The sequence below is a fragment of the Erinaceus europaeus genome, chromosome 1 (assembly GCF_950295315.1).
Source record: "Erinaceus europaeus chromosome 1, mEriEur2.1, whole genome shotgun sequence".
Classification (NCBI taxonomy): domain Eukaryota; kingdom Metazoa; phylum Chordata; class Mammalia; order Eulipotyphla; family Erinaceidae; genus Erinaceus; species Erinaceus europaeus.
The window spans coordinates 124,426,195-124,498,283 of record NC_080162.1 but is presented as its reverse complement, the minus strand read 5'-3'; the positions used below and the strand labels follow the sequence as shown (position 1 = coordinate 124,498,283).

The following is a 72,089-nucleotide window of genomic DNA, read 5'->3' as shown; positions in this document are numbered from 1 at the left end:
TGAAAACAACAAAGGATCATAGAGATAATTCACTAGAAAGGGCGTGTGATTTGCCATGTGTTAAACGTAGGTTCAAATTTGTGCACTATATAAGAGGTGGTATGGCACTGAGGGAACATTCTGTGCTGTGGTGCCTCTCCTCTCTGTAGCTCTCCCTTTCTACAAGCAATGAAAAAGTGGTTCTGAGCAGTGAAATCATGCATGTGCAAAGTCCTGGATTTGAAAGGAGGAGGAGGAGAGTTCTAGGTAGTTAGCAATGTTACATTTAAAAAATCACCATACAATAAAAATTATTAGATATAAAAAGAAGTGGAAAAAAAGGTAACCTCTAAACAGGAGTCAGTTAACAGAAAGAAACACAGAAGTGAATGAGATGATGGAATTAGCAGATAAGAATATTCCAACAACTGCTATAAATTCAGAGATTTAAAAAAAAAATCCAAAAACATGGAAGACAAAAAATGGAAAATACATCAAAATAACAGTATTTCTAGTCACAAAAGATATGAATTTAAATGAGATGAATATGATGAGTAGCACATATATAATAAATAATAAAATGATAATAAAAACTATATCCACATAAAATTATGTTTACAAATATTTATAGAAATATTCTATATAATAGACAAAAAATTTGCAAATGTTTCAAATGTCTAACAAATGGTAGATGAGTAACATGTACTATACCCATATATTGGTAGCATATTCAGTCATGCAAAGTACTAACAAAATAAGTCATTTTGTGACTAAATTTCAAAAGCATTATCCTAATGAAAGAAGCTAGTCAAAAAGGCCATACTGTATGGTCTCACTGAAAATGAGATGCTCAGAATAGGTAAATTTATACAGACAGAAAATAAAGTATTAGCTGTCTGTGCCTGGGCAGGGAGGTTTAAATGTTAAAGGCTTCTTAAGGTGATGAAAGTGTTGTGTTGATGACAGATAAACTGTTAATTACACTAAAGCCCACTGCATAGCACATTTTAAATAAGCAACATATGAAATATATAAATTGTGAAACTTACTTTTTTCTCAAGAATTAGAGCTAAAAGACAGGTCACTATTAGAGCACACATATGTGGTCCCAGAAGCCTCAGACTCAATCCCTAATACCACCACAGGCCAGAGCTAAGCAGTGTTCTCTTTTCTCCTCTTCTCCCTCTTCTATCCCCCTCTTCTTCCACACCCCTAATCTTAGCTTCTATCCATAATTATGAAAACCTGCAAGGACCCACTTCCTGCTGCCAATCACACCTTTCAGTTGTTTTCCCTTCTCCATCTCACTCTTGTCCTTTCTTCCCTGTCCATGCCATATCTCCACAAAGACCAAACCATCCCTATGTACCCCACTTTTTCAAACCATCCCTACCTCCGTACCCCGTCATTTCTCCTCTTTTTCCTTATTAATGCTTTTGATATTTTTGATTTTTTAAAGTAATGCTATTTTTGCTTTTTGGGGGGGGATGTGGCACTCTGGTGATGGGAATTCTGTGAAATTGTACCCCTCTTGTCATATGGTCTAGATGGTCTAGTCGATCATTATTAAATCAATAAAAAATAAAAAAGAAAGAGAGCTAATAGGATAGCATCATATGTTCCCCACTAAATATGGTGAAATCTTATTTTCTGATGTGACTATACTTGAAGAAAGGGCTCTTAGTGGGTGGTTATAATCAAATACTTTGACAAAAGTGGAGTCTTAATATGCTAGGGTCAGTGACCTATTAAGAAGAAGAGACTCTTTTCTTTCTTTTGTCTTTTCTCTTCTCTCAGAAAGAAGGTGGCCTCTATAAGCAAAGAAAAATCTCACCAGAACCCAGTCAGGCAGACACCCACATCTTAGGCTTTCTAGGCTTCAGAGATGTGTGTATGTGATGCGTGCGTGTAGTTGATAGAAGAGAGGAAAAGTAGAAGGAGTAATATTAAAAATACTGCTGATTTTTCTGAACACAATAACTGACGATTTTGTGTGGCACTGAGCCTCTGTAGATGTTTGATTCAACTGCTTTATCTTTATTTTTAAATTTCTGATAGAGAAGTCAGCAGACAGAGATGGAAAAGAGAGAGAGAAAAGAGAGAGAGAAAGTGAGAGAGGAGACATCACAGCAAGGTTCACCATCTGTAGATCTTCCCCACAACCATCCATGATAATCTCACATGATGCTGAGGCTCAAACACAGACACTCTTTCAGGTAAGGCATTGCCAGGCATTAAATTTATATTTAATGTTTACAAATATAAATACATTATAAATTATAAATATATCTGAAAGGTGTGATTGGCAGCAGGAAGTGGGTCCTCACAGGTTTTCATGATTATGGCTAGAAGTTAAGATTACTAGAAACCTTCCTCCAGCATGGTTGATGGCTGTGGTCGAGAGGTTAGGTCGCTGGATGTGAAGCTAGAGGCCCATGATCAAATCCCTGAAGTCGGTTGTCTCTACTCTTAAGGTAAGCCCAAACGCAAAGAGGAAGAGGGGGGCATTCAATTTATATTTAATGTTTATAAATATCCAGTTGTTAAAGAGTATTCTTACCACAGACTGAGTCACTAGTTACCTAGGTTATCAAAAGGAAGTACATAATCAAAGAGCTCATCAAAGAAATGAATCAGAGAACATCTTAGTCTTAGTCTTTAAAGTTTAGCATATTGAATTAGAATCTAATATTTTTAAATGTATTAAAAAGAGAGAAAGGAGGCCAAGCTAGCGAAATAATTATGTTGCAAGCATTAGCTCCATCCTACTTATAAGTGATTCATTTTCTCCACTCGAATTCTAGAAGAGGGAGCATGTCTATAACTGTCTCCCTCCCTCTCTCTCTGTGTGTGTGTGTGTGTCTTTGTCTCTCTCTAATATACACACACCAAATAAAATTAGTAAATAAAAGAAAAATTAAAAAGTGATCATTAGCTTTCACATCTACCTTTCACATCACAATTCTACTTGGTGGTGAAGAAACTAGTTTGTTGCATAAATAAATAAATAAATATGGTCATGTAAAAACTATAAAGGTAGAGAATTCTCTTTAAAAGTTTGGATGTGCAGGAAAAACACTGAATCAATCCAGATATTAACATCTGTACTGTAAACCATTAACCTTTCCATCACTATAAAATGATTTAAAAAGAAAAAATAATTAAGTACTATTTAGAAGACTTGAGCTGATAAGTTTCAAAAGAGAAAGAAAGAAGGGTTGGGTTCATGAGTTAACTGAAGAAGACATGAGAGGTGATAGAATCTAGGGAAGTGCAAGGTATTAACCTTGCATATAAAATCACTTTTTTTTTTTTTTGCAGGAGAGATAGCATAATGGTTAGCAAAGAGATTCTCATGCCTGAGGCTCAGAGTCCCAGGTTCAATTCCCCACACCACCACTAGTCAGAGCTGAGCAGTGCTCTGGTAAAAAATTTAAAAATTAAAAAATCACTTTTTTTCCTCACAAGTAAAACTATTTAATAGCTTAGCAGTGAATATGTAAGCAACATGTAAAATATCAGTATGAGAATTTTTAAAAATTTTTTATTTATAAAAAGGAAATATTGACAAAACCATAGGATAAGAGGGCTACAACTTCGCACAATTCCCACCAACAGACCTCTGTATCCCATTCCCTCCCGATAGCTTTCCTACTCTTTAACCCTCTGGGAGTATGGACCCAAGATCATTCTGTGGGATGCAGAAGGTTGAAGGTCTGGCTTCTGTAATTGCTTCTCCAATGAACATGGGTGTTGACAGGTTGATCCATACTCCCAGCCTGTCTCTCTCTTTCCCTAGTGGGGAAGGGCTTTGGGGAAGCAGAGCTCCAAGGCACATTAGTGGGGTCCTCTGCCCAGGGAAGTCTGATTGCATCCTGCTAGCATAAGGAACCTGGTGGCTGAAAAGAGAGTTAACATATAAAGCCAAACAAATTGTTGACCAGTCATAGACTTAAAGGCTGAAATAGTGCAGATGAAGTGTTGGGGGGGGTCCTCCATTTTGTAGATAGCTAGTAGGCATATTTTAGTTAAATTTCAAAGGGCCTGTAGCTATACTAGTGTTTTTTTGTTTGTTTGTTTTTTTCCTGAGCCTGAAATCTGATATGCAGGTGGATCCAAGTTATTGTCTGGGTAGATGATGTCATAGCTGGGAAAAGGACCAGAAATCTGGGTCAGGGAAGGGAGTAGCTCCCTAATATGGAAATGGGGTATAAATATTGTTGACTGTAAACCCCATTGATTTGATGTCATCTGGGGCCCATAATTAGCTTAGGAGTCTGTGTGACCTCTGCATCCCTCTACATCTGAGCTCACATTCTGTGGTCATGAGTAGGAACATTCCATGCTGCCCCAGTATCAACCCATCTTCCTCAGGTGTAGCATAGAGTATGTTGTCCATCTTCTCTTCAGAGGATGGAACATTCTCTACAATTGTTGATCCAAGTTGAGGGCAAGGTCCTAGGGGGCCCACAAAGGGGTCTATTGTGTTGTTCCTGATAGAAATGATTGGTAACAATGGAGAGAGGGATTTATTCAAGTTCTAGGCCCATCAAGTCTGTTTGGGAATCTCAGGACTCCCCAATTAGGACCCCAGCTGGTGGAATGGCCTGATAGTGACTAAAGAGTCATTATTAAAGTATGCCAGTCTCAATTACAGAAGCCAGACCTTCAACCTTCTGCATCCCACAATGACCTTGGGTCCATACTCCCAGAGGGTTAAAGAATAAGAAAGCTATCAGGGGAGGGAATGGGATACAGAGGTCTGTTGGTGGGAATTTTGCAAAGTTATACCCCTCTTATCCTATGGTTTTGTCAATGTGTCCTTTTTATAAATAAAAAATATTTTTTAAAGATGACAATAGATAGTTATTTCAATAATCACATTGTTTGGCAATTGGGTTAACTTTGAAAAATCTCTTTGTTAGGATTTGCTGTATCATATACAACATCACCATATTTTATGTCCTTTGACATTATTTGCATATAGCTATGCTTTTGTTCTCCTTGGACTAAGTTTTAAAGAGAAATAGCGTCCACTTAGACTTAGATACGCTCCAAACCTACTTCCTATTACAGTTCTCTCAGTCACTCCAAAGCTAACCTTATCAAAACAAGGACTGCAAAAGCTGAATAAAGGCAAGAGACTGGCATACTTTAATGATGACTTTTTAGTATGAGAAAATTTAATGGAAAAGAAATGACTTGAGATACAGAGGAAGTTCAATAAATGTCATATTTACTAATAAACTTGTCCCCACATTGACATAAGAGATTTAATATATATAATAACCACACAAAAAATATGAACATCTTCAAGATTTAATAATCTAATAATTTAATAAGATTATTTAGCTACATGCTTCCTGTATGAATTAAACTCAGCTGTGTTAGATTACACCTAAAACTTTGTTCTGTATTACTTGAAAATTGTTGGAATATTTAATAACTAAGGTATTTTTGACAGAGAAAATCAGTAAAAAATTATTCTTGAAGTTTTTTATTCCCATAGCACAACTTAGCTCTCACTTATGTTGTTGCTAGATTTGAACCTGAAAACTAGGAGTCTGAGGCATGCAAGTCTTTTGCATAATGATTATGCTATCTCCCTTATCTGGCTGTCAGGATTTTTAACATCTCTATAAATACATATATAGATATTTTTAACCCACTCTGATTACCAAATAATAATAATGTAGTATCTGATTGTTACTTCATGAAAATAAGATTGTGTCCATACTACATGTTTAATTTGCTAGAGTATATTGAACTAAATAACACTTAAAGATGAATTTGACCTAGAAGCAGGGCTTAAATTATGGATATTTTTTTAGCTTACCATTTAATTTTTTTAATAAAATGGAAATAGTTACAAGACTATAGGATAAGAGGAGTACATTTCCACCCAGTTCCCAATACCAGAACTCTGTATCCAGTCCCCTCCCTTGATAGCTTTCCTATTCTTTAACCCTCTGGGAGTATGGAACCACCCAGGATCATTATGGGGTGCAGAAGGTGGAAGGTCTGATTTCTCTAATTGCTTCTTTGCCCTACTCCAAACTTTGTCAGATTTTGCTTTGAGTTTCTCTTTCTCAACTTCTTTTTATGAGTGGGATCATCCCATACTCATCTTTGTCTTTCAGACTTAGCTCACTCAGCATAGTTCCTTCTAGCTCCATCCAAGACGGGTCAGAGACGGTGGGTTCATTGTTCTTAATAACTGCATAGGGAAAAAAAATCCCATTTTTTAATAATCTTAACCAGAGATTAATCTAATCTTAATTAATTAATTAATCTAATCTGCCCAGGCCTCGTTTATAGAGGTGACAGGAATTAAACATTGATCTTATGTGCCTTGAGTATGAAAATGTTTTGCAGAAACATTATGCTATCTCCCATGACCCAAATAACAACTCTTAATTGATACAGGAAAGAAAAAGAGAGAGGAGAGAGAGAGAGAGAGAGAGAGAGAGAGAGAGAGAGAGAGAGAGAAATGCAGTGTCCTTAAATTGCTCATAATAGAACCTATGCTGCTGAGAATACACTGCTTCTGGGGGTGCCAGAGTACCTTCCATGTGTTTCTGGGGCTCAAATGTTGGTATTTATGCATTTATGAGATGGTCATATTCATTTAGATAAGTTCTTTTGTTCATCTTACATATGAAATTTAGCTTCATAATTTCACAAAAGCTACTTTTTCAACTGTTTACTCTGGAATATATTAAATTGCTACTCATGTATAACTAAAAATATACAATAACAATGCATGCACACACATATATTCTCAACTGTATGTATTTATCAATTTTTTACTGCCACCAGGGTTATCACTGGGGCAATGCCAGCACTATGAATTTGGCAGGCATTTTTTTCCTTTTTTTTTCTACTTCTAATTTTTATTAGAAAGGACAGAGGAAAACTGAGAAGGTGTGGGGGGAAAGAAAGATAGACACCTGCAGATCTGTTTTACTACTTGTGAAACGTTCCTCCTGCAGGTGGGGAGCCAAGGGCTAAAACACGGTTTCTTGAACTTGGTGATATGTGTGCTTAATAGGGTGTGGCACAGCCTGGTCTCTTATATTTATCAGTTTGATACTCATTAGTGACAAAATATGAGAAAAAAAAGTTTCTATAAATATCCTGGAGTTGAGTGGTCGTGTAAGTCAAAAGACATGGGTGAAACTACTTCACTAGAGAAAATTGGTGATTCTGGGAAGAGAGAGAGAAGGGGGGGAGAAGACCAACACTGGGCTCATTAATGATCAAATAAAGATGCACTTGAATAGAGACAGTTAATAAGTACTTAGTGTGGGAGGATCCGTGAGACAGTTTAAGGCTGTAAAACAAATTCAATGCTTAGAAGAAAATGATAGATAATTCTACTTAACGAGTACATAACAAGCTAATTATTGTCATAAAATGTTTAATTAAAGAGATGATTATAGTGTGTAAACCATTTTAAAAATCCTATAGACTGCTAAAGATAATACATATAAAAGCTGCAAGGAACGTTTACAAAAGGAATGTAAGTATATTTATTATTATGACTAAAAAAATAGAATTATAGTGATCCTCAGCTTTTTTTGTTTTAGTTTTTGAGGTTGTTTTTTTTTTGCCACCAGTGTTATCTGGGGACTCTGTGTCAACCTTAAGAATCCACTGCTTCTGATGGCTATTTTTCCTTTTTTATTTTATTTTTATTAAATAGGACAGAAAGAGAAATTGAGAAGGAAGAGGGAGGTGGAGAGGAAGAAGGAGAGGGAGATGGAGCGAGAAAGAGAATGATACACACCCACAGACCTGCCTCACTGATTGTCAAGCTTCCCTGATGCAGGTGGAAGGGAGCAAGAAACTCTGGTCCTTGAACATGGTAATAAGTGCACTTAGCCAGGTGCACCACCACCCAGCACCGTCCACTAAACAGAGAAGGGAGTATTTGCAAGTAAAAGAAAGCCATGTGAGAATAACGCCAACCTTTTTAAATGTGAATTTAAAAGAAATACATTTTTAATTTATTTTTTCCTTTATTGGGGGATTAGTGTTTTACAATCAACAGTAAATACAATAGTTGGTACATGCAAAAAGAAATACATTTTAATACTATTTTGCAGAAAAATGTGGAATTTTGTGGCCAGGTGGTGGAGCATCAGGTATAATGTACATGTTACAGAGTGCAAGGACATAGGGTCAAGCCCCTAATCCCCACTTGCAAATGGGTGGCTCAGAGAGGGTTTGCTTCACAATAAGTGAAACGGTGCTTCAGGTGTCTCTCTTCCTCTCTCCTTCATGATCACCTCTTTCCCTATCAATTTCTGTGAGTCTCTATCCAAAATGAATAAAATAAAATAAACTTAAAATGTAAAATTTTAGCAAGTGTTATTCAGGATGTTTATGTTAAAAATAATTCATATATTTTACTACCACTCAAGTATATACAGTTTCAGTTTGTGTTGAAAGTTGAGAATAGTGCAAAAAACATACTTTCACATTTTACAATCAACTCAAAACAATTGCTAGCTCCATGGACAGAGAGCACCAGTAACATCTAGAGGATAATAGAGACCAAGACTTCAATCCAGGGCTGCAAATTGTTGTTAAAATTTCGGAGGCTCTTGCCGGGCTGGCTTGCTTCACGGCGGGTAACAGAGACGCGGAGACAACGGCTGGGAAGGGAAGCTGTATTTCTTTATTCAGGAACAACGATTCATAAACTAAGACAAACTAATCACCAAACAGAACTCTGCTGTCTCTCTGTGGCGGCGCAAGCACTCTCTCTTACTCTGTAACTCGGGAACTCTCCAACTCTGGAACTCTGGAACTCTCGTACTGGGGAACCCTCTGAAACTCTTCCACTGTGGAACTCTCTCTTACTCTGTAACCCTGAAACTCTCGAACTCAGGAACTCTCTGACTCGGGAACCCTCTCTCGGGGTTCCTTGAGGCGGGGCCAAGCAGGCCCGCGAAATTAACAGGACTGATCCAATTCTCTTGGCGGGGGAGGGCTAGAACAAACGAATGTAAAGCATACGACAATTCCCCCTTTTCTTTTTAACTAAATGACTATAGTATCAAGGGTGTGGGATGAACAGAAATATATATAACAAAAACCAGCATGTTGCCAAGGGAAGGCCTGAGGGGGCCATATCTGAAAAAAAAAACATTTCTTGCCTCTGGGGGGCTACTTGCCTCGACGGGCAATTGCATGGGGGCGGGGAACGGCCTAGAGTCCCACAGGCAGCTGGCTGTAACTTACTTACTATGAAACAAAACTTGTTATTAGCATATCTACTGCACGATCTAACGTTTCTAATAGAGAAGGAATTTGAGACTTTTACATATCAACAACGTCTTTTAACCTTTTGTTACACCCATTCAAGATGGAGACACACCTTAGGTGTGGGCCGGAGAGGAAACCTCAGGCATGAGAATAATTAGCATAGCCATTGTGCGATCTACCATTTCTAATAGAGAAGGTAATGGAGAGTTTTACATATCAACAAGTCTATTTAACCTTTTGTTTAGACTAACTTAGTTAAAATATATTGATTGTTAACTAATTTTTACCTTAGACTTTAAATGTAAGTTAATTTTCTCTTTATGAGAATTACATTGAAAACCTTTTTTATTTAACTTTGTCTAGTAAGAATTTAGCCTTAAAGCTACTGTTTACCAAACTTTAAACATACACATAAACATGGTCATTAATACACAAGGAGAGAAACCTTTGTTACAAAGACATGTCATTTTAAACATGAATTTAAATCTGTACTGTCTTAGTGGTTGGGGGGGGTCACCATTCGGAGGTGGCTTCCCGCACAGCTCCATTTTTAGGAATTGCAGGTTGCAATCTCTGCACAAATCTCTGCGTACTCCAGCTTGTCTGCCTTCAGACCAGACCGGCGGCTGGAGATCGCGTGTGCCCAGTTTCGGCAGGGAGCCCGGGGGTCCGGGAGGCCTGGGATGGTTCCAGAATTCATAGAAAGAGGGCAGGCAGGCCATCTTTGTAGAAGGTGTGGGCCTAGGTGCCCAGGGGTGGCGGCCATGATAGGCCGCCGCGGCCCTGCCCCATGGCCCTGCCATGTCTGCTGCCCTGTTCGCAGTGGCCGAGCAGCGTGGAGGGATCACGTGTCCAGTGTCCTGCGCCACGCGGTGGAGAGCCGGCTCCTGTGGGCTGGCCTCGGGCTCTTGCGTGTTGGCTTCGGGCTCCAGGGGCTCTTGTGTGCTGGCTTCGGCCTCCTGCGGGCTGTGGGGCTGTGGGGCTGCGGGCGCGGTGCGTGGGGTTGTCTGGGCGCAGCCGGCTGGCTGGCTGTTTAACCAGGTGGAAACGGCAGCTCCGTGCCTTGCCTCTCGCCCGCTGGCTATTTCCACTGGCTGTTTTGAGTTCACCCAAGCGAGTGGAAACCACAAAGTGGTCCAGAGATAAATGTTCCAGAAACAGCAAAACAGTTTCGTGAAGAAAGAGCAGAGGCCTTTGGAGATCTCTTCACAAGCAGAAGAGAAGGCCATAGTGCATAGGTAGCCAAATTGTCTTCACTTATCTGAGAGATGCGCAGGTCAGGTCCACGTGGGCGCCATTTGTTGTTAATATTCGGAAGGCTCTTGCCGGGCCGGCTAGCTTCACGGGCGGGTAACAGAGACGCGGAGACAACAGCTGGGCAGGGAAGCTGTATTTCTTTATTCAGGAACAACGATTCATAAACTAAGACAAACTAATCACCAAACAGAACTGTGCTGTCTCTTTGCGGTGGTGCAAGCACTCTCTTTTACTCTGTAACTCGGGAACTCTCCAACTCTGGAACTCTGGAACTCTCGTACTGGGGAACCCTCTGAAACTCTTCCACTGTGGAACTCTCTCTTACTCTGTAACCCTGAAACTCTTGAACTCAGGAACTCTCTGATTCGGGAACCCTCTTTCGGGGTTCCTTGGGGCGGGGCAAAGCAGGCCCGCGAAATTAACAGGACTGATCCAATTCTCTTGACGGGGGAGGGCTAGAACAAACCAATGTAAAGTATACGACAGCAAATAGATATCTTTTTTACTCAAATTATTAGAATTGTAAATGATGGAGGAGATATCACAACTGACACCACAGAAATCAAGAAAATCATGTGAAACTTCTATGAAGAACTATATACCACCAAGCTAGAGAATCTGGAAGAAACAGAACAATTCTTAGAAACATATGCCCTTCCAAAACTGAACCAAGAAGAACTACAAAACCTAAATCACAGACAAAGAAATTGAAACCGTTATTAAGAATCTCCCCAACAACAAAAGTCCTGGACCAGATGGCTTCACAAACGAATTCTACAAAACTTTCAGGAAACAGGTAGTACTCATATTTCTTAAGCTTTTCAATAAGATTGAAGAAACAGGAATACTCCCTTTCACCTCCTATGAAGCACACGTCACCCTGATACCAAAAGCAGATAGGGACACAACAAAAAAGGAAAACTACAGACCAATATCTCTGATAAACATAGATGGCAAAATATTAAACAAGATCTTGGCCAACGATATATATCAGCACATCAAAAAGATTGTTCATCACGATCAAGTGGGATTCATCCCAGGAATGCAAGGCTGGTTCAGCATCCATAAGTCAATCAATGTCATTCACCACATCAATAAAAGCAAAGCCAAAAACCACATGATTATCTCAATAGATGCAGAGAAAGCCTTTGACAAAATCCAACACCCATTCATGCTCAAAACTCTACAAAAAATAGGAATAGATGGGAAATTCCTCAAGATAGTGGAATCCATATATAGCAAACCTACAGTCAACATCATACTCAATGGACAGAAGCTGAAAGCATTACCTCTCAGATCAGGGACTAGACAGGGCTGTCCACTATTACCATTACTCTTCAACATAGTATTGGAAGTTCTTGCCATAGTAATCAGGCAAGAGAAAGGAATCAAAGGAATACAGATTGGAAGGGAAGAAGTCAAGCTCTCACTATTTGCAGATGATATGATAGTATACATAGAAAAACCTAAAGAATCCAGCAGAAAATTACTCGAAGTTATTAGGCAATACAACAAGGTGTCAGGCTACAAAATCAATGTACAAAAATCAGTGGCATTTCTTTATGCAAACACTAAACCTGAAGAAGAAGACATCCAGAAATGATTCCCATTTACTGTTTCAGCAAGCTCTCACTATTTGCAGATGATATGACAGTATACATAGAAAAACCTAAAGAATCCAGCAGAAAACTACTGGAAGTTATTAGGCAATACAGCAAGGTGTCAGGCTACAAAATCAATGTACAAAAATCAGTGGCATTTCTTTATGCAAACACTAAACCTGAAGAAGAAGACATCCAGAAATCACTCCCATTTACTGCTGCAGCAAAATCAATCAAATACCTAAGAGTAAAGCTGACCAAAGAAGTGAAAGACTTGTATACTGAAAACTATGAGTCGCTACTCAAGGAAATAGAACTGATATCAAGAAATGGAAAGATATCCCATGCTCATAGATTGGAAGAATAAATATCATCAAAAGGAATATTCTCCCCAGAGCCATATACAAATTTAAAGCAATACCCATCAATGTTCCACCAACCTTCATTAAGAGAATAGAACAAATACTACATTCATTTATCTGTAACTTGAAGACACCTAGAATTGCCAAAACCATTTTGAGGAAAAGAAACATAAAAGGAAGCGTCACACTCCAAGATCTCATACTATATTTTAAAGCCATCATCATCAAAACAGCATGGTACTGGAACAAAAATAGGCACACAGACCAGTGGAACAGTGTTGGTATGCTTTTAAAAACCCCTTCTGTTTCATTGGGTTTAATCCCCCCTGCATTCTATTTACATAACACTGTATTATATTTACATAACCTCTGTTAACAAGCACCACCCTCCCTCCAGGGCATTGGTGGTTCAGTGGTAGAATTATTGCCTGCTCCGCCCCCCTCTCCTTGTCATACCCTGATTTTCACCAGTCACTTTTCTCTCCACCCTCTCTGCATCACATCCTGTTCCCACCCTACTGGGCTAGTATATTTATAAGGACAAGATTGTAGTAGTTTAGTTTTAGCTTAGCTCAGCTTAGATTGTGCTGTGTCCAGCATGAATAAAGAGATACTGCCTACAGCTCAGCCATGAGTCCCTGGTCGTCTGTTACCCACCCATGAAGCCAGCCCGTCGAAAACAACATATGGTGACTACAACGTGGGACTGGACCTGCACAACTCCCAGATAAGTGAAGACTTTTCCTACCTATGCACTATGGTCTTCTCTTCTACTTATGAAGAGGTTTGCCAAAGCCTCTACTGTTTCATCATGAGACAGTTACTCTGTCTCTGGAACATTTTTCTCTGGGCCACACTTTGTTTCCCTGACCGGGAACTTTGGTTTCTTGTGACCCTAATCATAGAGCTTGGGAGATGCACTGAGATTTCTCCTTGGACTTTCTGGATTCCCTCTCCCATGTTTCCTGAGGAAAAGGACTACATTTTGCTCCGGGCCACAATTTGGTTCTTTATGACTGTCGTAGAGCGGGATATGCATGGGGATTTCCCCTGGGACTTTCTGGAATTCTTCTCCCGCTGAGAAGGACTACTCTAGTTTGAGGAGCATTCTCCAGTACCGTGGCAGTCCCCAAGAATGGAGACACGTGGTTAGTTCTACTCTCCTGATTGGATTCTTTCTTCGATGGGAAAACACTTTTAAAAATGGGTGCCTGAAGCAATCCTGCAGGAACAGTCAGAAGCACCCCAAATGGAATTTTGAGGAGCTTTTTGGACTAGGATGCCCTCCAGGGACTCTTGATGCTACATGGTGAGATCTGTTTCATAAGAGAGTGATTTAAATGACTGAATTTTTGTATGACATTTACTTAAAAAAAAACATGCTGGACGCAGCCATGATTTCTAGAGACATCCAGAAACAATCCAAAAAATTGTTTTTTCCTCCTTTTATTTCTTTTTTTATATCTTGGCATAAATCTGAAATGTTTAATCCTGAAAACTGTATGAGTTATGGGTGGTGCAGATAGTGCAATGATTATGTTAATTATTCTCATACCTGAGGCTTCTACCGTTCTTCTGTTCACCTTTCCACATTTTATTGAGTTTAAACTGTTTAAACAACCTTAAAATCATACTAGAAAGGACTTCCAATTATAATGGAGTTATCAATTATAGTAAACTTCTAATCTGATACAAGTTTTGTTTGACAAGTAAGTGAATTTCAGCTGTCAAGTCTTCACATGAAAAAGCATCTACTCAAATGGAATTCCTGGAAATTCATTTGGATCCTGTTCTCTGACATCGCCCACAAGATGAAATGACTACAACAGCCCCCCAGAAACCAATGATGTGACCTGGCACGACCTGAAGAAACAGATTCACAGACTCCAAAGACCACTCTCTACAGAAAAGCAGAATTCTGGTGGCCGACATTCCCCATCGAGACAGACATGCAGTGTTTCATCCCTTGGCATTTTCTTCTGTGGTCAGCTACTTTGGACTGACACCTCCATCGGACTTACTGGTACACGCTACTGTGTTTCTCAAAGACTAACTTCACCCAATTGCCTTGAGACTTTATAGATCATGTTCCCTCGTCTGCAGGCTCTGTCCCCAGAGGTAGAAAATTCCCCTTCCTTATTAGGTTATGCCCACAGAGGCAGGAAACGCCCTTTGAGGCAAGAGATGCCCCCAGAGGCATGAAGCGCTCCCAGAGGCAAGAAATGCCCTTTCGCCTGCTAGGCCTTGCCCTTTGAGGTAAGAAACATTCCCCTTGGCATCACACTGGTTATTGCTGCTTGCCTATTTTGTTTTCCATGTCTTATGCCAGTTCTTTTGAAAACGCCTGTACGATATAGGTTTCTGTTCACCCCACAATCCTGATACTATGGCCATTAGTAAAAAGAAAGGGGGAATTGTTGGTATGCTTTTTAAAACCCCTTCTGTTTCATTTGGTTTAATCCCCCCTGCATTCTATTTACATACGACTGTATTGTATTTACATAACCTCTGTTAACAAGCACCACCCTCCCTTCAGGGCATTGGTGGTTCAGTGGTAGAATTCTTACCTGCTCTGCCCCCTCTCCTTGTCACACCCCGATTTTCACCAGTCACTTTTCTCTCCACCCTCTCTGCGTCACATCATGTTCCCACCCTACTGGGCTAGTATATTTATAAGGACAAGATTGTTTGTAGTTTTTAGTTTAGCTTAGCTTGGTATAGATTGCGCTGCGTCCTCCATGAATAAAGAGATACTGTGTACAACCCAGCCAAGAGTCCCTGGTCGTCTGTTACCTGCCCGTGAAGCCAGCCCGGCGAAAACAACAGAACAGAATTGAAAGCCCAGAAATAAATCCCCACATCTATGGACATCTAATGTTTGATAAGGGGGCCCAAAGCATTAAATGGACGAAGGAGGCTCTCTTCAATAAATGGTGCTGAGAAAACTGGGTTGAAACATGCAAAAGAATGAACTTGAACCACTTTATCTCACCAGAAACAAAAATCAACTCCAAATGGATCAAAGACCTGGATTTCAAACCAGAAACAATCAAATACTTAGATGAAAACATTGGTAAAACACTTTCTCACCTGCACCTGAAGGACATCTTTGATGAAATAAACCCAATTGCTAGGAAGACTAAAGCAAAAACAAACCAATGGGAATACATCAAATTGAAAAGCTTCTGTACATCCAAAGAAACTATAAAACAAAGAGACGCCTCACAGAATGGGAGAAGATCTTCACATGCCATACATCAGACAAGAAACTGATCACCAAAATATACAGAGCTCAGCAAACTTAGCACCAAAAAAAGAGAATGACCCCATCCAAAAATGGGCAGAGGAAATGAACAAAACATTCACCTCAGAGGAGATCCAAAAGGCTAACAAACATATGAAAAACTGCTCCAGGTCACTGATTGTCAGAGCAATGCAAATTAAGACAACACTGAGATACCACCTCACTCCTGTAAGAATGACACACATCAAAAAGGACAGTAGCAACAAATGCTGGAGAGGCTGTGGGGACAGAGGAGCCCTTTTGCATTGCCGGTGGGAATGTAAATTGGTCCAGCCTCTGTGGAGAGCAGTCTGGAGAACTCTCACAAGGCTAGACATGGACCTTTCATATGATCCAATAATTTCTCTCCTGGGGTTACACCCCAGGACTCTATAACACCCAACCAAAAAGAGGTGTGTACTCCTATGTTCATAGCAGCACAATTCATAATAGCTAAAACCTGGAAGCAACCCAGGTGTCGAACATCAGATGAGTGGCTGAGAAAGCTGTGGTATATATACACATTGGAATACTATACAACTATCAAGAACAATGAACCCACCTTCTCTGACCCATCTTGGACAGAGATAGAAGGAATTATGTTAAGTGAGCTAAGTCAGAAGGATAAAGATGAGTATGGGATGATCCCACTCATCAACAGAAGTTGACTAAGAAGATCTGAAAGGGAAACTAAAAGCAGGATCTGACTAAATTGAAAGTAGGGCACCAAAGTAAAGACCTTGTGGTGAGGGTTAGATATGTGGCTTCCTGGGCCAGTGGGGGGTGGGAGAGGGTGGGTGGGATGGGACACAGTCTTTTGGTAGTGGGAATGGTGTTTATGTACACTCCTAGTAAAATGTAGTCATATAAATCACTAGTTAATTAATATGAGGGGGGAAATTAATTGTATGTCTCGAAGTTTTTAAAACACAGACTGAGTCTTTTTAATATATAGGTTGTGTATTTGATATTCGGACTCTCTCAAAAGCCTAGACCAAGTAGATCAGAAGCAACCAATAGCACAGCTATATACAAGATACTGGGTCCCGGTATTGGGGCAGCTTGGAACATTCCTACTCATGACCACAGAATGTGAGGTCAGATCTACAGGGATGCAGAGGTCACATAGGCTCCTAAGTTGAATATGGGCCCCAGATCAGATCAAATCGATGGGGTTTACAGTCAACAATATTTATACCCCTTTCCCATATTAGGGAGCCACTCTCTTCCCTGATCCAGCTGTCTGGTCCTTTTTCCAGGATGTCATTTTAGGCTATATTTTTCGTTAGTTCTAATTTGTATAGAAATTATCTTAGCTTATATTGCACAAGAGTTTCCAGAAGTGTAATTAATGAATTCATCTACATAATTCTTTCTCATAGTTTGAAATATCTAGGAGGATCTGATTTTTGGTAAAGTAAAAATATCTGCTGCTGCCCTTTTCCTAATCTTCTAGGAAATCTCATTCTCCTACCAGAAGAACAGTTACAACCAAATCAATAGCCTTTTGTGAACACCTAAAATAAGAATGAAAGATTTAATTTTTTCCCCATGTACAGACTGCTCCAAGGAGAAGTTCTTTGATATATTACTGAAACTTGTCATGGGAGCAGGACAACAACTAGTGCAACTCATGGCAGACAGCTGTCACTCTGCCAATTTTCTTTTGGTTTCATCATCTCAAAAAGCATATATTTGTAGGCATCTGTTTTTCCCTTCAAAATTATATTGAACCCACTAGTGTTTCAGAAGGATAAATCTTCAAGTGAGGACCAACCAACTAGAGGAAAATGATCTTCAAGTGAGGACCAGCTATGGAAAAATTATCTTCATAGGTTATATCTATCTGGTGTAGTTTTTTAAAAAGAAACTTTATTTTTATTTTTTCCCTTTTGTTGCCCTTGTTGTTTATCCTTGTCATTGTTGTTATTGCTGTTGTTATTGCTATCTGTTGTTGGATAGGACAGAGAGAAATGTAGAGAAAAGGGGAAGACAGAGAGGGGGAGAGAAAGACACCTGCTGACTTGCTTCACTGCCTGTGAAGTAACCCCCCTGCAGGGGGTGATCCAGGGGCTCTAACCAGGATCCTGATGCTGGTCCTTTTGCTTTGCACCATGCACTCTTAGCCCACTAAGCCCAGCTCCCCTGGTGTAGTTTTCTAGTAAGGACATATGTCCCTTGTTCCTGACTCGATGTTTCCCAAGGAATGACATACCATGGTATACTATTACCACTTTAAAAAAACCAGAGTGTTGGGTATCTTAAAAGAACCAGCAAGTACTGTATTGTTTCTCTTATGCTCTAACCTATGTTCCTTTGGGGCATAATCCCTAATAAATATTGTCTGGGAATACTTTTATTTGTTAACTTCTATTGCATCAGATCCTTAAGAATCCAAGGCAGTAATCATAAGGGGTGTTTCCATATACTAGAAATGAGTGAAAAGGAATGAATCTAAGAGCTATCAAAGAGATGGGATTTCAAAGATTTGGAAACTAACTAGAAGGGAGAAGCACAATGTAAGGAAGCTTTTAAAAAGTGAAACTAAACCCTGGATAACTAAAGAAAAATAATAATACCAAGAACAAATGAGAAAATATGAGAAGGAAAGGTGAAGTTGTATGGGCAGTTGCAGAAGCTGGAACAATGAATAATTACTCAAAAATCAAATTTGGTCTTCAGAAGCTTGGGGTGACTGATACCAACCCACCGCCTGAGGGAGGTCTGTGTGTGGTACAGCACTGATCTTTGGGTTTACTAAGTATTTATTAGTTCCTTTCAAGATAAATCAAAGTAATTTCAATACAGCTTGTATCAGCAAATAATAATAGCAGTTTGATCAAGGAAACCAATGGATTAAGGAAAATCTACACAAGGTACAGCCACGGATAAGGAAAGGTAATGGCAGAAGACACTTCTGACATTAAAGGTCCCTCCTAAGTAACACACTTCAATGGATCTCAGTAGATTTATGACTGAAATCTTTAGCAAATGACATACCCTCTCATTCACAATAGATATGAAATAGGCTATGGCATCTGCAGCTTTGGTTCCATTGATACCTATCAGTGTTTGAGGGGTTGCATATCTTTGCTGACCATATTGAATAATTGGACCATAGGTTGTATAAATCTGGTCAATATAAACCCAGTGTGCTGAGATATCTGTTTTGAAATTCTCCTAGAAAGTTGAAAGGAGAAAATTAAAATTTCTCTTAGGACCTTTTGAGTTTAAAGCACAGATACTTTCTATCAACAGTAGTCATTTGGAAGTAGAACTAGAAGTTTGAAGTATAAGAAAGAAGTCAAAGATATCACCCAGATTAAGAAGTGAAGATGATGTAGTATTCTCTTCAAATGGCTTCATATAATTTCTGTGCCTTACTCTTCAGTATGGGTTTAGCCTTTGACATTGGTGGCCCGTTTTTTGAAAGACTACTATGATTGACAAGAGCCTGTCATCTGTATGAGATTAGGAGTTTATTTTAAGTGTTTTCATGATGTATTTATTTATTGAAATGATTATGAGAGAGAGCAGAGCACACTGTCACACGCAGTGTCTGGAAGCAAACGTTGAATCTCATACATACAAATTCTGTGCTCTACACAGAATTGAATTATTTTGAATTATCTTGAATTATTTTCCTGATGAAATCCCAGGAATTACCTCCAAAACTGTGAAATCACATAAATACATGGCCCCCTGGACAATAAAAATAATTAGAGTATATGATGGTATGAATTTTTTTCATGTTTTTGTTTCTATAGGGTGACTGGATTTATTATATATGCAAGTTTAACTTAGATAAAATTTGAAAACATTTCTCCATAGGGTTTTCTATCATTCTTTCTGTGACACAAATTACAAACTATGCTAAAAACACTCAATATTATTTATCCTTTTTATTTTATTTTTTATTTTTTATTCCCACCAGGGTTATTACTGGAGCTTGGTATCTGCACTACAAATCCACCACCCCTGGTGACCATTTTTTCATTCTTTCTTTCTACTTTTTATGAGCTAGGACAGAAATTGAAAGAGGATGAAGAGATAAGAAAGGGAAAGAAATAGACTTTGGAAGATCTGCATCACAGCTCCTGAAGTGTCTACCCAGCAGGTGGAGAGTTGGGGCTTGAACTCTCAGTCCTTATGCTTGGTGATATGTACACTTGCTAATAAGTGCACTTAATCAGGTGCTCCACCACCTGGTCCCCATCCCTTATTTATTCTATTTCTCACTGCTTTTCATTTTACTCATTCCTTTTTTTCTACGTGTTACATGTTAGTTTCATTTATGTTTTCGTTCTAGGTAGTCTTTTCTTCTGCATTATCTAAGCAGCATATCCTCTGCAGAATATTTCACGTCTGGTATAACTTGGGCCCTTTAAATATGACCTACATGTTTTATTGCATGGCATGTTCAATATGACTCTAGTTTTTATTTGTTTGAAATTTGCTATCTTAATGTTCTTTCTACTTATACAATTATCTGCATCATTGATTGGTCCATTTATACTAGGTGATTGTCATTCTCATTGTATTTTGCATTTTCTGTTTTTTTTTTTTTTGCATGTCTGGTAAGTTTTAGCTGGATGCCAGGAATTTTACACCTTACCTTGCTGAGTCCTGGACATTCCTGTATTCCTTAATATCCTCAAGTATTGTTTAATGATACAGTTGAATTAATTTGGAACATATTGAGTCTTTCAAAAAGCAATACAATTCAGGGTCAGAAAAAATTTTATCCAAGATTGACTTTGTCTCAAGTGTCTTTCTTTCCAACTCCCCACCACTCAGTTAGGATAGCTTTCCACTCTGGTGGAAACATGAACTATTCCTGCTCCTGTATTCACTCCTGGGACTGTTCCTCCACCCCTGCGCAATGCTTCTTCATTTGTCTGACATAACTTGCTGGTGTTGATTCATGTGTTAATCTGAATAATTAAGGGAGTTCTTGTACTGATCTCCAATCTTTCTCTGTGTGAAACACTTTCCTCTCTAGTACTGAGAATTCCAGCTCTCTTTGACCTTCTCAAATTCCTAACTTTGCCACTTCAACTCATGGAGATCGTTGTTCTCCACCAGTGTCTTCCTTCTGAGTGCTCTATCAAACTCTCCAAGCAGAGAAGATCACAGGACATAACTTACTTTTTTTCACCTCTCTAAGGGATTACAATCCTGCACTAGCTTATGTAAAATGTCTGAAAGTTGGTTTTTTGTTTTTTTCATATTTTGTGTAAAATTTATTTACTTCAGGAGGGAAGGTAGATCCAGTCTTGCTTATTCCAATTTGGGCAGAAGTCAAGTTCTATGCTTCTGATGATAAGGAAATGTGTTTACTTGTTACAGAGAAGGAAATATTGATAATAGGGGGCTGGGTGGTGGCGCATCTGGTTGAATGCACATGTTACAATGCACAAGGACCCAGGTTTAAGCCTAAGTTCCTACCTGCAGGAGGAAAGCTTTACGAGTGGTGAAGCAGGGCTTCAGGTGTCTCTCTGTCTTTCTCTTTCTTTATCACACCCTTCCCTCAAGATTTCTGGCTGTCTCTAGCCAATAAATAAATAAAGATAATAAAAACTTTTAAAAGATATATTGATAATAATAGAAATTGAAATTAAGTAGGGAGAATTAATGGATTAGTTTTTTTTAAAAAAATTCTTTCTATATTTATTTTCCCTTTTGTTGCCCTTGTTGTTTTTCATTGTTGTTGTAGTTATTATTGATATCATCATTGTTAGATAGGACAGAGAGAAATGGAGAGGGGAGGGGAAGACAGAGAGAGGGAGAGAAAGACAGACACCTGCAGACCTGCTTTACCGTTTGTGAAGTGCCCCCCTGCAGGTGGGGAGCCAGGGGCTGGAACCCGGATCCTTAAGCTGTCCTTGCGTTTGTGCCACATACACTTAAGCCGCTGTGCTAGCACCAGACTCCCCTGAATTAGTTTCTTAAAAGAATTATAAGGGAGACTTTATGAAAAGTTAGGATGTGGCTCAAGTTTAAGGAGGACAAAAACACATAGGAAATTGGAAGAAAAAAGGAAATAATAGTGTTCAATAAAATGATATAGATACAGAGTTCATTTGATCAGCAGATTATTACTTGAACTAATATTATGTGTTATGATTAATTATTAACTACTTCCTGCAGTTTGAGAGGTGGGAAGATGTGTGTTTTTTTTTAGCACAGCTTGCCCTTAAATATCCTTCTTTACACATTTTCATTCTAGAACTTTTTATATTCTTGACAGATGTGAGGGGAGATTATCTAAAGGAGTTCTGAGTCAGCCTACTTGAAAACTTCTGGCGGCCTGATCTACAACTCATATTGGTATCTGAAATCTATCATCTGTTTGTGCCTCCACTGAACTTGTCAATTTCATATCCTGTTATACAACACTAGCTAAGGGATAGGAGACAGTAAACATATAATCTCACATTAGTGAAGTAAGTGTTCCATGTAGACTAAGCATATCAGGTTAGGTAGGGTAGGAGGGGGAAGGTCCTTCATAATTTTCAATTTTTAAAAAGAGGCTATCATAAACAGCTATCCATATAACCTAAAGTAATTATGCAGGAGATAGATGTGGGGTAGAAATGTGGTAGTAAGAAGAGATGCCTCACCAAAAACATGAGAATATATAAAGATAGAAACAGACAGAAGAGCTACTAAAACTATAGGTGGAGTAATGAGACTGATGGGGTCAGAAAATTTTTCTCCTCTCTGTCTCTCTCTCTTTTTCTATGTTTATTTCTTTATTGGGGGGATTAATGGTTTATAGTTGACAGGAAAATACAATAGTTTCTACATGTGTGGCATTTTCCAGTTTTCCACTGGGGTCAGAAAATTAATCAAAAGTTATACTCCTATAAACAACCTGAATGTATTCTGGAGTGTTTTGGATTGATTCTAAAAAAAAGTGGGGAATCCTAGAGGAGTTTTATATAGAGGACTGACTGAGATAAAATTTATGTTTGGAAATCATTCTGATGACAGTACAGAGAACACAAGAGAGAGAAACAAAACTGTGAAGATAATTTACCATGAGAATAAATTATCACTCCTGAAATAGAGTGAAAAGAGATGGAGAAAAGTGCGTATATCCTGGAGTATAAGAAATTCCAGATATTGTGACAGGTTATCTATGTGTCATAAAAGAAGCTACCAAGGAACACACCTAGATGTTTGTTTTGCATAACTGGACTGAAGGTGGTTTATTCAGTGAAACAAGTATTACTGGTTAGATGTCCTAAAACTTGTTGTAGAGAAACAAAAAGTAGGGAAGATTGAGCTGGCTTTGACTTTCTTTTGTGGATGAGAATATAAATCATTTTATACCTCTCTGTATTTTTCAAAGAAAGAAAAATAACCAAACAGTATAAAGAATATTCATAAAATAAAAAGTATGCCTACTAGCTATCTATAAAATGGAGGACCCCCCCCCCAACACTTCATCTGCACTATTCCAGTCTTTAAGTCCATGACTGGTCAACAATTTGTTTGGCTTTGTATGTTAACTCTCTTTTCAGCCCCCAGGTTCCACATGCCAGCATGATGCCAGCCAGGTTTCCCTGGACAGATGACCCCACCAGTGTGTCCTGGAACTCCACTTCCTCAGAGACCCACCCTATTAGGGAAAGAGAGAGGCAGACTGGGAGTATGGATCAGCCAGTCAATGTCCATGTTCAGTGGGGAAGCAATTACAGAAGCCAGACCTTCCATCTTCTGCATCTTACAATGTCCTTGGGTCCATGCTCCTAGAGCAATAAAGAATAGGAAAGCTATCAGGGGAGGGGATGGGATATGGAGATCTGGTGGTGGGAATTATGCAAAGTTGTACCCCTCTTATCCTATGGTTTTGTTAATGCCTCCATTTTTAAATAAATAAAAAAGAAAAGAAAAAAAGAAAATACAGAGGATTTCCCAAAAGAACAAATTAATGCAAAATGTTAACTTTATTATTAAATGTCACACATCAAATATCAGACAGTGTTGCATAAAATGTAAAGAGGTATGTCCAAAAAGTTTCACCACACCTTGTTTTGTGGTTTTTTCCCTTCATGTTGCTACCACACCTTTGAGTTTCGCTTATTAGAATAATAAAAAGCAAGATGACTAAAATTTGCTAACCAGTTCATAGAGCAGAACATAGTTCTTCAAAAGCTAAACCTGACAGACAAGATCAGTATTCAACTTGGAGAATGTCTGATGATGTTAGCTAATATTTCTTTCCAACCAGGTCTATACAGGTATCATGATGCAAGCATTTTTGTCTACCTTGAGCTGATCTTTGAGAAAATTACTTTCATCTCCTTTACTAACAATATGCTGGCATTAAAACTGGAGGAAAAATAGTGATAAATTAGAGAAAGCAAACCATACATAGAATCCTTAAAACAAAACAAAAAGTCTAGTTAAATGTTTAAAAAACAAGGTCATGCAGTAAGTTTCAGGCAGTTGAAATCAATAATAAAAATTTTATGTGGAAAATATAGCCATCGCAGACATAAGCGTGATGCATCTAATATGTGTGAAAATTAAGTCATTATATTAGTTATTGTTAAAGAGCCACTTACTCTGCAAGAAGATCTTTTCATGCTTGATCATGCAATTCAGCATTACTATACAGTAGATACTGTTATCTTCATCACACAGGTTAGTAACCAGTGAGATGCAAAGTTGTAAACATGCAACATTCTGGCACATATTCCAAGTAGATGTTAAAACTTGGCCACTGAAGGTCAACATCCAACAGTATCCTAAAGGTGTTTTAAAATCCCACTCCAAATTTTAAGTGTGACTGCTGATTTTAATTACACTTTAGAGACCACAACTCCAAAACACATCTTTTAGTTAAAATGAGGAAACAGGAGGAGAGCAGCTTTGAAAGTTGGGCAGAGAGAGGGTAGTAGATAGCATAATGGTTATGCAAACAGACTCTCATACCTGAGGCTCTGAGGTCCCAGGTTCAGCCCCAACACCACCATAAACCAGAGCTGAGCAGTGTTCTTGAAAAAGGAAGGAAGGAAGGAAGGAAGGAAGGAAGGAAGGAAGGAAGGAAGGAAGGAAGGGAGGGAGGGAGGGAGGAAGGAAGGAAGGAAGGATGGATGTAAGCTGGACAGAGAACAGGTGGAAGAGAACAGGTGGGAACTGGAGGAACAAATAAAGAGCAAGGGAGGGGGGAGTGTTCAGGTCCTGGAACACGGACAGAAGAAGACCTAGTGGGGGTTGAATTGCTATGTGGAAAACTGAAAAATGTTATGTATACAAACTATTGTATTTTACTGTCAACTGTAAACCATTAATCCCCAATAATTTTTAATATATTTATTTTCCCTTTTGTTGCCCTTGTTGTTGTTTTTTGTTTTTTTTTTAATTTTTTATTTAAGAAAGGATTAGTGAACAAAAGCATAAGGTAGGAGGGGTACAACTCCACACAATTCCCAACACCCAATGCCCATAACCCACCCCCTCCCATGGTAGCTTTCCCATTCTCTATCCCTCTGGGAGCATGGACCCAGGGTCGTTGAGGGTTGCAGAAGGTAGAAGGTCTGGCTTCTGTAATTGCTTCCCCGCTGAACATGGGCGTTGACTGGTCGGTCCATACCCCCAGTCTGCCTCTCTCTTTCCCTAGTAGGGTGTGACTCTGGGGAAGCAGAGCTCCAGGACACATTGGTGGGGTCTTCAATCCAGGGAAGCCTAGCCAGCATCCTGGTGGCATCTGGAACAATTTGATCAGGTATTATTGATGCTGTAGGATAGGACAGAGAGAAATGGAGAGAGGCAGGGAAGAGAAAGACACCTGCAGACCTGCTTCATCGCTTGTGAAGTGACTCCCCTGCAGGTGGGGAGCCAGGGGCTCGAACTGGGATCCTTACTAATAAAGATTTAAAAAAAAAATAGCAAGCGAAAGAGAGAGAGAGAGAGAGAGAGAGAGAGAGAGAACAGGTGGGAACTAAAGAAAGTTGAAGGTACTGTGGGCCCAGCACTCACACGCTCCAGAAGCGCTGGGCGTTGGCTCCCAAAGGGTTTATGGAGACCCGGAGCAGGCAGGTACCGCGCCAGGTGGCGGTGGCACCTCTGCACTTGACCTGCGCGGCGCTCACCTGGGCCCACGTGACGGGGCGGGGCCCCGTAGGTCCGGGGCAGCTTGGCCACGCCCCCTCACGCTGCGCCGGGACCCGGCGGACCCCAGCAGCTGCGGTGGCGGCGGGAGCCCGGGAGGCGGAGGGCCGCGCGGAGACGCAGCACAGGCAGCGGCAGCATGTCGGCCGGCGGAGCGCCAGTCCCGCCGCCCCCGAACCCTGCCGTGTCCTTCCCGGCACCCCGGATCACCCTGCCCGCCGGCCCAGACATCCTTCGTACCTATTCCGGAGCTTTCGTCTGCCTGGAGATTGTAAGTGCAGCGGATGCGGCCGGGGAGGGTCGCGCCCGGTAGAGCGAGCATCCTGATCCCCAGGGTGGTCTGATGGGGCACGCTCCTCCACCCCCTCCCCGGGATGGGGGGCTTCACTTCCTTTAGACGCGGCCTTTTACCGAACCCCAGGGGTCCCCTCCATGCCCAACCGCAGCCGCCCGGGCTGTCTAGCCTGGCACCTGTTACGCTGGCACCTGCTCCCTCCACTGGAGACAGAAATGGCCTCGGGAGTGTGAGCCAGCCGCTTTCCGGGGCCTGGATTGAACACTCTGGAGAAGGATGTTTGGACTTTGGGGAGCAGGGGGAGACAACCCCATCGCCAATGGTTTGGCTAGGTGCGCCATGCTTAGCTAGAACCCTAGCGGGCGTCCCTGCTATTGCCTTTAGCTAACCTTCCATTTTGTTGGGTGGTGCAAAGGTGTAGCCAGTGACTGGGGGGGGGGCGTTGGGGGGGGCGTTGGGGGGGTGGGGATTCCAGGAGGAGGGAGAGGACACCTTGGTGTTGCCTCTGCCTTTGCCATTAGAATGCCTTTGGGGTTGCAAGAAAAGCAGGAGTCAGCTTGGCATGGGGAAGAGAAAAGGTGAAACGTGTGTGCACTGTGTCCTTAGCAGTTACTAATTCAGAGAGTGTGAGAATGGCTCAGGAGGAAGGGACAAATGTGACTGTCAAAATTTCTTCATGCTTGCTTTTTCACTTTCTCCCGTCCCTCCCAACCTACCTACATATGTCACACTCAGCACACTTTCTTGGTCCCAGGTGAGATTACCTGGCCTGGCCTGGCCTGCCACACTCTTGGTTTAGGGACTTGAAGGTTTTTTTTTTTAATGAATTTTAATGTAGTTAACAAGCTTTAAAACTCCTTGTAGACAAGAGGAAAATGTGTAAATATAAATTGGGCAACCTGAGCTTGCATCATGCCCTGAGAATGGCAAATACAGAGTGAAATGTTAGGGAGTCAGTGGCTTTCCCGCAGGCTTGTTTTGTTTGCTTACTTTGGGTTTTTATATCTCTCTCCTCATCCCCCCACCTTTGGGCTTGCATAACCTGGATTTGAGTCTCTTCGGTTTCATTTTTGTGCCTGTGGTGCTGGAACACCTTGTGAGCATTGGTTTTCTGCCCGATTATGCTTAAATGGCTAAGGCACCCTAAGTTAAGTTTAGCTCAGATTGAAATCTGGAAAAGGAGACAAGTAAGTTACAGGCTCTGTCATCAGTAATCAGATCGTGACTAGAAGAGGCTGGTTTGGGTCTGAGCCCATTTCAGAAGCATCTGAATACTTTAGATGAAGTGTAGACATCTATCTATATGGGAAGTGTGGGGAGAGGGTGGCATTGGGTTGGCTGGCTTCACCACTGTGCAGAGGAGACCTAATTACAGAAGCAGGAACTGAAAAGAAAGATTTTATAGGTTCATAGCTACTTTAATTCTGTGCTCTCCAAACTCTTAACTGTTTACATACCTCTTTCATAAGTTTTTTTTATATCTACATTCCAAATATACTAGAATTTACACAGTATTCACTTAGACTCACTCCACTTCAGAATTTTAGTACCTCCTCATTCTCAGCAATATAAATATTAATATAATTTATTCACTTTCTTCTAACCCACCTTCATATCTCTGTCTGGCCTAGTGTTTAGTTCTCAGCTCTTGCTGTACTTAATTACTTGGGAAGCTTTTAAAAACACTGTTCCTAACCTAGACTAATTAAATCAGAACCTCTAGGGGAGTGCCCAGAGGTGGCTCATTTTTTTAAAGCTCCCTAGAGCTTATAGTTGATTGTGAAAGAGCTAAGGGAGGCCTCTACCTGGCCTCTGTAGACCAGACAGGCCTTCTTTTATTAATGTGAATTTATCTCTGTCAGATTTTCTACCACTCTTTATTCTAAGAAAGATCCCAAATCGGTCACTTCAGACCAGTTTTCTTATTTCTTCCTTTCTTATAACTTTCTACCCTCAAAACATTTCTTATCTAGATGGAACATCATTTCTGAAAGCTTTACAGTTTACCTTCTACTTTTTATGACTAAACGTCTTTATAGATTTGAATCTTAGGTCTCCATATATCTTTTGCTTTAATATTAATCCCCACTTTTACCTTTCAGCCCCCTCCATATATATGAATCTAGTGACCATAAAGCAACAGGATGAGCTAGAGCTTTTTGGCTTTCACCACTTAGGATCATTGAGAGATATTGGACTCCACTCTATAAGAATGCAGTATTTGAGCTAGAATACTTAGACTAAGCACATAGAGATATGAGATATGTATGTACTTTTTAAGCATTTTATTAGTCCTTGCTGTCTCAATTTCTCTCTCATTTTGAAATCTCCTTTTAAAAATACTTTATTTTTAGTATTTTTTAATGAAAGAGAGATACAGAGAAAAAGACGCAGCAAAAAAGGGAGAGAGAGAGAACGAGCACAGAACACTGCTCAGCTCTTATGCTGGGGAATTGAACCTGGGACTTCAGACCCTCAGGTATGTAAGTTTTTTGTGTAACATTATGTTGTCTCCCCAGCGCTTAAGATTTCTTTAAAGTGTTCAGTTTCTCATGACTCCTCTTTAGAAGTTCTTCATCTTGTAAATTAAATGAATTTGCCATGAACAGTTCTAACTCTATGTGATCTCTTCTAGAAACCCATTACTTTTGCCATTTCCAGTGTTTTGGTACATTTCCCAAATTCTATTTATTTATTTATTTATTTATTGGATTACAGAGTATAATTCCACACCACCCCCACCACCAGAATTCTGTGTCACCCCCACCTTCCTATCTTCTGAATGTTGACCTTCTGCTCAAAGCCATTGGTCTTTGAGATTTGTCTATGTTCTCTTAACATCTAAAATTTAACATCTGAAAACTGCATCTGGCAATGAAAAGCCTTGGATATAGATAATTGACTTAAGTAAATGAGGCCATAATCTTGGAGCTCAAGTACTGTCAAATAAGTTTGCTCAAAGAACTTAAACCTGCTTTTAAAAATGTTTTTTGCATTATCTTTATTTATTGATGATATAGAGACAGCCAGAAATCAAGAGGGAAGGGAGTGGTAGAGAGGGAGAGAAACAGAGAGATACCTGTAATGTGTTGCTACACCACCCTCAAAACTTTTCCCCTGCAGGTGGGGACTGGAAACCCCAGCCCCATTCCATCTGCATTGTAAAATATGTGCCGAACCAGCTATGCCGCCATCCAGCCCCAACCTAATTTCTCTTACTGTACTCTGTGCATTATCTCTCTAGGATATGTCACCTTAGTAGCACCAGGTAAAGCAATTTATATTACTGACTTTATGTGTGCGGACTATTTCAATATCATATACATTGGTGTGGTCTTCTGAGATACTTAGTTATATAGGCACCTCCATTTTAGGACTCATTTAAACTTACCAATGCATACTTACCTTAAAGATTGCAATCATATGTTTTAAGAAAGAGAAATAATTAGTTTAGGATGAAGAAAAATCATTTTCAAAGGTATGACTTGTCAAAACCTCTGATTCCTGAATTAATGTTACCTAAATTATTTATCAGGTTTGTGTTGAAACTTGCAGTGAAACTTCTAGAAATAAAGGTATTTAGATACTTTCTCAACTGGGAGAGCTTATAACCTAATTGAAAGACTGGGCATAAAGGCAACTCCCATTCAAGGAGGAAAAGATAGATTTGGAAAGTGAAGTTACAGGGGCTGGACGATGGTGCAGCAGGTTAAGCGCACATGGCTTAAAGCCCAAGGACAAGTGGAAGGATCCTGGTTCGAGCCCCAGCTCTCCATCTGTGGGGGGGGTGTCACTTCGCTAGCAGTGAAGCAGGTCTGCAGGTGGTGTCTATTTCTCCAACTCTCTGTCTTCCCCTCCTCTCTCCATTTCTCTCTGTCCTATCCAACAACAGCAACAGCTATAACAACAATAACAACTACAAGGGCAACAAAAATGGGGGAAAATGGCACTGAACTCGAGTGATAACCCTGGAGGAAAAAAAAAAGAAAAGAAAGTCAAGTTATAATACTTTCTAGGCAGCTCTATGTATAGATAGGTAGAAATCATCTGTACATCTGTACCTTGGGATTGAACTGTTCAGGCAGAAATATACATTGGTTTCCTATCCTCAGTGAGCTTATCTTATACATGCACAAGAAAAATAATTGGATTTACAGCATTAAGTATGTAAATAATAAAGATAATTATTAAAATGTAGTGTGTTTCACAGTTTTTGTGTTTTAGAAACTGCTTGTATTCCCTGAGATATTCATTTACATACATCTTTATGGAATTTATTCCAAGACTCATACTTTAACTTCTAACTGCAGTAGTTTGAATGTGACAATAGTTTTCATTCATTCAATAAGCAGTTAAAAACTGGGTCTTACATTTTATGCTCAGGGAATAATATATCTAGTATAACCCTTATCCTTGATTTTTATTTGTTTGTTTTCCTGCACAGTGAAGTGTAAAGTCAAGAAAGAATCACTGGGCTGGAGAAATATCTTAGTGCTAGAGCACTGGACTTGCATGTCTGAGTCTCCAGAGGTCTCATGTGTAGTCACTGTCACCACTATTTGCTGAGTTGAATACTGTTCTTCTATCTCTCACACAAGAAACAAATATTTAAATATTGAAAAAAGGTTACAGTGCTGAGTTTGAAGTTATAAAATTTATGAAATGTTACACATGTACACACACACACACACACTCACACACAGTACATCTGGTCTGAGATAATTGTATTCTGCCCCTAGGTACCCAAGTTGTCAGTCTGCTGGTTTTTGGACTCTATTAGACTTACCAGTAGCCTACTGGGAAAGCCAGAACAGGCAGTTTAATTATATTATGCTTTTTTTTTTTTAAGCTAACCTTAATTGATGTTCAGTAAACAGAAAAGAAAAGTGGAAAAGAGTATTTCAGGTAGAAGCAAGAGCATGTATAAAAGTCAGGGACAAGATGGGGCATGGTATGAAGATTCTGACAATTGTTTTCTTTTTTTCATATGACTCGTGGGAAAGTGGTAGAAGAATAAGGAAAAGGATCAGGGAAAATTCAGGTTGATATTTGTTGAAAATTGAAAGTGTAAGACAGTTGATTCTGTCTGTGTTGGAGAACTACTGTAGGACAGGTATAAACTTGATCATACTTGAATTTTTTGAATTTTCACATAGTGTGGTATAGTTCTAAAGTAGAGATAGAGGGGAGGGAGTTCAACTACAGGTGTTATTGCAGCAAGCTAGATGAAAGGTGAATGGAGGCCTAGAGGTTCAACCAAGGGAGTAGAGCTTAACATGCTCTGAATCCTAAACAAAACTGAAATAAAAGACTTAGAGGAACTGTGTCAGAAAAGCAAATGATAATAAAAAAGATGATGGGGGGGGAATAGCATAATGGTTATGCAAACAGACTGTCATGCCTGAAACTCAGAGGTCTCAAGTGCAACCCCCCATGCCACCATAAGCCAGAGTTGAATAGCACTCTGGTAAAGATAAAAGTAAATAAATAAATATAAATAAATAGGAGGGAACTGGGTGTGTATAAGAGAGAGATATGTATATATGGTTTGGGGTTGTTTTCAGCCCAAAACTTTTAATTTTAGACAGACTACTACAAAGATGAATGATAGAATTCTCTTTTATTGTCCAGAAAATTAATTTTTGCTGCAATGGGACATTTGTGTTTGCAGTGGAAAAGAGGAGCAAGTTATCCATGGGTATGTTTCCCACTCTAAAGACGTTCTAAAATTCTATAAGTAAGCTTTTTCTTTTGCCTCTGGCTTAAAAATCCCCATCCAAATGAAAAAAAGAAAAGTATTTAAAACTTCATAAGAAAAAAATAATAAACCAATGTCCCTGTAAAATATTATTTTCAGTACTCTTTTGCCTTGGCTGGTTGTCTGTAAAAACTATGAAGAACTGAAATATGGGGAAAATTTCAGTCATTTTCCTGAAAACTTTGACCTTGAGCTACAAAGGAAAAAGTCACAGAGAGATTTGTTTTGTGGAACCTGATAGAAATGTACCTGATAGTAGGAACTAGGAAAATGGCATATCTGCCTTGATAGGACTGAATAGAAAAGACTTACGTGTAATAAGAAAGGACAGGAACAAGACTAGTATACCCAATATCTTGTACATGCCATACTTAACAAATGCTGTTTTATTGTTCTTTAGGACAAACTGAATAGCATGTGAAAATGGTCTCTAGCAAATGGTTGCAGCATGGTCCGGGAGGTGGTGCAGTAGATAAAGAATCAGACTCACAAGCATGAGGTCCTGAGTCCAATCCCCAGCAGCACATGGACCAGAGTGATGTCTGGCTCTTTCTCTCTCCTCCTATGTTTCTCATGAATAAATAAATAAAATCTTAAAAAAAAAAAAAAGAAAGAAAATGGTTGGAGGGTGGAGAGCAACTTCAGAGTAAATTCCCTTAAGTCTAGCCCACTCTTAAAATGTCATCATTCTCCAGAAATTTTAATTTAACTTGGATTCTTCTTCTTCTTTTTTTTTTTCCAGAGCATTGTTCTGCTCTGATTTATGGTATGGGGGAATTAAACCTGGGACATTGGAGTCTCAGGCATGAGAGTCCCTTTGCATAGCATAACCATTATGCTATCTACTCCCACCTAGACAATATGTAAGTGGCAACTGAGTCTTACTTTACTTATATTATTTTCTTTTCTTTCTTTCTTTATTTGTTGGATAGAGACAGCCAGAAATTGAGAAGAAGAGGGGTGTATGTATATGTATATATATATAGAGAGAGAGAGAGAGGGAGAGAGAGAAGGGGGGATGGCAGGGGGAGAGGGGGGGGAGACAGAGAGAGAGAGAGAGAGGGATGTGTAGCCCTGCTTCATTGTTTGTAAAGCTTTTGCCCTTTAGGTTGGGACTGGGGGCTTGAACCTGGGATCTTTCATCTTTCGCATTGTAACGTGCACTCAGCCAGATGCGCCACCACCCAGCCCCTAACCTGGATTCTTAATGCCCTATTTTATATTAAAAGCGCCATGTCCTTTCATAGTCCCCATACATAACATTCTTAACTTTTGATAGTAGCTTTTTGAAGGAGATCCAAAGAGGCAATGATTTGTACTGTTCTTACTGATGTTGAGACATTGGCATGTATAAACATTCTTAGCCTAGGTGGTGACTAGTCATCTACAGGCATGAAAAGAGGGTTTTAAATATCAAGGAAAACCATAAATGTGAATGAAAAGAGGCCAGAACATATTTTCCCCTGTAATGGGTGTTTTGGGGCTAGCATCAGCTATTTAAACAGCCAAAATGGAAGCTTGGGTCATATGGCAATGAAGAAAGTATATCATTCCCTCAAACTTTTTAAAAACATTCAAATGCAAATCTAAAAGCAAAATTTTCACATTCTGTTTTGCACATACTTCCTCTGTATATTTGATTTTTCAGCACTCCTGGTCTTGTTTCTTTGCTCTAAAAACAACAAAAACAAAGCAATTTTATATCTTGGAACTCTAACTCAAACCAATGCCAGTACAAGTCCAGGGGCCAGGTGGTGGTGCACCTAGTGGAGTATATACATTACAGTGCTCAAGGACCTGGCTTGATACTGGGTATACCATTCTCATTCCTGTCTTTTCTTATTACACACAAGTATTTTCTGTTCAGCCCTGTCAATGCAGTGGCTGCATTGATAAAGTGGATGGCCCCCCACATGCAATGGGGAAAGCTTCATGAGTGGAAAAACAGTGCTATAAGTATTTCTCCTCTCTCCCTATCTTTCCCCTCAATCGCTCTCTGCCTCTATCCAACAAATTAATAAATTAATAAGTGAACTAGTCCAAGTCTAGTTTAGAAGTCAGCCCCGTCAGAAGACAGATGGGGATTGATGGATTTATAATGAAAAACAAGGTGGGAGCAGGGAGGGAATATAAGAGAAGCGGTAATTACAGCAAAAGAGGTGAACTGAATAAACTCAAAGAAGATTAAAAATGAGTGTCATAAATGGGACTGGAAAAAATATGCTTCCCAATAAGTTTCCTCTCTACTTCTGAGGACTTGTACTAGGTGGTGGGTGTAGCCAATAATAACTTGAAAATTGAGAAGTACATGTTCCTGCTTCCCTAGTTTCCTTGCCTATTTCTGAACACCCACAATGTACCAAGAATGATGTAGGCTCCAGGCAGCAGATAGCCTCCCCAGCTGTACTTAGGAAGTGTTTTCTTCCGGAACCACTCATTATATACACACTGATTAGTTTCCATTCATTTCAAGGAAAATGAAGTCAAGCATCCACAGACTCTATAGATGGACAGACAGGTAGGTCTATTTTTTTTTTATTTAACTACAGGTTTATTACTGATAGCCTATCTGTTCAGGCTGCTACAGAGTAATGAAATTTCCTATATGTTCCTAGTAGGAGAGAGAGAGTTATAACTACCTACTGAACGTCCTAAATAATGAAGTATTTTTCCTTAGGAGCAGTCTAACCAGTCCTTTATACCTCCAGTTTACTTTTCCTTGTTCTCCTTCCAAACAGTGACTGAAAATAGGTCAGAGTAGAAATTGGCCTGCTTAATGTGGTACAGTAATAAAAGTAGACTCATTAAGATGAAGGTGTCAGATTGGTTTGAAAATTATTAACTAAGGTATCAAAGAAAAAATTTTATAGCAGGCTTTCAGAAAACAAGTGGCATCTGAAAAATAAAGGTGTACCTTTAAAAGAATGTTTTGGGAATATATAAACAGACTGTTGAAATAGGACACAAGTTGAGAAGTCTAGAATCCATGCAGGCAGAATTGCCAGTTTCACTTTGTCCAAAACCATGTTTTCTTGTGGGTTTTATACTTTTATCAGTTTGATGAAAACATGTTTTAACTCCAACTCTGAGAATTCAAGTCTGTGACATGGAGATAAATCCTTTCATGATCATCTAATGCAAAGGCATAGCCAAATTATAATACCCTCTGGTCTCTAGATGCTAAACTAAAGTGATAAATTGATGGTAAGCCACAAAAAAATACCTGGTTTTAGAAATGTGTAGTAATTCAACAATGTCAACTTAGAATGTACTTGCGCTATTGAGCTGTGTGCTGGGTACACTTCAATTCAAGACTCGAGTTACTGAGTCACAAGGGGGGATTTAGGCCTATTTCTAGGAAATGTTTACCTTTGCATTACCTGTGAATCAGGTCAACCTTTTGTTAGAATGTAGTGTTTACAGCTATGCACTCTGTTCCTGAAAGATATTTTAAATGTGGTACATTGAAGAATTTTGAATGTAATTATCAGACTCTTTAGGACCAGAGAGCAAAGAAAGACAGTGACAGACAAGAGAATGTGGATTCATGGCTAAGGTGAGAATTTGGACAAACATCCCATTTCCTAGTATATCTACTTTACAATTGCAATCCTATTTTGCCAACATCTCTCCCTCAGATCTTAACCACATTTTTGTACTCCAATTTTGTCAAAACTCATTTCTGCTACTCAAAGATGTGGATCATTAGAGTGTACCTGGTAAATGTTCTCAGCTTTGTGACACAGAGCAGTAAATTAATACACTGAGCAGTTCTCAGTGTTGCAACCAGCTTGGAAAGCTTGGAAGAAAAAAATGTAACCTTTGGGAAGAGGAACATGGGAAATAAGAAAGAAATTCTTGTTGAGGCTTTAGTGACTGCACATCAAGAATGATAGTCTTGCAACAAGAAAGGTAGATCTCTAATGTGGGTTTAATTATGCTTTCTGGCCCATTTTCTGTCTTCCAAAGATGTTGTGGGGTCAGAAATTAAGTCTGGTTTTCACGAATCTCTGAATTAAGGATGTAGAGTGTGTGGGGGGGGGGGGGGGAGTGAGAGCAGTGTTTTAGGAACATTCATACCCCTTCTCCACTCATCTACCTCCTTTAATGCAACTTCTCCCCCACAAATGGGGAGAGAAGTCTATTCATTTGTTGTACAGGGAGTTAGCTTCCCCTCCAAGTTTCAGAAATGTTAGAAGGGCTATAATTTTGAGTATGACAAGAACAATTAATCTTACTCTCACATTACCATTTTCTGTCAGAGCTATAGGCAGCCTAATAAGGCTGCTGCAGAACCTGACTACTTTTTAGATTCTTCCCATTATACTCTTTCTCCAAATCTCTCAGTACACGATGTTGAGCTCTTTTTTTAAATTTATTTATAAAATAAAAATTAGAAAATATCAACAAAACCATAGGATAAGAGGGGTAAAATTCCATACATTTTCTAACACCAGAGTTCCATATCCCATCCCCTTCACTGGAAGCTTTCCTGTTCTTTATTTTTCTGGGAATATGGACCTAGGCTCATTCTGAGGTACAGAAGGTAGAAGGTCTGGCTTCTGTAATTGCTTCCCCTCTGAACATGGACATTGGTCAATCCATACTCCCACCCTGTTTCTGTCTTTCCCTAGTGGAGCAGGGTTCTGGAGAGATGGGGTTCCTGGGTACATTGGTGCCATCCTCTGAACAGGGGAGTCAGGTTGGTGTCATGGTAGCATCTGCAACTTGGTGGCTGAAAAAGCATATATAAAAAAGAAAAAAATTGTTTAATAATCTGGAACCTAAAGGTAAGAATAGAGCAGATGAAATTTAGGGTTTCCATTTTGGAAAAAGTTAGTAGGTCTATTTTAGGTATATTCCAAGGGGCCCATGACTTTACTAATTTTTGCGTGAGCCTGGCATCCAATATGCAGGTGGACTTGGGTTATTGTCTGGGGAGATGGTGTAATGCTTGCAAAAAGGGCTAGAAAACTGGATCAGGGAAGAGAGTAGCTCCCAAGTCTGGAAAAAGTATATAAATACCATTAACTGTAAAGCCCATCAATTTGATCTGGGGCCTATATTCAGTTCAGGAACCTGTGTAACCTCTGCATCCCTGTAGGCCTGAGCTCACATTCTGTGGTCATAGCTAGGAATGTTCTAGGCTGCACGCAATGCCAGACCCATCTTCCTTGAGTGGTAGAGGATTTTTGCTCCACCCTCCCTTCTGAGAATGGGGCAGTCTCTACCATTGTTGATCCACACTGAGGGCAGTGTCCTATAGGGGCCCACCTAGGGGTTCATTTTGTTATTTCTGATGGAGATGACCAGTGACAGTGGAGAGAGGGCTCTATTAGAGGTCTAGGCCCATCATGTCTGTGTGGGAATCCCAGGATTCCCTGACTAGGGCCCCAGGAGTTGATGTGGCCTGGTAGTAAGCCAAAGAACCATCATTAGAGTATGGCAGTCTCTTGCCCTTATCTAGCTTTTGTAGCCCTTACTTTGTCTGGCAAAGTTAGCTTTGGAGTGGTTGAGGGAAGTGAAATAGGAAGTAGGTGAGAAGAGTACCTAGGTCTAAATTGAAACTATTTGATTAAGTACTTTATGTTGTTTTTATTAGGCCTTTCTACTTGCTTGCTGCACTTACTGGGTCACTGAAAACTATTGTGTACATTTGGTTTAAGGTATATATTTCTCCCCTAATTTATGGATTCATGCTTACTCACAAAATGTCCTCTTGAATCAGATTTGTCTGTGACTCTAATTTTGAGTTCCGAGAGGGAGAACCTTGCCTTATTATTATTTTTTTTCTTGAGTATCTTTCTACTATACCTGGAGCAGATTTCAGGTCTGCCCATTTGAGATCCAGTCCAGGCTAACTAAATGTTATGTTGAATTTCCAGTAATTATATAGCCTCTTCTTTAAAGGTATCAATTTTTCATAATCCTGAGATCATGTAAATTCAGTAATCTGAGTCTTCCTGCCTAAAATCAATGGTCAGTTGTTCTCTGTTACCCTTTATACTTGCACCTAGTTTTCTAAATGACTGTTAAATAATGGGATATTTGATAACAATGTATATTTCTTAAACTGTAGTAGTATAGGTAATTTGAAGTTGGGAAATAAGAAAAATCTACAGAAAGAAGAGACTAAGAAAAGTGAAATATTTGAAGATTTTATCACCTTCAAATATATTTTAGAAAGTGTATTTTACTTTATTTTTATATTTTGATAAGTGATTTAATATTGATTTACAAAGATTTAAGATAAAAGGGATGTAATTCCATACAGTTCTCCACCAGAGTTCTGTGTCCCCATCTCCTCCATTGGAAACTTGAGTAGTTCTTCTAAGATCACTAATATGGGCTGATGCTATATAACATGCTCTCTCTGTCTCTCTCTGTCTCTCTCTATCTCTCTGTCTCTCTCTGTGTGTGTGTGTGTGTGTGTCTTTTTTTTTTAATGGTCTTGCCTTCACTTCTTTTCTAAGTCAACCTTACACCTAATAATACTTCTGGGTGTTTTTCCTTTTTCCCTCATCACTCTCAGATAAGAGAAACAGTGCCTGGCTTCCTCTAGTATTTTCCAGATTCACTTCCCTTTCATTGATATTATAAAGACAAGATTCTTGTTGACAAATGTTTTGGGTCTTGATGAAGTGGGAGTACAGAGCCCTCTGTTTTTTCCCCTATCACTTACCCCCTCTGGGACTATGGGTTGAAAATTCTTTTGGGGGTGCAGAAGGTGGGGTTCTAGCTTCTGTAATTGCTTCTTTGCTGGACATGGACATTGGCAGGTTGATCCATACCCTCAGCCTGTTTCTTCCTTTCCCTAGTGGGGTAGAGCTCTTGAGAGCTGAGGTCCCAGAAAGAATTGGTGAGATAATCTGCCCAAGGATGTCGGATAGGAATCATGGTGGCATCTGCACCTTGGTGGCTGAAAGGCTGTAAGATGGAAAGCAGGACAAAATGTTTGATAAACAGGGACAATTAAGTAAGAATAAAGCATATGAAAGTGGGACCTTAGGGTAGAAGGAAATTAGGAAGCCTATCCTAAAAATTTAGGAAGTCTATTCTAAAAAAGGTATGTTCCTAGGAACCTATGTCTTAGTAATCTTTGCTTGAGCTTGAAAGCTAATATGGGGGTGAACTAGAAATATTGTCTGGGAAGATGGTGTCAGAGTGGAGAATAGAACTAGAAATCTAGATTGGGGCAAATTTGCTTTCAAACTTGAAGAAAATACATAAATGCAATTAACTGTTGACCATATTGATCTAACTCAGGGTACATATCCATTCATACGCAGGAGCCTGTATAATCCCCCAGTCCCTGTCAGACTGAGCTCACAGTCTGTGGTCACAGACAGGAACACTCTAGGTTGCACTCACTTCAGAACCAGTCCTTCTGGAATGGCAAAGTAGGATGAGCCAGCCTTCCTTCACCTTCAAATATTTATTAAACAATATAAAGAGCAGAGGATATTTTACCAGAAACATTATTTCCTTCACAGCCACTAAAAATGTTGTGGTTAAATTTTTTATTATACATTAATATTCACTACTTAGATTTATTTCTGGATTTTGATTATCAACTTTGAAAGTAAAACTTAAGACACACCAGTGCCACTGTGAATTAAATATACTAGTGCTCAATTATTGATCAAACAATAATTTCTGTTTTCAATGATTTCTGAATAACATGTTAGAATTTTTAACTAAAGCATGTTTCAACTTTTAGTTATGCAATTTGGGTATTATTATGTAATTAAGAAGCATAATGCAGATAATGAATAATTTCAAATATTTAAGGCACTAATTATTCACGTGCTAACACAAGATTTTTTTTTATTCATTAAGCAAATATCTCAGAGCTCTCCACATGCAAGATTATAATACAGTAGATCCTTATTGTAAAGTTCTTAGAAACTACAACTTTTAAGAAACTATGTACAGAAGAATAATTTTGTATAGACAGATTGATATTACATTTCTAAGGATTTTTTTTATTTCTTTATTGGGGGATTAATGTTTCACAGTCGACAGTAAATACAATAGTTTGTACACGTATAACATTTCTCATTTTTCCACACAACAATACAACCCCCACTAGGTCCTCTGCCATCCTGTTCCAGGACCTGAACCCCCCCACTCGCCCTCCCACCCACCCCAGAATTCTTTTATTTTGGTGCAATATACCAACTCCAGTCAAAGTTCTGTTTAGTATTTTCTCTTCTGATCTTGTTTTTCAGCTTCTGCCTTTGAATGAGATCATCTCATATTCATCCTTCTATTTCTGAATTATTTCACTTAACATGATTTCTTCAAGCTCCATCCAAGATGGGCCGAAAATGGTGGAATCACTATTTTTACTCTGAAAATGTCCAATAGCTCTAGTTTATCTACCTCTTCATTTAGCTCCCTCATTGCATTATTGATTTTCTGTCTGGTTGATCTATCAAGTTGAGAGGGTGGGGTGTTTAAGTTCCCTACTATGACTGTGTTGCTGTTAAGATATTGCTGTAGCTCTTTCAGTACATGTTTGACATATTTAGATGGCCTCTCCTTGGCTGCATAGATGTTGATAATCATTAAGTCCTCTTGATTGATTGATCCTCTGAGCACTAAGTAATGTCCACTCCTATCTTTTTAATTTTATTTATTTTAAGGTCTGTCATGTCAGATATGAGCATAGCTTTCATGCCCCCCCCCCCTTTTGTGGTCCGTTGACTTGTATGGTAATTTCCCATCCTTTCACTTTGAGTCTGTGTTTGTCTTGTTGAGTTAGGTGGGATTCTAGCAGACGACATATGTTTGGGTTGTGTTTTCTCCCTTTCTTTCTTTCTTTCTTTCTTTCTTTCTTTCTTTCTTTCTTTCTTTCTTTCTTTTTCTTTATGGGGGGATTGTGTTTTCTGATCCATCTTCCTACTCTGTGCCTTTTAATAGGTGAATTCAGGCCATTGGCATTTATTGATAGTATAGATTGAAGATATTTTAATGTCATTATTGTAGATTTTTTAGAGTGTTCTGATATATGGCATGTTTATGGTGATCTGATTGTTTATAGGAGACCTTTTAGAACTTCTTTCAGGGCAGGCTTGGTGACAGTTGATTCCTTCAACTGTTGCTTGTCTGAGAAGGCTTTTATCCCTCCATATAGTCTTAATGACAGTCTAGCAGGATAAAGTAGTCTTTGGTTGAAAGCCTTTCTCCCTGAGCACTCGACAGATATCTTGCCATTCAGAAGAGAATGTAGTGTTTGTGTGGAGAAACCTGCTGCTAATCTTATGGGTTTTCCTCTGTAAGTGACTGTTTTTCTCTTGGATCCTTCAGGATCTTTTCTTTATCCTCGTTCCCTTTTATTCTAAATATGATGTGTCTTAGTGTTTTTAAGTCTGGATTGATTCTGTTTGGGATCCTCTGGGCTTCTTGAACCTTTATGTCTTTTATGTTGTCTAGACTAGGGAAGTTCTTAACTATTATGTCCTGTAGAATGCTTTGTTCCCCTTCCTCTCTTTCTTCTTCTGGTAGGCCTATAATGCTTATATTATTTCTTTTGAAGTCATCCCATATGTCTCTGTTGTTGTTTTATTATCTCTTAATCTCTTTTTGAGATCTCTTCTTTCTTAGTTTTCTCTAATTCATCTTCAATCTTGCTAATTCTGTTTTGTACCTCATTTATTCTATTCTCTCCCCTTTTTGTTGTTTTCTGGAGTTCATCTATTTTTTATGTTTATTTATTTGTTTCCCCTTTTTAATGTTGTAGTTATTATTGCTGTTGTTGATGTCATCATTGTTGGATAGGACAAAGAGAAATGGAGAGAGATGGGGAAGACAGAGGGGGAAAGAAAGACAGACACCTGCAGACTTGCTTCACCACTTGTGAAGCAACTCCCCTGCAGGTGGAGAGCCGAGGGCTCGAACCAGGATCTTTAGGACAGTCCTCGTGCTTCACATCATGTGCACTTAACCCACTGTGCCAACTCCCGGAGTTCATCTATTTTGTTACCCTGTTTTGATACTGTATTAGCTTGTTCAGCTAGTTGTGCTCTTAACTCAGCTATTTCAGCTTTCAGCTCTCTCTCTAATTACCTTGAGATAGTTAGTGCTTTTTTTTTTTCAGAGACTCATTTGTTGTTTCTGAATTTCTGATGACAATTCTTTCAAACTCTTTCCTCACTCCTGTGACTAATTCCATAGCTAGTATTTGGATGTTGATCTCATTCTTCTGTGTTTCTACCTTTAGGGGGCTTATACCTGGACATTTGTCCTCAATTGTTTCTCCATTGTTTCTCATTGGTTTAACCATTATTATAGTGTGTTATGAGGTATTTCTCTCAGTACTTTTCAGTCCACTCATTATTTTTGCCTAGATTGACTTGTGTCTAAGGAAGGTACTTAAAGAATTCACAGTTGTGGAAATTAACAGTTGTTTCAATGTTATCTCAATCACTGAGTTGAAGGACAGTGGCTGTTAAAGCCACTTTTGTTCTTTTTCTTCCTTGTAGGCTATGATAGCCTGAGGACTTTTTTTTTAACCTATAAGTAGGTTTTTTAGCTTACTCACTCCTGACCAAGAGATAAATTAGGGTAGGGGAGAGATAGCACAGTGGTTATGCAAAGAGACTCCCACACCCCAAGAATACAAAGCTCAAAGCTCAGTTCAGCTTCTTTGCCGAGCCCGGCAGCACTACTGGGCCCTGTGAGCTTCTAAACAAGACCTGTTTATAGTCTGTAGGCTCTGAGACAATTATTCGCCATGTTCTCATCAGGAGAACAATGTGGCAAGACTTCCACTATACAGTCCCACCACTAGACCACTGGGGTGTAGATCTTCTCCTGAGTTTCCTGGGCAGTTCTCTGCCTTCCGATGTCTGCACAGGGCTTCTCCCCTACTCCTCCAGCCTCTGAGGGCAGTAGCAATGGACACTCACAGTTGCATTAGGAGAGTCCTCTCCTCCCTTCAGCAATCTTTTTGTTGGTAAAACAGACTGGAGGTAGCTCCTCAGCTGGCAAACTGCCAGACTGTTACCAGCCACTTGGGAGTAGATATGGGCTTTAGCCTAAGGAATCTCTCCTTAGGCTTCTCTCTGTCCACGAGCCACATTTGTTTTCACTCACGAGTGACTTGGTGGGTTCCTAAAGTAGTCACAGTCTCATCTTGTTGCAGTCTCAGGTGATCTTTGATATTCCTTGTTCTTTAGAGAAGTTTCTTAACTGGGTTGAGTTGGAGGTCTGGGCAGAGTTGGGTCTCTGGATGCCCTGGTGATTTGGTGGGTTCCAAAAGTAATCCTGTCTTGTTGTGGTCCCAGGTGTTCTCCTTTGATATTCCTAGTTGACTGGGGAGGGGAGAAGAGAGAAACACATCTGCCCCTACTCTATAGCCCCGCACCCCTAAGGAATTTTTTTTATAACAAAACATCATCAAAGTTCTGTTTAAAGATATTTATTTATTTTTACTTGTATGAGAGGAAGAAGGGAAGGGGAGAGAGAAAGAGACAGAGAGAGAGATAAAGAGAGAGATCTTTGGCATATGATGGTGCTGGGAAATGAGCCTGTAAGCCCAAATATTCAAGTTCTGTTCTTTACTACTGAACTATCTCCCTGGCTCGAAACAACTTCTAAAGAAAGACGTGGAAAAGACTGTAATTTAAACAATAATTTGTACACATTCATTCATTTTCCTTCTTTTTTTTTTTTGCCTCTAGGGTTATCGCTGGACTTGGTATCAGCACTATGAATCCACTGCTCTTGGTGGCCTTTTTTTTTTTTTCATTTTATTGGATATGACAGAGAGAAATTGAAAAAGGAGAGGAGGAAGAGAGTAAGAGAGCAAGAGTGACACCCGCAGACCTGCTTCACTGCTTGTATGGGGTGGGAGACTCTAACCCAGGTCTTTGCACTTAGTACTATGTACATTTAACTAGTTATACCACCACCTGGCCCCATTTATTCATTTTATTTTTTTATTTTTTTCTTTTATTTAATAATGAATGATAAGTCTGTTAGATAAGAGGGATACAATTCCACAAAATTCCTACCACCAGAGTTATCCATCCCACCCCCTCTATTGAAAGCATTTCTGTTCTTTATCCCTCTAAGAGTATGGACCCAGGATCATCATAGGGTACAGAAATTGGGAGGTCTGGCTTCTGTAATTGCTTCCCTGCTGGACATGGGCATTGGCAGGTCAATCCATATTCCCAGTCTGTTTCTGTCTTCCCTAGTCTGGAGATATGGTTTCAGGACTCTTTGGTGAGGCTATCTGCCCAGGGAAGTTAGGTTGGCATCATAGTAGCATCCACAGCTTGGTTGCTACAAAGCATTAAGATATAAAACAGAAAGATTGTTCAGTAACCAGGAACCTAAAGGTAAGAATATAGCAGATGAGATTCGGGTTCTCCATTTTGGTATTTCTTTCATTTTCTAACCTGCTTACTCTACTTCAGGGGTATAGGCCTCAGAGCCTAGCCCATCAGCTAAGGATGCATGTGAGACCTATCCCTGCAGGTTATCCTTCCATCTCAGAGCACATACACACACCAGCCAAGACAACAGACATACCGTTGCACCCACACATCTTGTGGATGTGGGTAAAAACTGTAATACCCCCCCCCAAAATCATGTAGATATGTAGGTAGGGTATATGCAAGGGGGATGCTTTCTCCCCACAAATAATAACTTGGCCAGGGATTGTTTTCTCATTAAAGTTAAAAGGAATTGGGATAAAACGAATATAATTAGAGGTGATTATGCCTAGCAAAATAAGTAAAGAGATAAAAGACAGCTACCAGATGGTTTCACTCATATATGGAATCTAGAGAACTAATAAGACATCAACTTGCAAAAGTAAATAAATGTATAAACAAGCAAGCTGTTTCTAATACTTGTGAGAACTGTGGTGGTTATAATAGGGAGTTGGGAGGGTGAGGATACAGCTTTGGTAGTGGGTTGAACTATACAATGTACTCCTACAATCTTATAACCCACTACTAATCACAAATCAAAAAATGGGGGGGAAAAGTACAAACGAAAAGAAATGGAAAGAGCCTTCAGATCTTGGTGCATGATGAAGGAACAGGACCTAGGCTGGGGGTGAGAATGTTCTGTAGACACTGTAACAAAATGAGAAATACCCATGTATTAACAGCTATACTGTAAACCATTAAACCCCTCCCCAATAAAATTTACTTCAGCAGATTTAGCAACATAAAAAACTTGAAGTTATACAACTTCTCTAAAGATACCTACAAGCAAGATGAGAAGCAAGCCCACTACCCTACCCACATGGGTGACAGGATGGAAGCCTACAGGATAGTTTTTCAGATGTCTTATTTAATTTATTGTCATTTCCTTTTTTATATATTTATTTGTTATTTTATTCCCTTTCGTTACCCTGTTGTTTTATTGTTGTAGTTATGATTGATATTGTTGTTGTTGGATAGGACAGAGAGAAATGGAGAGAGGAGGGGAAGACAGAGAGGAGGAGAGAAAGATAGACACCTGCAGACCTGCTTCACCACTTGTGAAGTGACTCTCCTGCAGGTGGGGAGCCGGGGACTCGAACAAGGATCCTTCTGCCGGTCCTTGCTCTTCGTGCCACATGCGCTTAACCCACTGCACTACCGCCCGACTCCCAACACATGAATATCTAAGGAACCTTTTCCCATTCCTAGTACATAAAGTGTTAATAAATGATGCACATTTTTTATATCATGGATAACAGCTATAGTCATTATCCTATATACAGTCACATGTCATTAAATATCAGGGAGATCTGAGAACTTTATTATGGGGCAGTTTTGTCACCACTCAAATGTCACAGACCATAATACACAAACCTAATTGGTATGTAACCTACTATACACCTAATCTATGTGGTGAGCCCATGAATTCTGTTGGGACCATATTATATAGGCAACTTGTCAATGACTGAAATGTCAAATGATGCAGAACTACATAGGTAATAATCTCATATGTATGGCCAGTTCATGAGAGAACTGAAACATTAGATGTGCAAGATAGGAAACTGTGACTGATCTTTGCTAATAAACTCTGAAAAAGTAATGAGAACAGAATCTAGTGTACAGTGGGTTTGAAAAGTGACATCAAGAAGTGGTGGTAGAGATAAAGCACAAATTAAAAAAAAAAAGTTTAAATGACTGACCAAAAAGGAAATACTTACAAAGTTCTGTAATTAAAAAGTCAACAGAATTGAAGAGGTTTTCATTTGTTTGTCTGTTTTAAGATGATAAAAGAATGCTGGGCTTGTTTGTGGGCTGAGGAAGAGACCCCAACATAGTGGCAGATGCAGGGATGTGTATGCAGTTGGACCATATCTGCAGACAGATGCACTGATTTTGCCTCTGAGGGAAAGTTACATATTCATAACAACAAAGCAGAGACGATAGGGTGGGTGACAAGGGTCTGTGCCAAGGACCTGGGGAGAAATATCGGTGGTGGTAAAGGTGACACAAAAATATTAGATTCTGTTATACAAGCCTATAATTGTATTTCTTTCTTCCTTTCAGATTTTTGGGGGCCTCGTCTGGATTTTGGTGGCCTCCTCTAATGTCCCTCTACCTCTCCTGCAAGGATGGGTCATGTTTGTGTCGGTGACAGCATTTGTCTTTTCCCTTCTCTTCCTGGGAGTGTTCCTCTCTGGTATGGTAACACAGATTGATGCCAACTGGAACTTCCTGGTAAGGAATTTTAAAGTCAATTTCAGGACATAAATAAAAAAAAGTGAGGAGCTGATGAATATCTCATTCTGTCCTGAAATGTCTGGTTATTGAATGTCTGTTGACTATAATTTGAAAGAAAAGTGGCATTCTGCAGAGTATGTTATGCTACCATGTGGCTGCCTTGTAGGACATCAGGATCCCAGTTTGTGGAATTCTTATGTTGACAGAGCTGGATAATCTTTCTGTAACTCTTTTGCGAGTCTTTCATGTAAGACTTACTTCATACATCAAATGAATTGCATTACAGTGAATTAGGAAATGGATGCTGTGACATGTATTTTGAAAGTTTCCATTAATTTCTGCTTCCTATTTTTAAGTATATGTATTTTTTTTTTTTTTGACTAGTGAGTCAGTTCTGGTTTATGGCGGTATGGGGGACTGAACCTGGACTTGAAAGTCTCAGGCATGAAAGTCTTTTTGCATAACCACTATGCTATACCCCCACCCTCTGTACATTTTTTTTTAATGCAGGTAGTTCTATTATTGGTGTTCCAAATACTTTCAGAAGGAGATATTTTACATTTTAAATCCTATTATAAATGAGCATTGTCTTAAGAAATGAGCATACAGTTGACTCTCCTTTTAAATGATGACATCGTGAAATAAATCAATTCACTTTGCCTTCTTCCATGCAATATAAGGAGTGGCTTTCATGTTTATAGTTCCTCATTCTCTGGGTCTACGTCAGAATGACCTTTGGAGCGTGAATTCCAGTCCCCAAGGTAGACAGAATTTTAGTTAAGTCTGTAAATAGCTCCCCTTTGGTTTCAGTCACATTGTAATGGCAAGACATTTAAATCAAACTGGCCAACCTCAGTGTATATTTCTTTCACATATAGGCATACCTTATTTTATTATACTGCATTGGTGTTGTTTTTCAGATACTGAGTTTTTTATTGCTGTTTGTTTTGTTTTTTTCTCAGTTTGAAGGGTTGTGGCAGCACTGTGGTCAAGCATCGCCACCATTTTCCAGCAGTTCGGTTGATGGTTAGCATATTTCAGCAGCAAGAAATATTTTAATTAAAGTATTAAAGTATATATGTTGTTTTTTTTAGACAAGCCTATTACATAGTGAAAATACTACAGTAGACTATAATCATACCTTTATATTCACTGAGATACACAGAAAATTGGGTGGCTTATTTTATTGCAAACTATACTTGATTGCTATGTTCTGGAGCTAAACCTCCAGTATTTCAGAGATATGCCAGAAAGCATTTTTATTCACTAGTTTTAGAACAAGTATTATAGGAAAATTTTGTTCTTGTAGTTCTAGAACATAGAGATTTTATTCCAAACATTATAATACAGCTGCCTATTAAACCATTCTATGGACAAAAAACTCGGGTTTATGTCAAACTTAAGTATAGCATACTTCCCTGGGCAGAGGACCTGACCAGAGTGTCCTGGAACCCCACCTCCCCATAGTCCTACCCTACTAGGGAAAGATAGAAACAGGCTAGGAGTATGGATCTATCTGTCAATGCCCATGTGGAGAAGCAGTTACAGTAGCCAGACCTCCCACCTTCTGCACCCCATAAAGATCTTTGGTCCATACTCCCAGAAGGATAAAAATAAGGAAGCTTTCAATGGAGGGAATGGGATACTAAACTCTGGTGGTGGAAGTATGTATGAAATTGTATCTCTCTTATCCCACACTTTTTTCAATTATTAAATCACTAGTATAAATAAATAAATAAATAAATAAATAAATAAATAAATAAAAGTATGGCATAGTGGTTATAATCTTACACATGCTTTGAGATTTGGTTTATTTGGGTTCATAATTGGGTAGCACCAACTTCATATGATGCTCTTAATAGATGATGGAATCAACATATTGTGAAGTTCTCAATTTTGTTAATAATTTATACTGTGATAATCATCCTAATTCCTTAAGCACATGGAGATTTGTAGTAAGAAAATTTGATAATCTCTTCTCATAGACTGCTTATAGACTACATTTCTGCATTTTTTTTTCTTGATTACTTGTTAGTGATGAGAAAGTATTAATCAGTGGTCTCTGCTCAAGTTACAAATACTGAGTTGTCAGAAAAAGTCACGATGTATTTTTCTATGAAAAATTCATCCATCATGACTTTTCTGACAACACAATGGATGACTATATATCTGGCTTTCCCATAGTAATGTACAAATGAATCTCTCAGTCTCTAGTGTTGGTAAGGGTCACTGAGATCTTTTAGTATTTTTTTGTAGACTCAATTATGATATTTCACCTGCATGCAGTGGTATAACCCTACTTGTAATTAAGTGCTATACAATATATAGTTATTACAGTATCCTATCTCTGTCCAAATATATTGGCCACTGATACACTGAACCTGGATCTAGAACCTTCCTGTACCTCCTAATAGTCCAAAAATTGAGCTGAGGTTACCTGAGAATAAAGGTGAAGACAGGTGGACAGTACTCTGAACAGATTAAGAAGATTAGTAGAAGAGCAGCATATGCTGATGGTAAAGTACTAGAGTGAAAATGAAACTTCTGTAGGCTTTTGTTTGGGATTTATCAAAACTCAGCATGTTTATTTGGTATACAATGTCTGAAATGGAAAGGTACTCAGGAGAGAAAAAAGTAGCAAGACATGTGGCAGGAGCCATGAGTCTTTTAAATGTTCACCATCGTTCAGCTTTATGGCACACAGGCCTCAAGAAAAACAGCATTGCTCAGGTCCTGGGAGTGAAGAGATGAGTAAAAGCTAAATTATCAGACACTTGCTTAAGTAACCTCCCATACCCACAGTTCTTTGTGAGTTTACATCCTTGCTATATAGGTTATATATAGGTTGTGACCTCAGCTATATGCTAATTACACATGTAGCCCATAATTCCTTTTGTTTACAGTCAGTATATTCCCAAAAAAGTACCTAGGTTTAGCGTATTTGGTTTATGGAGGATTATCTCTGACCAACATCAGCATTCCCTGGAAGCCTAAAAGAAATACAGATTCTCAGGTTCATATATATATGAAACACTGACAAAAAGGATAAGAGGGGTGCAACCCCACATAGTTCCCACCACCAGAACTCCGTATCCCATCCCCTCCCTTGATAGCTTTCCTATTCTTTAACCCTCTGGGTGTATGGACCCAAGGTCATTGTGGGATGCAGAAGGTTGAAAGTCTGGCTTCTGTAATTTGCTTCCCCACTGAACATGGGTGTTGACAGGTTGATCCATACTCCCAGACTGCCTCTCTCTTTCCCTAGTGGAGCTTTGGAAGCTACTCTCTTCTCAGATCCAGCTTTCTGGTCCTTTTACCAGCCATGACATCATCTCTCCAGACAATAACTAGGATCCACCTGCATATCAGATTTCAGGCTTGGGGGGGGGGGAATAGTATAGCCACAGACCCTTTGGAATATAACTAAAATATGCCTACTAGCTATCTACAGAATGGAGCCCCACTCCCCCAACTCTTCATCTGCACCACTCCAGCCTTTAGGTTCATGATTAGTCAACAACTTGTTTGGCTTTATATGTTAACTCTCTTTTCAGCCACCAGGTTCCAGATGCTAGCATGATGCCAACCACAATTCCCTGGACAGATGACCCCACCAATGTGTCCTGGAGCTCTGAGTCCCCAGATTCTCAGGTTCTAAATAGCCCTTCAGAGTCTGTAACTCTGTGACAGAGACCCAGTAGTCTGTGTCTCTGATGCTAACTAATAATTGAGAACTGTCATCTTTGAATAAATGATTATCCAAAACAGAGAAACTTTTCGAAAGAGCTTCTTATACTTGTCCCATACAATGTAAGATTTAAGTTTCTAAATACCAAAATATGAGTGAATATTTTGCATCCAAAAAGGTGGCCACATATTCACACAGTGTGGTCTCCATGCTATGCCTTCAGCCATTCAGTTTATTGTGCCACTGGACTAGTGGCTTTAAGATGATATACTATATAATACAACTCATGGTTACGGGCCCATTTCTAGTTCTCCTTTCCTGAAAAGTTGGAACCTTGGTGGTTGGATGCTGGATAGGGGTGGTAGATAAGACTGAATGAAGGAAAAGCAAATTCATGCTCAGAGTAAGTATTTTCATAAGAAACTACTGTTACCTAGTTTAGAAGCTCTTTTAATGAATGTTATACCAAATAAGGATAGTACCTTATAAAGGCTTCTCAGAGTTGGGCTTTATTGCTGGCAGGCTCAGCATTCCAGAGTCCATAGCTAGATCAGCTTTGTCAATTCAGAGTCTACCATAGGATCTTGATACAACTTCCTCCCCAAGCACATGCTCCTATCTGTAATGTCTGTAATGCCTATAGTAGAATGACTAGGGATAAATGTTGGCTAGCATCAACTGATCAACTGAATTTCTCTCTGTGACATTCCATGGTGAGTGCCTCCAGTGGGCATTGCCTTTTGATTAAAAAAAAAAGGCTTCATATTTCACTGCCAACCCCATAAGTCCGTCTCCCCCATTCCCTACCATCCTTGTCTCTGGACTCTTAATCTTTTTATTCTGCCAGAGTCCTAACCAAACTGCCAGACTATTCATCACTGACTTGTGGAGTTTCTATTAATCTGACCTTGGGCTATCTTTTATCCCAAACAAAATGTGTGACATTCTATACCACTTAGAGCTCCAAACATTAGAAAATATTTACATTACAGGCCAGAGTGATAACTCACGGGGCAGGAACATGCATTGTGATTTGTAGCCCAGGTTCCATCCTCAATACCACATGGAAGTAATGTGGCACCAGGGTAAGCTCTGGTGATGTGGTGTCTCAGTCTCTCTCGTTCTTTCTTTCTTTCTTTCTTCCTTTCTTTCTTCCTTTCCTTCTTCCTTTCTTTCCTTCTTCCTTTCTTTTTTTTTTCCCTTTTTGCCTCCAGGATTATCACTGGGGCTCAGTGCTGACTGACACTATAAACCCACTGCTCCTTGCGGTCATTTTTTTCCTTTTTTTTTTTAATTGTATTTTGTTCACTAGGACAGAGATATGGGGAGGGGAAAATAGAAAAGGAAAGAGAAAAGTAGACACCTGAAGACCTGCTTCACCACTTGTGAAGCATCTCCACTGCAGGCTCGAACCCAGTTCTTACGCAGATCCTTAGTATTATATGCACTTAACCTGGTGCACCACAGCCTGGCCCCAGTCTCCCCCTCTTTCTCGCTCTGTTTTTCTTCTCTGAATGATAACATGACCTTAGACCAGTGAAACTGTACATGTAGAAAGCCTCAGCTCCTCCTGGGATAGGAGAAGGGAGGGTAGGGGGAGGTAGGGAGGGAGGAACAGAGGAAAGAAAGTAGGGTAGAAAATATTTTCTAACTACAATTTTCAAAGCCAACCACAAATGTGGCTATAATGTACATATAAATTAACTACTGTCTTCTGTCACCTGCAGCCACATATCATGCTACCACATGCAGAGTTTGTGTTCTCTTTACCTTTAGCTGGACATACAAAGAGGCACTCCCCCAAGTGATTGCTAGTGTGAGCTTAGGCAGGAGGGCAGTTCTAGTCTAGTAGGTGACATAGAGGCCTCAGCTGACTTGTACTCTTGCCCTACTCATATTATCTCTGATCTGCCAATCCCATCTACAATGGATGGCTGTTGACCTACCCGATTTTAGAATTAGTGACTTTGATAGAACTCCATTGATAAGGGGCAACTCTAGATGCATGTTTACTTGGTGTACTAAGATCAGATGTTCCTTCTCTACCGATTAGTACTCTAGAAACTGCTTTACAAAGACATGTGACTTCCCACTACAGGTTACACGCATAGCCCCACATCTCCAGGAGCCTACATAATGATTTTCTTATTGGTGTTGCCATAAATACCATATTGCACCTCTTCCTTTTGTACTCTAGGGTGTTTCTGAACCAGAAGGTAATGGGATAGCTTGATAGTACGACCCAATTTATACAGTGCTATGATAACACCTATGAGAAAGATAAGGAGGTCTAAAGAAAAAAAATAATAAAGATAAGATAAAGGAGGGAGATATAAAATAGAAGAGGAGAAAACTTTACCATAATTCAGTTCTAACAATGCTAAAAAGGAGGGAATAGGCAACAGTAGGCAGGAATATAAAGATAGAACAGGAGGTTGAGGCTGGAAGGTGCCCAGTGGTTAAGACTTTCCAGTCACTACAGTTCAATTCTAGTAATTCTAAAAGGAGGGAATGTGCAAAACTAGTCAAGGATAGAACACAAGGATGGAGGTGAGAGGTGCAAGTGGAACAGGTAATGGAAAGAGTCTTTCCAATCAGTGGCATTGTATGTAAAGAGGATCGACCATGGGATATAGAGTAGTTTTTAGAATCAAAAGGATGTCCAAGAGACTGTTGTTCAGATAGATATGAAGAAGTGGCATTAGATGAGTTTGGAGAAGAAGGCAAGTGTCACCTTAGATGAAGAGTTGCAAGCCATGTTATCAAATCTTCCCCTCCCCTTTTAATATAAAATAAACCATTTCTGAGTTCACTCCATTTAATTAGACGAGTGTATAATGTTTTAAACTATGGTTTTCATCGTAGTATTTACTAATTAAATCCCCAGAACAGTCATGTTTAGATACTGACCTTAATTAATATTTGTTGAAAACTACATGTATCTAGATAAGATATAGCCAATAGGTCCCATTTTTCTTAAATCTTTGAAAAAAATTAATCAGTTTATAAATTAAATGTGCTAAAAGAAAGCACTTTTACATTGTGTCTTTGTAATTATCATCCTAGATTAGGTAACTTTATTTTTTATTATTCAAGACATATTAGGAGGCTGGGGAAATAGCATAATGGTTATGCAAAAGATTTTCATGACTGTGATTCTGAAGTCACAGGTTAAATCCCCAGCACCACCATCAGCCAGAGCTGAGCAGTGTTCTGGTCTTGGCCTATAAATAAATAAATAAATAAATAAATAAATAAATAAATAAAATATTTTTAAAGGAGACATAATAGGAACAATTATGATGGACAAAACTGCTTTGAGAAAAAGGAAGCACTATATTCTTTTTTGCAATATTGCTGCAATTTGATAGGGAAGAAAGTAAGCTTTTCAACTTGACTAAGGTTTGGTTTGAGTTCTTCTGAAAGTTAATCTTTGACTTTTTGGAATTTGTTTCAAATAAGGAAAGAAATGCTGGTTTCTAAGAATAAAAAGTGTAGTAAATGGTGATTTATGCTATTATGCTATTTACCCAGCCTCCTAATATGCCTTGAATAATAAAAAATAAAGTTACCTAATCTAGGATGATAATTACAAAGACACAATGTAAAAGTGCTTTCTTTTAGCACATTTAATTTATAAACTGATTAATTCTTTTCAAAGATTTAAGAAAAATGTGACCTATTGGATATATATATAATCTAGATATATGTAGTTTTCAACAAATATTAATTAATTAAGGTCAGTATCTAAACATGACTGTTCTTGGGGATTTAATTAGTAAATAAATACTATAATAAAAACCATAGTTTAAAACATCATACACTTGTTGAAATGGAGTGAACTCAGAAATGGTTTATTTTATGGTAAGAATGAGTATATAAATGAATATATGTAATGTGTATATAAATTTTATAAATGTAAAGTTCCTGGAATCTGGCAGTTGTGATAAAAATAAAGAGAATGTGACAATTATATACTATACAGATCAGAAGATGTGACTTTTAATTGAGTATGCAGCATACATAATAACAGCTGTTTATATGGAAATTTATACACCCTCTGTAGAAGTATATATTACTTATACTTTTAGAATGTAAGACTATATGTCCCTGAGTTCTGTGACCCCATAAGTTTTCCATATATTTCTTTTTCATTTTTATTAGTGATTTGATTATGATTTACCATATTACAAGATAACAAGGTACACTTCTGCTCCACACCTACCACCAAAGTTATATGTTCCCTCCCTCTTGAATAATAAAAATAAACTTAACTAATCTAGGATAAGAATTACAAAGGCACAATGCAAAAATTCCTTCTTTTAGCACACTTAATTTATAAACTGATTCACTTTTCAAAGATTTAAGAAAATGTGACCTACTGGATATATCTAATCTAGATACATGTCATTTTCAACAAATATAAACAATAACCATCATAGTTTTTGCAAAATCTTAGATACAGTTTGGCTACCTTCTTCTCCTCCTCCTCCCCTCCCCCTCCTCTACTCCTTCTTCCTCTCTTTTCTTCCTCCCTCGCTTCTTTCCTTTCTTTCTTTCTTCCTTTCAAGTTCATGTGTTTCAATTCTCTAGCTTTCACATCTAAGTGAAACCATCTAGCAGTAGATTCACCCCCAGTCCCATCCCCTTTTTATCATCTTTTAAAGTTGCAGAGTAATATTCCATTAAGTATGGATCTCATAACTTCTTTATCCATTCATCTGTCTATTAAAAAAGTGACCCTAAAACACCACTTAGCTCCATACACCTAAATTAACTCAAAATAGACCTAAGGCCTGGATATTACGCAAAAACAAACAAACAAACAAAAAAAACCTATAAAACACATAGAGGAAAACACTGATAAAACACTTCAGGACCTTAACATCAAACATGCATTTGAAAAGCAACTCCCACAAGCGAGTGAAACTAAAATAAGATAAAATAAATGTGCTACTTCAAATGAAAAAGCTTCTACATATAAAGAAACTGCATAAAGATAATTAAGCATGCCACATTTTTCCATCTATGGAATAATTATTTAATAGGCAAAATAACTACTAAGAAGTATATTTGCATATCTATATGAAGTATAATGTTATACAATTTAAATGCTATTTTTATTTGAAATTTAATATGGTTTATACAATCAAGTATACTATATAATATTTATTTCTATAGTACACTTTACGTTGAAGTTATAGATTTCATAAAATTCAGCTTATCAGAAGGTTTTCTAGCATGCTGATTACAGTGGAGTTGATATTTATTTGGAGTTTATTAACTTGCCTTAGTTAAGCCAACAAAAAAAGGTAAATGTTGTTATGTTTGTTTGACTATTATAATCTTCTTGAATGTAAGAATCATCTGAAATAAAGAATAGAAGAAAACCTTGATATTTGTCATTGTAACTGTATTTCCTTTCTTTACTCTTTCAGGATTTTGCTTACCATTTTACAGTGTTCCTGTTTTACTTTGGAGCCTTTTTACTAGAAGCAGCAGCCACATCCTTGCACAATCTGCATGTTTGCAATGCAACCTCAGTTGAGCATGAACTCCTGAATGAAAATCAGTATAACATAAATGTAGCAGCAACTGTAAGTGGTTTTTGAATACAGTTTAATCAATATTTCCCCTTCACTCCCAAGATCTCCAAGAAACTCCTCTGTCAAGAAGAGTTTTCTTTAATAATAGACATTAGCATTAAGCCTAAAATAACTGTTAATCTACATGATAACTTTTTGAGCCAAGTACTATTATTATCCAGTGCTGTGGATAATAAAGCTGAGGTACAATGAGGTTGACATTCGTGTATGTTTACAACCAGTTGGGGTAATTGTTGGCTTTGCACAAAAAGAACCTACTTTGTAAAAGGAGTTAATTGTGCTTTTCCTTCTTGTAACTTCAGACATCATAAAGGATATTGGTTCTTCAGTGTTTCATATCTATTTGTAATTTATTTTGATTCAGTCAGTAATTACCATGTGACAAGATTAATTACTAAATTGCTGGTGTTGGGAATAGGGCTTAATAAAGCAGAGTTCCAGTCAAGGAAAATCTAGGCAAGTTGTGCTTCTGCCATTATGATAATTGAGATATAGAATAAATGCATTCCAGAGGAAAATTGCTTGAATTTTTTAATCCTCTGTAATTCATTTGTTCATTGAGGTAACATAAGTCTATAAGACCATCTTTTAAGAGTTCACTTCAGGTGTATGTCATCAGAACCCCCAACACGAAAATATCAATCTCTCTAGTATGAACCCCTGCACCTCCTCCCCTCTGGTAATCTCAGATCCATGGTTAGAATATAAAGTTTTGTTTTGTCTTCAGTTTTTTTTTTTTTTTTCATTTCAGTGGCTAGGACAGAGAGAAATAGCTAGGGGAGGGGAAGACAAAAAGGAAGAGAGAAAGATAGACACCTGCAGACCTGCTTTCACCACTTGTAAAGCTCCCTGCAGGTGGGGAGCCAGGTGGAGGGGGTGCTGCTCAAACTGAGATCCTTGCACAGGTCCTTATGCTTCATACTATATATACTTAACCCAGTGTGTCACTACCTGCTCCACCCCGTCTTCAGTTTTTTTTTTTTTTTAAGATTAGTTTAACTTTGAAAAGTCATTTATATTATGAGTAAGAGAACAGAACATCTCTCAGCTCTGGCTTATCGAACCAAAGGCATCATGCATGCAAGTTCTGTGCTCTGTAGCTAAGCTGACTCCTTGGCCCATGTATTCTTGATTTTTAAATTCATTTGAATTCATCATTTATATTGATACAAATATTTGAATGAATTGTATATTATTATTTTCTGATAGAGAGGCAGAGAGACGGGAGAGTGAGACCACACCACCAAAGCTTCTTTCTTCATTGTGGGGGCAGAACTGGAACATGGCTTGTGCACATGGCAAAGCAGCACACAAGCCAAGTGAGCCATTTCATCAACCCAAATCATATATATATTTTTGATAATTTCTGTTATCAGAGATTCAGATTATCCCCTGAAATGTCTTGATATTAAGTGGTTCATAGCAAGTTAGTGGAATGTGTTCTCTTAAAATTTGTGTTATTAATCTGATGTCAATTTTTGTTTCCTTTTTCTTAGATTTTTGCCTTTGTGACTACAGCTTGTTATGGTTGCAGTTTGGGACTGGCTTTTAGAAGATGGCGACCATAACACTCCTTAGAAACTGTTTATGTTAGTTTCACTTATCTACTTTATATTGTAATCTGATCAGTTTGGATAACATTTTGTCCAAATATAACAACATTACAAAAGTAACTTATTTTGCATAGAGAGGGAGAGAGAATATAAATATGAACTTTGGTTTATTTTACAAATGGAGTTGTAATTGTATTATTATGTTAAACAGAGAAATGGTCTTTTATTTTACATATGTTTTTTAATCATTTTATTGGGGGGGTGGTTAGTAGTTTTCAGTATAGTTTTAGCACAGAAATCTGTTTTTCTCATTTTAAAAGAAAACTTCTCTTAATATCCATAATATACACAGATACTTCTCATGAAAAAAAGGTGTGTTTCTTTGTTTAGTTACTGAGACATCTGAACCTAAATTTCAACAGGTAGCTAAAATTCTTTTTAAAAAGTAAATTTCAAGTAGGCCTTTCACTAAGCTCCTTCAGTATAAAGCTTGAATTGGCACTCTCTTTTTTTTTTTAATAAAGATACACATAGGCTCTGAAGGTCATACAATCTGTGTTACAGCTGTTCAATGCTGCTGTTATGAAAGAAGCCATAGACAAAACATAAATATATGAGGCTATGTCCTAATAAATCTTTATTTACAAAAACAAGCTGCAGCCTAGATTTCTCCTGCATGCTATTGTTTGCTGACTTCTGGCCTAAAACCTTAGTTGTATGTTCATATTTTATTGAACAGATCCTGAAAATTATAAAACTAATTATATATGCCACATAATACTTCATTTGATGCAGTGATCACGATACCTTGGTGTTAATCATCAAATACTTAACTTTGAAGAAACATTTAGTTTTCAGTTATGAAGGGGTGTGTAGTGTAGTGTTTCAAGCTGATTCAAGCAAAACCTTCAGTATAGCAGTTTATGAAGTGAACTTCAGTTGTTTAATCAAAATAGTGGTCTTCTAACAAGTGAGCAAAGCTCCCACTCAGCATCCTCATAATGAGATCCTATAAGACAATCCTCAGAGACTGGCACCTAGCCGTTTCTTATTTTGGGTTTATTTATGTTTTAGAGTATAGGTGTTTGCCCTGTGCATGAACATATTAATATTTATATTTGGATTATTTGAAGCTTTACCAAATAGAGCTGAAGAATCAGCCTTTCACCTCTAATTATCTCACATTTTTTTACTACTTAAAATTAAATGGAATGCTAAATATCAATTAAATGTGTGGATTCTAATATGTTTTGATAATGACATGGCAATTAGGTTGTTTTCCACTGGTGATGGGTACACAAAATTAGATGTAAAACTGTATCTATCACAAAAACTCTCTTTGACCAAATAGCACAGAAACAGTAGTGGTTTAATTTACCTGTAGAGACACTGGTCATTAAAATGTGCCAAAAGGGCTTGAATGGAGAAACCGAGTTAAAGTTAGCTCCCAATACCCACTGCTCTTTGCAAACTGGGTACTTGGATCTTGTCTCCCAGAAGGTTACCTCTGGGAAAAGAGGACTTTCTGATTGCTCTGTACTTTTGACCCTTTGCTTTTTTTGCCATATCTAAGTTGGGCTATTCGATTTCAGGGAACCATAGAGCAATAATGAATTGGAAGCATAATCAGAGCTCTGTGATCAAATGCTACTGATGTAATAACCTCCTAGAAATAACTTTATTAGAGTCTAGTTAGTGATATCATTATGAAGTTAACAAACATGTTTCAGTATGTGACTTAGAGTAATCAGTCTTATAACTTTATATGCTATATTAAAACTCTTCTGTAATATATCCCTCCCTTGTTTTGTTTTATTTTTAGTCCCACACTATACACTTTAACCCGTATTATGAATTGTATATTACAAAGTCATAAATGTGCCATAAGGACATATAGTCTATTCTAGTTGGAACCATTTGACGTGTTAGTCTACTACACTTAATTGTGAGGTTTTATTTTGGTTTTCATGATATAATAGATCTAAGCTTGTTGGCATTAAATTCAGTGATTTGATGAAAATGTTTTGGTGGTACTTTTGTAAATGGATTGTCTCTATAGCATTAAGAACCAAGGCTAAAACTTATCTAACCGTGAAAACTTAGGTTTGTATATTAATCATATTCTAGATTTGTGAACTGAGGGAGAAAGCGCTTGAACAAAAATCATGACATTGAAGAATTTCTTTATGTATTAGATGTAAAGATGAGAAAGTAGTGGTTGGTTTTAAAATTTGGTAACTCCATCATGAAAATAAATTTATTTTGTAAGTGTTCTGACTCCAATAAAATATTCATTTGATAGTCTTTTTTGGTGATTTTGTATGCAGTTCACTTTGACATTCAGTTAGTGGTTTGATAAAATTTGACAGATATGAGAGTTTTGCCTTAAACATTTTTATGCAGGGATGGAAAAATAGCTCACTTGGGTCATGATTGTTTTTCATCTGTGCAATCCAGGTTCTAGCCTGTCTGCCACCACAATGAAGGAAGCTTCAGTGCTATGGTCTTTTTCATTGCCTCCACCTCCATGTATCTGTCTAAAAAGTAGAGATTAAACATTAGACATTCCTATCTTTTTTTAAGTTTGTTAAAAATTTTTTATATTTATTTTCCCTTTTTGTTGCCCTTGTTGTTTTTTATTGTTGTTTAAGTTATTGTTGTTATTGATGCTGCCATTGTTAGATAGGACAGAGAAAAATGGAGATAGGAGGGGAAGAAAGAGGGGGAGAGAAAGATAGACACCTGCTTCACCGTCTGTGAAGCGACTCCCCTGCAGGTGGGGAGCCGGGGGCTTGAACTGGGATCCTTATACCAGTCCTTGCGCTTTGCGCTATGTGCACATAACCTGACTCCCTAGACATTCCTATCTTAAAGATAGTATAATCTCTCAGGAAAGTCTGTGAATCTTTTATTTATTTATATTGGTAAAAGTTAAAGAGATAAATTTTGGAAAAAATTTTTAATTGAAATTTTACTATATTTTAATCAGTAAGTATTTATCTGGTATTCAATATGTACCATTCAATGTTCAAAACATTTTTTTCAAGCTGTCATAATACAACTGTGTAGATTGGAGATTATCCAATTTTTATAGATTTATTTGTTTAAGTGAAATTGGAGAGGCCATAGCACTGTGCATTTCTGGCATATTTGGTGCTAGAGACTAAACTTGGAGCCTGAGGCCTACAAGTCCTATGCTTTACTACTGATATATTTTCCCCCAGCCCACTGTTTCTTTTATAAACATTTAAAAGCACAATAACCTAAAATACCTAGATCACATGCTTAACAAATGGGAAAATGCTCTGGTTTTAATGCCCAGGTTTCTAAAATGCTATATATCCCTCAGTCCTACCACATTTTACATATTTATGTATCCCCAAAATGTGGTTTTGTTACTACCCAAAAAAAGGTCTTAGCAGAATTTAGTGACATAAGTGTTTATGGTGGAAGTAATTTATTACAACATTTTTTCATGACTAATAACTCATAAATTTAAATAATTAGGGCCAAGTCTACTGGCTGAGTGGCAGGATAGAGCATATCAGATAGTTGTAGTCTGTGGAGGTACCTGGAGTGTTTAGTTAGCAAATTATTACTTTAGTCCGTTTGTTTTGGTAAGCACCCTTGGATTTCAGCCCACCCCATTTTCTGACATTGAATCAGCCATGTCCTGAGCAAGCTCATCTTCCTGACCATCCACAGAACTCATATCAGAAATATTCTCAAACCTGATATATACCACTCTCTCTATGGAAGCCAAAATCTGGATTTCTAAGCCACATCATAAAGGTTCTATCCTTAACATCATGTTTCAAGTTTATTAATGAACCAGAATCTAAGATGACAACTTCTTCTATGAGTATGAAAGAACAGAGCATGGCAACTTCTTTTATGAGTGTGAAAGACCAGAGCACCATCCATCAGCCTTGGAGCGGGGGATAAAACCCAGAGCCTCATACTTGCAAGGAAAAGTACTCTACCCATTGAGCAATTCTTCTGGCTACAACATAATGTACTGAAGGGGTACCTCTAGAGTTTAGAAGTCAACATTCTTTATACATATCATATATCAATATATATATAATATATATAATTTTATATTTTCCTCTGTGTTTAAAGGTTCAATTTTTTATCGCATGGATAGTGTGCTACTTTGCCATGTGCATGACCCAGATTCAAACCTGGCCCCCAGCATGTTGAGGGAAGCTTCAGTGCTGTGGTTCCTCTCTCTCTCTGCCTCTCTATTTCCTTTTTTTATTTCATTGGGGGAAATTAATGGCTTACAGTCAATAGTAAATTACAGTAGTTGGTACATGTGAAACATTTATGTTTTCCACTCTAACCCCCCAGACTATCTATATAAAAAATAGGTTCAGCCTTTCAGAGCCCATTGCTTCTATTTTGTATTAGACTGTATTTACATGACATTGAGGTAATGTCGTTGGGGTAAAAGGCACTTAGCTATGAAGTGTACAGAGGAACTTTATTATGCTCTAACTTTATTGAGTCCCCTGTTATATATAGATCCTGAAACAAGCCAGACTCAGATGAGCTCTAATCATTCACAACAGACAGCAGTTGCACAGTTCTACTGATCAAATGATACTTAAGTCCAATGTTAGCACAGGTTTTCTCTCTAGAATGTCATCACTCTGGGTTGATATCTGTGATGCATTTTTTTCTATCTCAGTGTTTTCTTCTTTTGATCACTTGATAATTTTCTTTTTATTGAGATTAGATTTACTAGATCATCAAGTTAGCTCACCTGGAAAAGTGATTGCTTTACCAGGTTCTAGACTGGCCCCCACAGCACTGGGAGAAACTTAGGTACTATGTACCTTCCTTCCTCTATGTCTTTCTTTCTATCTGAGAAAGCTAGCCTGAGCAGTGAATCCCTAGTGTGACCAAAAAGAAAAAGGAAAAATATATATCATTAGTCTTCTTCTTCTATACAACGCTAAAATCAATGACTGTTATTATCGTTATTATAATTGGCTGTTCTTCCACTCAGCCAGGAGAGGGCAGCCTGACCACACTTAAGAGACTTGAAAGGCATCTATTTAAGGTTGATGCCTCCAGAAAGACTTTCCATTTTGATACAGTCTAGGTCCTCTTCTTTAGGGTAATGTAAAAAACCAAAAGTTGTAAATATGTTTGAGGCATGTTATTCTACGTTAGAAGTGATAATGATGCCTTTATAAAATATTAGCCAAAATTTGTTAATTGAAAGTACACATGGCAGTATTAAAAATGCTGGGTTTTCACTGAGAAGGGAAAGAGTACTGAAGCCTAAAAAAGGAGGAGGAGGAGAAAGAGAGAAAAGAGAGAGAGGAACAAAGGAAGGAAGGAAGGAAGGCCAGTGCCTTTCAAGTCCCTGTGACACTAAATCCCAATTGAAAGTTTTATCTTCAATACCTTTTGACCTAATTGTGGCAAATACTCTCTAGGTTCCATTTACTTGGCTATTGCTCCTACTGAGGTTGTGCACCACTCCTTCAGCCTTTCCTTAAAATCAGAATGATAATTGAGTCACAACACGCACTAATCTCATGCATGCCCTGCAGCAATATAAAGATTAAATTGTAACTGTAATTTTATATTCACCTCCTGGATGCAAGTGACCAGCTTGATTGAATGGTACTGTAGAAGGAACACAGACTTTGGAGGCAGGTAAATCTTGTTTCATATTTTGGTTCAGTTGTGAGAGTTGGGACCTGTTTCATAATTTCTAGGTCAGTTTTTTTTCTCCAGTCAGAGATGAGCAATATTCTGTTTTTACTAAGCAGTAAAAATTAACGTAGAAGCTGCTGTTGCTGTCATTTCTGCCACTATTCTTTTGACCAAACTAGCCAAGTAATAATCAGTTACTTGCCTACAAGTGGTAGCAGAACCTTTACTTTGCTCTGAAAGTACAGATGGTGTAAGAAATTGTGTTTTCCTGTCTAGCAACCACATTCCTATAATAAAGGGAAACATCCCAATTTTGTTTTTACTCACCTCTCTCCTAAACAGCATATTTCTCAAATTTCCACTTTATATAAAATCACTTTTTTATGAGATACTCTGAAAGCACAAGGATTCTTTATTTAAGAATATCTAACTGGCTTCCAAGAGAACTGAGATGACTTTAACAAGGCAGAACTAAGGAAATTATAAATAGATTATGTAAGTAAATAATCGTAGAGTGCTTTGTCGGGAAGAACTAATATATGACATGCCTAAAACGTCTTTCTTTTGTATGCCTTCTTTCTTTTCAAGAATACCAATATCACAAGTAATAAGAAACACTAGTGAAAGCTGTTCTCACTACTTGTAGCTGTCTTTGAGTGCTTATAATAGCTATAGAAAGAACCTAAGGTATATTGTTATATGGAAAACTGGGAAATGTTATGCATGTACAAACTATTGTATTTACTGTTGAATGTAAAACATTAATACTCCAATAAAGAAATTAAAAAAGAAGAAGAACCTAAAGGCCGATGAAATAGTTCACGTGGGTAGTGCATTCCTTTGCCATGTCTTCAACCTAGGATTCAGACCTCCATCACATAGATAAAAGCTTTGCTGCTGTAGTCCTCTCTCTCTCTCTCTCTCTCTCTCTCTCCCTTTCTCCTCTCCTCTCCTCTCTTCTCCTCTCCTCTCCTCTCCTCTCCTCTCCTCTCCTTTCTTCTCCTCTCCTCTCCTTTCTTCTCCTCTCTCTCTCTCTCCCTAAAATGAATTCATTCTAAACAAAGAGCCTAAAGAAACTGTGTTTCAGAAAATAGTACAAATGTGATCAGTGTATTTCTTATATGCTTTGCATATTGCACTAAGTTTTGTAAGTATAAATTGAACTTAGCAATCAAGCTCTCAGCAGGGAGTGGGGAGTGGAGGGAGATAAAATAATGGTTATGCAAAGAGACTCTCATACCTGAGGCTTCAATGTTTCAAGTTCAATCCCCTGCTGCACCACCATAAGCCAGAGCTGAGCAGTGCTCTGGTTGAAAGAAAGAAAGACAGAAAGAAAGAAAGAAGGAGAAAGCTATAAATACAAACAAAACACTTTAATACTCATAATTTGTTATTTACAGTAGTTTTCTATGAATAAATTATTATTGGCATACTACCAAGGTACAAACTGATGTTAATGAATAATAATATCATTAGCTTTAAATGGACCTCACAAGACAGATCACACAAAACCCTTCATCCAGTAGTCTAGTACTTTTGCAACACTGTATGATCTTTATAGCACAGTTTCAGACAGTGTAAATAAAGATTCATTTATAAATAAGAAACACTTCTGAGGGATCAATGAAAATACCATCTCTGTTCTCAGTAAGTGTGTTAGTGGCAGGTGTAACAAATAGCCTTCTACCTCAGCATATTACAAAGCCCAGTGAGTTTACAGTACACAATCCCTGTAAGTTAAAAACAGCAAACTTCTTTTTTAATCTTCAAAATAAAAGCAACTTATTTTAGAGAGGGGCGGTAGCACAGCGGTTAAGCACATGTGGCACAAAGCGCAAAGAGCAGGTAAAGATCCCAGTTTGAGACCCCGGCTCCCCGCCTGCATGGGAGTCGCTTCACAGGTGGTGAAGCAGGTCTGCAGGTGTCAAAAAATAAAAATAAACAAAATAAAAGCAACTTTGAAAGCTTAATTATTGGACATTACCTTGAAACTCTAGACTCAACCAATTGGGGAAATAGCTCAGCTGGCATAAGGCAGGACTTGTGTGGTGGAGGTTCCTTACTCAATCCCTGGCATCCTATATACTACTAACTGGGGCTCTATATCCCCCTTCTCTCTCTCAGCTAAGTTTCTTTCAATCTCACATAAAATAAACAAAGCAGTGTTTGAAAGGAACATAACATGATGGATATACATGCCATCATGTTATGATAAGAATCAGGATTATTCATTTACAAAGAATAGAGGTATAACTACCTAGTTTTTTAATATTCATGATAGGCATTTGTCTATTGATAGGTCACAGTAAATCCTAAATATTGAAATATTACAGTAGCATACTGCACAGGCACTGAGAATTCATAAGGTGTTCTCAGTAAGAATATCAGAAAGGTCTATGTCTAGCCTTGTGAGAGTTCTCCAGACTGCTCTCCAGAGAGGCTGGACCAATTTACAAGATGCCCTTGAGGTTTAGGTGGGAAAGTGTTCCACCAATGTTTTCCTCTAGGTATTTGATAGTTTCCGGTCTAACATCCAGGTCCTTGATCCATTTGGAGTTGATTTTTGTTTCTGGTGAGATAAGGTGGTTCAATTTCATTCTTCTGCATGTTACAACCCAGATTTCCCAGCACCATTTATTGAAGAGAGCCTCCTTCTTCCATTTAATACTTTGGACCTCCTTATCAAAGATTAGATGTCCATAAGTGTAGGGGTTTAGATCTGGGCTTTCACCTTCCATATGACCCAGTAATCCCTCTCCTGGGGATATACCCCAAGGATTCCATAATGCCCAATCAAAAAGATATGTGTACACTTATGTTCATAGCAGCACGATTCATAATAGCTAAAACCTGGAAGGAACTCAGGTGCCCAACAGCAGATGAGTGGCTGAGGAAGCTGTGGTACATATACACAATGGAATACTATGCAGCTATTAAGAACAATGAACCCACCTTATCTGACCCATCTTGGACAGAGCTAGAAGGAATTATGTTAAGTCAGCTAAGTCAGAAAGATAAAGATGAGTATGGGATGATCCCACTCATCAACAGAAGTTGAGAAAGAAGAACAGAAATGGAAACTAAAAGCATGATCTGATTAAATCAAGAGTAGGGCACCAAAGTAAAAACCCTGTGGTGAGGGGGAGGGTAGACATTAGGCTTCCAGGGGTAGGGGCGGCGGTGGGTGGGTTGGATGGGTCTTTTGGTATTGAGAATGGTGTTTATGTACACTCCTATTAAAGTGTAGTCATATAAACCATTAATTAATATTAGAGGGGAAAATTGATCAAATGTATCTAACTTTTTAAAACACAGACTGAGCCTTTTTAATACATAGGCTGAGTCTTTGATATGTCGACTCTCTCAAAAGCCTAGACCAGGGAGAACAGAAGCAACCGATAGCACAGCTATATACAAGATGCTGGGTATTATAGAGCAAACCCTAACAAAGGGACTTTTCAAAGTTAACCCAATTACCAAATAATGAGATGATAACAATAACTAACCATTGTCTTCTTAAGCCCTAAGACAGCAGGAACCTCACATTTCCACTATAGAACCTATATTTCCCCCAGTCCTGGAACCTTAGGGTGGGGCCCACTTTCCTGCATGCTTCTCTCAATTCAAATCAAATAATATTGCATCTGAGAATCCCAACCTAATCAAGGCAATGAATGCCACCACAACATGCTTCACTTCAGACTGTGTTCAGAGACTTCAGGTGTGGAATGATAACCCTTCAGCTTCATCAGTCAGATGAGACCTTTCCTTTCATAGTATTCTCTAATTCCATTCCATGTGTTCCACTCCCTAATAAAGTCCCCAAACCTAGATATAGACCAGGTCCTCTGAGATAGAGCATATGTTCACACGTGCCCATAAACCAGGGAAAAATATATACCTGAAAGCAGAAGTACACAAGAGTCTGCAGGGAGTAACCCCCCCCACACACAACACTTCATCTACACTATTCCAGCCTTTAGGTCCATGATTGTTCAGCAGTTTGTTTGGCTTTGTATGCTAACTCTCTTTTCAGCCACCAGGTTCCGGATGCCAGCATGATGGTGACCAGACTTCCCTGGACTGACGACCCCACCAATGTGTCCTGGAGCTCCGCTTCCCCAGAGACCCACCCTACTAGGGAAAGAGAGAGGCAGACTGGGAGTATAGACCGACCAGTCAATGCCCATGTTCAGTGGGGAAGGAATTACAGAAGCCAGACCTTCCACCTTCTGCAACCCACAATGACCCTGGATCCATACTCCCAGAGAGATAGAGAATGGGAAAGCTATCAGGGGAGGGGATGGGATATGGAGATCGGGTTGTGGGAATTGCATGGAGTTGTACCCCTCTTATCCTACAGTTTGTTAATGTCTCCTTTCTTAAATTAAAAAAAAAAAAGATCAGAAAGGTGTACTATGTATTTTTTTTTAACCTTGTACCACATTGCTCTCAAGAACTACTTGTATGTCAGAGCAGTATGCTAGCAGCTCCACATACATTGTTTCACTCAATCTTCATGACAACCTTATGAGATATGGATTGCCCTTATTAAGCCAATACAGATAAAGAAGAGAAGACTCATGGAGGACCTGTTTAGATGAGCCAAACCCTTTCACAGGGAGATAATGAGAAAATAAGGGCACCGTGGAGGTCAGAAATAAACAGGCCCTGGATGTTAAGCTCTAGGTTTACTATTTTATTCTGTAAGCATTTGAAAAGCACAGAAACACAAGAGAGTATTTGAATAGGGTTACTTGAGCTGCAATGAATAGAAACAGATGGAAGGAAAGAGTGAAGTATGATGCTATAATGCAGATGCAAAGAGATGATGATCACAGCAATAGAAGTAAGGAGAGGAAAGAAGGAAGGGCTTTTGCAGGGGAGGTAGTAGGAGGGGTATATAAAAGATTTAAAGCCTGGGAGAATTAGGACTTTGGGTGACAATAAAAAAGATATTTATGTTCAATAAATTTGGTAAACCAACATGTGATGTCAAACTATATGCCTTTACTCAAATGTACAGGTCGAAATGTGGAAAAACAAACTGGAAATTCTTTTTAATTTTATTTTAGTTCCACTGATTATTATTTTGCTAGTCATTTATTTATTAACACTAGAGTCATTGCTAGAACTCACTCAGTGACTGCACAATGAATCCACTACTTTTGACACTTTTTTTAAAAATTTATTTGTTTGATGGGACAGAAGTTAACTGGGGGAAGGGAGACAGAGTGGGAGAGTCACATGCAGTACTTTCTTCAATGCTTATGAAAATTCCCCTCTGCAGGTGCGGACCAGGGACTTGAATACCTGCTCTTGTGCTAATATGTGCACTTAACAAGGTATGCCACTGCCTGGGCCCCTAGAGTTTCTTATAACTTGATGTCCTAGTCCTCTAATAGATACTGGTCACTTCCATTAGGAACATCATCATAAGCTCTTTGTGGGCCTTTCCAAAACCTTGCCCTCTCTGTAGAGCAACAATGGTAGAAACTGCCCTACTCTCTGAAGGGAGACTGTGCCAGCCTACTCTGCCACTCAAGGAAGACTGGTCCTGAAATTAGTGCAGCCTAGAATGTTCCCAGCTTTGACCATGAACTGTGAGCTCATACTGACAGGGACTCAGAAGTCACACAGGCTCCTATGATAAATATATAGGCCCTAGGTCAGATCGGTGAGGTTAACAGTTAATGGCATTTATATACTTTCTTCATGTTTGGGAGCTATTCTCTTCCCTAATCCAACTTTCTAGTCCTATTCTAAACTCTGACTGTATCCACCAAGATAATACTTTTAGTCCAACTACATGTTAGATAACAGACTCAAGCAAAAATTATTAAAGTCATAGGCTCCTTGGAACACACCTAAAATAGACTTCTTCCTAGCTTCTTTCCACATGAAGACCTTTAATTTCACTTGCTCTATTTTTACCTTTGAGTTCCTATTTATTAAACAAAATTTCCTGCTTTATATCTTAACTCCTTTCAGCCACCAAATTGCAGACATTACTATGATGCCATCCTGACTTCTCTGAGTAGACGACCTCACCAGTGAGTCCCAAAGTCTCACCTCTCCAGTGCCCTACCCCATGAGGGAAAGATAGAAACAGGCTGGGAGTATGGATCCACCTGCCAATGTCCATGTCCAGTGTAGAATCAATTACAGAAGCCAGAACTCCTACCTTCTGCACCCCATAAAAATTCTAGCCCATACTCCCAGAGGGATAAAGAATAGGGAAGTTTCCAATGGAAGGGATGGGACATGGAACTCTGGTGGTGAGGACTGTATGAAATTATACCCCTGTCATCTCACAATCTTTTTAATCCATATTAAGTAACTAACAAAAATTGTTTTAAAGTTCTTATATCTATTCTTTTGCTGGATTTAAAATACTCCAGGTATTCCATGATTCTGAGCATATGGTAGGCTCCCACTACTTGGGGCCTATGTGATGTGTGATGTGATATGATGTGATTGATGTGACTTATATGATGTAATTTGATTGATGTGATGTGATATGATGTGTTAAAGCTATATGACCACTGAGATATCTGGTTGCCAATGCCTTTACCTACACTAAATGTTATTTGAATCACAAGTTAACAGGACCAATGAGCCAATATTTGACATTTCAGATAAGTAAAGATTGTGTATGGAATATGAATGTGTGTACTTGAATATGTAGGAGTGTGTGTAAATTTGCTCTTTTTTTTCACTCAACAAACTTATTTTGTGGAATATTATGGATCATGGGTTACATATTTTTCTAGTCAACCAGGATATAAATTATTTGACTTTTGTTTTCCAATAAGTCAACAATTCTATAAAATAATAGGGGAATATAGGACCAGTGCACCATGGTGGATGAAGTTATCAGTTAGGTGGTGGGTGAGAAGTACAGACTCCTGTCCTGAGGACATAAGGTACTGTGTATGGACCAGCAAGATATCTCGCTTAGTGCACTTACTTTGTCATGGGCATGACCCTCATTTGAGCCCAGCCCTCTCTGCATTGAGATTCCCTCAGAGCTGTGGTGTCTCAGAGCTTATCTCTGTCTTTATATGTTTCTGTCTTTCTATGTGTATAAGTTGATTTGAAGAAGTAAAGCCCCAGTAGTGACTGAGAAAAATTAAAAGATACTGTACACATGTGACAAGTAACATAAATTATTATTTCCTCCAAAGAAGTGAATAAAAAGTAGAGGTTGAAGAGAACTTAGTGGTGGTTGAATTGTTATGTGGAAACTGAGAAATGTTAAGCATGTACAAACTATTGTATTTTACTGTCACCTATAAACCATCAATCCCCAAAATATGAAATTTAAAAAATTGAGGGTTATAAAAAATTATAATACAATAATAAATAGAGTGCTGTAGGTTTGAAGAGCAGGACACTGATCCCAGTTGATCATGGCCAGAAAGACTTCCTGATGTGACCCAGGGTGCAGTACAGTGGATAACTCTGTGGACTCTCAAGCATGAGAGCCAGAATTCTTTCCTAGGCTTCGTATGTGACAGAGTGATGCTCTGGTTCTCTCTTACACACACACACACACACACACACACACACACACACACACACACACACACAGACACACGCACACACACTTTCTCAAATATTTTTAAAAGCTAATGCCTAAATGATTCTGAATCACAAAAGTAAGTTAACTGGGTTATTTGAACTGTTTTAGAAAGTGAAGATACCATGTATATAAGAAACTAGGCAAAAATAAATAAATAAATAAAAATGGGGCTGCTAGGTGGCTTGCCTTGTAAATCTCCCATGTTACTATGCACAAGGACCTGGGTTGGAGCCTCAGACCACAAAATGGGAATGTCTGAAGGGAGGACGCTTCATGAAGAGAGATACCAGTACTGCCGTGTCTCTTGTTCCTAATGTCTCTCTCCCTCTCCCCCCTCTCTCTGTCTCTCATACTCTAATAAATAAGTTAAAATTTAAAAAAAAGAGAGAAAGACAATGATATGTAAGCATGTTAGAAGAAAGATAAATAGTTTCTATGATTTGGGACAGGAAGAGAGCTAAGAAGGTGTATGGAAATTAGAAACAAGGTCTCCAGGACTATAGTGTGTGTGTATATAATATTTGGACTAGGGCCAGGGGAAATAGCATAATGGTTATGCAAAGAAATTCCCATGCTTGAGACTCTAAAGTCCTAGGTTCAATCCTACACACCATCATAAGCCAGAGCTGAGCAGTGCTCTGGAAAAAAATGGTTTGAACTTGATATTGAGGGCAAGAAAGCTTCAAGATTTGAAGTAGAGTTATGACTTGATTGCATTTTTATTTGAGAAAGATTTTTCTAATAGTGATTAAAAGAATGGGTTGTAGGAAGTGGTAATAGGAAACAGGGAAATGAATTTAAAAAGCCACTGAGTAATCCTGGGAAAAGCTTATGAAATTCAGAATTAAGATGGTGATGGAGTAGGAACCCAGATAGTTATGAACCCTGTTGAAAGCATATGTTACCATGTGCAAGGACCTGGGTATGAGCCCCTGGTTCTCACCTGCAAGTGAGAAGCTTCGTGAGTGGAAAATAAATTCTTCAGGTGTCTCTTTTTCTCTCTTTTCTTTCACATAGCTGTAGTCTTTTTAAATTTTTATTTATTTTATTTTTCTATGATTGGTTAGAGGCAGAGAGAAATTAAGAGGGAAGTGGAAGGTAGGGAGAAAGAGAGACACCTACCATTCTTCTTCACCACTCATGAAGCTTTCCCTGCAGGTGAGGAACCAGGGGCTTGAACCAGAGTCCTTGTGAACTGTAGTGTGTGCAGTTAACCAGCTGTGCCACCACCTGATCCCTCTCTCTTTATCTATCTCTCTAGCTCCTCTTAATTTCTCTCTGTACTATAGTTAGAAAACAATCATAAAAATAAAATAAATTTTAAAAAGGTAGTGAGCAGAGATTTTTTTCCCCTTTTGGCTAAGCTC

General features: G+C 38.6%; 1 protein-coding gene across 1 annotated transcript; it reads left to right on the top strand.

The window, feature by feature from the left end:
* Nucleotides 1–25,900: 25,900 nt before the first annotated feature.
* On the top strand, nt 25,901–59,770 carry MAL2 (mal, T cell differentiation protein 2). Its single transcript, XM_007526232.3, has 4 exons — nt 25,901–26,151; nt 46,444–46,614; nt 55,744–55,902; nt 57,408–59,770. The coding sequence occupies exons 1-4, from the start codon at nt 26,020–26,022 to the stop codon at nt 57,477–57,479; spliced, it is 534 nt and encodes a 177-aa protein (XP_007526294.1). The 5' UTR covers nt 25,901–26,019; the 3' UTR covers nt 57,480–59,770.
* The last annotated feature ends 12,319 nt before the right edge of the window (nt 59,771–72,089 follow it).

Coding starts and splice junctions, on each gene's coding strand:
- MAL2 (XM_007526232.3), top strand. CDS start 26,020: ATGTCGGCCGGCGGAGCGCCAGTCCCGCCGCCCCCGAACCCTGCCGTG. Junction 46,615..55,743: donor ATGCCAACTGGAACTTCCTG/GTAAGGAATTTT, acceptor TTACTCTTTCAG/GATTTTGCTTACCATTTTAC. Junction 55,903..57,407: donor ACATAAATGTAGCAGCAACT/GTAAGTGGTTTT, acceptor CCTTTTTCTTAG/ATTTTTGCCTTTGTGACTAC.